The sequence below is a fragment of the Mustelus asterias genome, unplaced genomic scaffold (genome assembly GCF_964213995.1).
Source record: "Mustelus asterias unplaced genomic scaffold, sMusAst1.hap1.1 HAP1_SCAFFOLD_565, whole genome shotgun sequence".
Lineage (NCBI taxonomy): Eukaryota > Metazoa > Chordata > Chondrichthyes > Carcharhiniformes > Triakidae > Mustelus > Mustelus asterias.
Genome location: NW_027590515.1, coordinates 125,244 through 197,332, shown reverse-complemented (window position 1 = coordinate 197,332; position 72,089 = coordinate 125,244). Strand labels below are relative to the sequence as shown.

General features: G+C 47.1%; 1 protein-coding gene across 1 annotated transcript; it reads right to left on the bottom strand.

The window, feature by feature from the left end:
• Positions 1-35,905: 35,905 nt before the first annotated feature.
• On the bottom strand, positions 35,906-44,499 carry LOC144487063 (ovomucoid-like). Its single transcript, XM_078205114.1, has 4 exons — positions 44,422-44,499; positions 42,172-42,206; positions 39,281-39,393; positions 35,906-36,002 (listed from the first exon to the last, which is right to left on the bottom strand). Exons 1-4 carry the CDS (start codon positions 44,474-44,476, stop codon positions 35,957-35,959), a joined length of 249 nt encoding a protein of 82 aa, XP_078061240.1. The 5' UTR covers positions 44,477-44,499; the 3' UTR covers positions 35,906-35,956.
• Between the last annotated feature and the right edge of the window lie 27,590 nt (positions 44,500-72,089).

Below are 72,089 nucleotides of genomic sequence, written 5' to 3'. Positions count from 1 at the left end.
GCGCCCCGAGATACACCCTTGCTCCAGCTTTTCGCTCCTGGGCCGCTTTCTCCGTTTTTGGCGGCTCGGGAGCGATCTGACACGGACACCTTTTTCCAATTTTTTTCTAACTGCGCGTGCGCAGTTCAGAGCTCCAATCGTTCTGGCAGCGCTAAGCCCCACCCACAGCGCGAATCGGACTAGAGATGGCTGAGAGCGTATGGGGGCGCCTGAATGAGGATTTCTACGTCGGATCTGTACTACGCCCAGATTCAGCACTTAGAATGAAAACGGTAAAATCGGGCCCAAGGTAAATTCAAAGAACAAGGAAAATTACAGCACAGGAACAGGCCCTTCGGCCCTCCAAGCCTGCACCGACCATGCTCCCTGTCTGAACTAAAACCCCCTACCCTTCCGGGGACCGTATCCCTCTATTCCGATCCTATTCATGTATTTGTCAAGACGCCTCTTCAAAGTCACTATCGTATCCGCTTCCACTACCTTCCCCGGCAGCAAGTTCCAGGCATCCACTACTCTCTGTATAAAAAATCTGCCTCGTACATCTCCTTTAAACCTTGCCCCTCGCACCTTAAACCTGTGCCCCCTAGTAATTGACTCTTCCACCCTGGGAAAAAGCTTCTGACTATCCACTCTGTCCATGCCCCTCATAATCTTGTATTCCTTTTTTGATTTGCGATTGAGTGTAACAAAGATTGAAATAATCTTAATTAAGACTTGAGGCAGCTTCATAAAGCAATCAAACTATTGCTTGCAAACCCTCTTGTGGATTCCTGGCTGGAGCGTTATACCTGGCTGATTAAGACATTTCTCAGATTTATTGGGAAGGAAGGTTCTCTAAGTGGCATGTTCAAATGGACACTAAGTGTTGTCTGTGAAATAAGGGACATCTGGAAATGGTTATACCCGATCATTAAATCAGCCTTCCTTGTAGTCCCTCGACCTGAAGTTCAGAAATGTATGCCAATTAGTATTTAATCCTGAACATTCCAGGGGGTATTTAAAAGTCAACCACATTGCTGTGGGTCTGGAGTCACATGTAGGCCAGACCGGGTAAGGAAAGCAGATTTCCTTTGGGTCTTTATAACAGTTGTTTCATCTCGTTTCCTTAGGCTTTTTAACTTCCAGATTTTTATTGAATTCATGTTTAACCAGTTGCCTTGGTGGGATTCGAACTGAGGTCTCGAGAGTACTCACTGGGTCCCTGGATTACTAATCCAACAACAATACCGCTAGTTAGACTGACATTACTTGTCGTGAAAATGCTCAAATCCATTATTCATTCAGCGGGTGGTGGGAATGTGGAATGCGCTGCCTGGGAAGGTAGTGGAGGCTGGAAACCTTACAACCTTTAAAAAATATTTGGATGAGCACTCAAAATATCAAAACATTCAGGGATATGGGACAAGTGCAGGAAAATGGGATGAGCGGGACTTTAGTGGTAGTTATTGTGGGTGCAGGCTCGATTTCTATGCTGAATGACTCCATGACTAAAGAAGTGATACAGCGACACAGTGGTTAGCACTGCTGCCTCATAGCACCAGGGACCCAGGTTCAATTCCAGCCTTGGGTCACTGTCTGTGTGGAGTTTGCACATTCTCCCCGTGTCTGCGTGGGTTTCCTCCGGGTGCTCTGGTTTCCTCCCACAGTCACAAAGATGTATGAGTTAGGTTGATTGGCCATGCTAAATTGATCTTAGTGTCGGGGGGTTAGCAGGGTAAATGTATGGGGTTACAGAAATAGAGCTTGGGTGGGATTGTGGTCGGTGCAGACTCGATGGGCCAAATGGCCTCCTTCTGTACTGTAGGGATTCTATGATTCTAGGATTACATTTAAAATATTACATGAATAGACAAAGTCAACGTGGTTTTATGAAATGGAATTAGTGTTGGACAGATCTATAAGTTTATTGAGGCTATAACAAGCAGAGTAGATAAAGGGGAACCATTGGATGTAGTAGGATATCTGGGGTTTCGAAAGGCAGTCAGTAGGATTCTGTACGCATTGAGGATAACACATCCTGTGATAGATCAAACTGTGGATTGGCTATAAGTTACAAAGTAGAGTATGAATAAATGGTTTATTTTCAGATCTAAGGTGGAGATGCCAGCGTTGGACTGGGGTGGGCACAGTAAGTAGTCTCACAACACCAGGTTAAAGTCCAATAGGTTTATCTGGAATCACAAGCTTTCGGAGCGCCGCTCCTTCATCACCTGATGAAGGAGTAGCGCTCTGAAAGCTCATGCTACCAAATAAACCTGTTGGACTTTAACCTGGTGTTGAGAGACTTCTTACTATCCTCAGACCATCAGGCTAATTTAAAAAAAAATTATTTAAGGGATGTGGGCATCGCTGTCTAGACCAGCATTTATTGCCCATCCTTAATTGCCCTTGAAAGGTGGTGATGAGCTGCCATCTTGAACCCGCTGCAGTCCAAGAGTGTAGGTACACCCACAGTGCTGTTAGGGAGAGAGTTCCAGGATTTTGACCCAGTGACAATGAAGGAACAGCGATATATTTTCAAGTCAGGATGGTGAATGACTTGGAGAGGAATTTTCAGGTGGTGGTGTTCTCAGGTATCTGCTGCCCTTGTCCTTCTAGATGCTAATTGTCATAGGTTTGGAAGGTGCTGCCTAAGGAGCCTTGGTGAGTTCCCGCAGTGCGTCTTGTAGATGGTTCGTCGGTGGTGGAGGGAGTGAAAGTTTGTGGACGGGGTGCCAATCAAGCGCGGCTGCTTTGTCCTGGATGGTGTCGAGCTTCTTGAGTGTTGTTGGAGCTGCCCCCATCATACTCCTGACTTGTGGCGAGGCAGCAGCGCCCACACCCCATGAATGAATAACAATAACTTACATTAGAGGCCGTGCAGCAGAGGTTCACTCGATTGATTCCTGAGATGAGTGGGTTGTTTGATGAGAGATTCTGAGAGGGCTTGATAGTGTAGATGCCGATGTTTTCCCTGCTGGAAAGTTTAGAACTAATGTGCAAAGTCACAGGGCAGTACGATGGCACAGAACCAAGGACGTGGGTTCAATTCTGGCCTTGGATGACTATCTGTGTGGAGTCTGCACGTTCTCTCCGTGTCTGCGTGGGTTTCCTCCAGTTGCTCCGGTTTCCTCCCACAGTCCAAAGATGTGCTGGTTAGATGGATTGGCCATGCTAAATTGACCCTTAGTGTCCAAAGATGTGCAGGTTAGGTGGATTGGCCATGCTAAATTGACCCTTAGTGTCCAAAGATGTGCAGGTTAGGGTGGATTGGCCATGCTAAATTGACCCTTAGTGTCCAAAGATGTGCAGGTTAGGTGGATTAGCCATGGTAAATTGCCCCTTAGTGTCCAAAGATGTAGGTTAGATGAGATAGCCATGGTAAATATCCGGGGCTATGGGGATAGGCCAGGGTGTTGGGCCTGGGTAAGATACTCTGTCAGAGAGTTGGTGCAGACCCGATGGGCTGAATGGCCTCCTTCTGCACCTTTGGTGGGATTCTGTGATTATAACAAAGGATAAGGGGTTAAAGTTTATTTATTAGTGTCACAAGTAAGGTTTACATTAACACTGCAGTGAAATTACTGTGAAATTCCCCTAGTCGCCACACTCCGGCGCTTGTTTGGGTACACCGAGGGAGAATTTAGCACGGCCAATCCACCTAACCAGCACGTCTTTCAGACTGTGTGAGGAAACCGGAGCACCCGGAGGAAACCCACACAGACACGGGGGAGAATGTGCAGACTCCGCACAGACAGTGACCCAAGCCGGGAATCGAACCCGGGTCCCAGGCGCTGTGAGGCGGCAGTGCGAACCCACTGTGCCACCGTGCTGCCTCTGGGTTGGCCATCTAGGACTGAGATGAGGAGAGATTCCTTCACTCAGAGTTGTGAATCTTTCAAATTCTCTACGCAGAGAGGTGTGGATGCTCAGTTATTCAATATATTCAAGCTTGAGATCAGAATAGGATCATACAGCACAGAAGAGGCCCTTCGGCCCATCACCGATAGAATCATTGAAATCAAGAAGGTGAAAATCAGCCATGATTTCATTACATGGTGGGATAGGTTAAAGGGGCCAAACTACCAATCCCACTTCAAATAGAACATCAACACATTATCATGGTGAAATTTAATTTTATTTAGCACTCAGCAGTTGACATGTTTTTAAAAAATATATTTCAGTACTTTTTAAATTTTTTTGATTTTATTTCATTTGGTCCACTTTCAGTTTCACACTCTCCTTCATGCAAAATTTTAACCTTAAAACCAGTTCCCCTGAAATAGAACGGAAATGTTAATCAATTGACGGTCGGTTTGCAGTTCCATTTAGACACAGTTAGCTCCCTGCTTTCTTCCAAGTATCTTTCACAATGTGTACCTACTGTTAAACATTCTCAGCACAGTAGCACTGGCACTGCAGCTACAAGGTGAGCTAAATGTTCAAATAATAGATGCAGAGGCACTTATAGATTTTCCCACCATTCCCCAGACAGCTAAACTTGCAATTTCACTGTTCAGCAACACAATCAATCCAAGTCTAACACTTGGCCGGAAGAAAAATGTCAGAGCACAAAGAAAAGGGGACAAGTCCTCTCTCTGTCCAACCCCAAAAACTGGCCTCCCATAGTCAAGCTTGCGTTAGCTGCAGCAGGGTGAGTCTCAGATTGTAAAAACTGCACTTTCTGCCGGAGATGCTCCCATTCTCTCTCTTTGGCTTGATGTGAGAAGGAGTAACTACATGTCCAGCTTCTTGTTATAGCTCGCAGGTATGCTAGGCAGTAGAATACCTCACTGTGGTGAACTTTGCGGTAAATGGTTCCATCTTTCCGACCTTCGGAGGATCACTCAAACTTAAAGGAATACAGAATTTTTCCTTTGTTACAGGATGTACGATGTGAAAACAGACCATTCAGGTCAACTAGTCCATGCTGGCGTTTATGCTCCAATAGAGCCTTCCCTCGCCCCCTCCATCTCACCCCAGTGGCCTAACCCTTCAATCTTTTCTCCATGATGTGTTCACTAAATTTCTCCTGGAAGGCATTTCTGCTGTTTGCATGACAGTGAATTCCATGTTCTCACCACTCTCTGGGTAAAGAAGCTTTCCTGAATTCCCTGTGGGATTTATGAATGACTACCTTGAATTTGTGGTCCCCAGTTCTGTTTTCCCTGTGGGTGGAAACATTACACCTGCCTTATCAAACCTTTTCGTAATGTCCTTAATACAAGGAATCTGTCGCCCTGACCTAGTCTAGCCCAACTGGTAACCCTATTATAGAAAGGATATTATTAAACTAGAAAGAGTGCAGAAAAGATTTACCAGGACTTGATGGATTGAGTTATAAGGAGAGGCTGGATAGACTGGGAGTTTTTTCTCTGAAGCGTAGGAGGCTGAGGGGTGATCGTATAGAGGTCTATAAAATAATGAGGGCCTTAGATGAGCTAGATAGTCAATATCTTTTCCCAATGATAGGGGAGTCTAAAACTAGAGGGCACAGGTTTAAGGTGAGAGGGGAGAGATACAAAAGTGTCCAGAGGGGCAATTTTTTCACACAGAGGGTGGTGAGTGTCTGGAACAAGCTGCCAGAGGTAGTAGTAGAGGCGGCTACAATTTTGTCTTTTAAAAAGCGTTTAGACAGTTACATGGGTCAGATGGGTATAGAGGGATATGGGCCAAACGCGGGTAATTTTTAATTGGTAATGGGGTTGAAAGCTTATGGGGAGAAGGCAGGAAAATGGGGATGAGGAGCGTATCAGCCATGATCGAATGGCGGAGCGGACTCGATGGGCTGAATGGCCTAATTCTGCTCCTATATCTTATAAACTTATGAACATCAGCTGTATATCGACATGAAATATAAAACTCCCAATGATTCCTTTGTCTGCCTTAACCATGGATTGTGACTGGATTTACTGACTTAGTTTTGTTTTGTTTTGTTCATAATGTGGACATTTGCTCAAATGTTTCACTGTCCAAGATGACAATATTCTAAGGGTACTTACCAGATATAAAGGCACAGATTGCAGAGATTTCTGTAAGTCACACCGTTTGTGCCACACAGTGGCTGCAAGTACAAGGGACAAACTGGGTGATACGGGAAATCTTGACACTTAGGCTGTGAGAGACAAGAACGTTAGATTAGAATTCAGAGCAGTAAATCAGTCGTCTTTTGCGTTAAAGCGAGAAGCAAGCTCACCAAACTAATGGACTATGATACTGATGTACAGAAAGCTAGGTGGCGGTAACTCAACGCAAGCAAACAAATTAAATATTGGAACACCTCAATGCCAGCAGAGCCCTCAGCTGTAGTGACCATCTCTGAAATAGATAAGCATACGGATCATTCATTGAAATCATAGACAATCTGTAGACACTGTTTATGAGGATAAGGCCTTTTGAAAGTAATGGAAATTGTAGTTTTTCTATGTTTCTATGCTGCCATCAGTGGTGGTGGAGGCAAACTCAATAGGGTCTTTTAAGAGACTCCTGGCTGAGTACATGGGACTTAATAGGATGGAGGGTTATAGGTAGGCCTAGAAGGTAGGGATGTGTTCGGCGCAACTTGTGGGGCCGAAGGGCCTGTTTTGTGCTGTAGTTTTTCTATGTTTTTCTATGTTTCTTTCTATGTTTCTCATCAAAGATATATCACATGTTTTAATATGTCCCACCATCAAAAGGCTCTAACTGTCTCAAATAATAAACTCTAAGAAAAAAGTAAAGTTTATTTATTAGTCACAAGTAGGCTTACATTAACACTGCAATGAAGTTACTGTGAAAATCCCCTAGTCGCCACACTCCGCCACCTGTTCGGGAACACTGAGGGAGAATTTAGTATGGCCAATACACCTAACCGGCACGTCTTTCGGACTGTGGGTGGAAACTGGAGCACCCAGAGGAAACCCACGCAGACACGGGGAGAACATGTAAACGCCACACAGGCAGTGACCCAAGCCGGGAATCAAACCCGGGACCCTGGCGCTGTGAGGTAGCAGTTGCTAACCCACTGTGCCACCGAGCTGAATGCAGGGTGTAGGTGCATTGACATTGCCTTCACCAAGTGCCTTGGGATAAATTCAGAGCCAGGTCTGAGAGATGGAAAGGTAATGTTCTTTTGTTACCTTTCATAACATAAGAACATTAGCAAAATGTTAACATCTCCTCAATGGTAATTCTGATATAAGTTCCCTCAGTTGCTTATTCTGTACATATGAAGTGATAATATATAACATACAGGTGTAAGTATCACTCACCACTGATAATAAAAACCACAGTCGTGATGAAGAGGAATGATCCGTCCATCTTCATTGTGCAGTTCCTGGAAGTGATTTAAACGGCTCCATGCAGCTGATATTTATGCAGTGGCACATCTTGACATGCTCGTGACATCACCCAACATACCCCAGTCACCTGCATCAATAAATGACTAAATGTTCCTTCGAGTCCTTTTCAAGAATGGTTTGCAGTGCATTTACACTTAAGCAGGTGGCTGAATGAAATTGCAGTCACAGCCACGTAAGAACATTACCTTTCCACCTTTTCCACTGATCCCAAAAGATTGTCCAACCCCAAAAACTGGCCTCCCATTACTCTCTCTTTGGCTTGACAGTGACCCAAGCCAGGAATTGAACCCGGGACCCTGGCACTGTGAGGTAGCAGTGCTAACCCACTGTGCCACCCTGCTGAATGCAGGGTGTAGCTGCATTGACATTGCCTTCACCAAGTGCCTTGGGATAAATTCAGAGCCAGGCCCTCCAAGCCTGCACTGTCCATGCTGCCCGACTTAACTAAAACCCCCTACCCTTCCGGGGACTATATCCCTCTATTCCCATCCTATTCATGTACTTGTCAAGATGCCCCTTAAAGGTCACTACCCATATCCGCTTCCACTACCTCCACCGGCAACGAGTTCCAGGCACTCACTACTCTCTGTGTAAAAAAATCTGCCTCGTACATCTCCTTTAAACCTTGCCCCTCGCACCTTAAACCCATGCCCCCTAGTAATTGACTCCTCCACCCTGGGAAAAAGCTTCTGACTATCCACTCTGTCCATGCCTCTCATAATCTTGTAGACTTCTATCAGGTCTCCCCTCAACCTCCGTTGCTCCAGTGAGAACAAACCAAGTTTCTCCAACCTCTCCTCATAGCTAATGCCCTCCATACCAGGCAACATCCTGGTAAATCTTTTCTGTACCCTCTCCAAAGCCTCCACATCCTTCTGGTAGTGTGGCGACCAGAATTGAACACTATATTCCAAGTGCGGCCTCACTAAGGTTCTATAAAGCGTCAACATGACTTGCCAATTTTTAAACTCAATACCCCGGCCGATGAAGGCAAGCATGCCGTATGCCTTCTTGACTACATTCTCCACCTGCATTGCCACTTTCAGTGACCTGTGTACCTGTACACCCAGATCCCTTTGCCTATCAATACTCCTAAGGGTTCTGCCATTTACTGTATATTTCCTATCTGTATTAGACCTTCCAAAATTCATTACCTCACATTTGTCCGGATTAAACTGCATCTGCCATCTCTCCGCCCAAGTCTCCAACTGATCTATATCCTGCTGTATCCTCTGATGCCCCTCATTGCTATCCGCAAATCCACCAACCTTTGTGTTGTCCGCAAACTTACTAATCAATCCAGTTACATTTTCCTCCAAATCATTTATATATATTACAAACAGCAAAGGTCCCAGCGCTGATCCTTGAGGAACGCCACTTGTCACAGCCCTCCATTCAGAAATGCACCCTTCCACTGCTACCCTCTGTCTTCTTTGACCGAGCCAGTTTTGTATCCACCTTGCCAGCTCACCTCTGATCCCATGCGACTTCACCTTCTGCACCAGTCTGCCATGAGGGACTTTGTCAAAAGCCTTACTGAAGTCCATGTAGACAACATCCACTGCCCTAACCTCATCAATCATCTTCGTCACTTCCTCGAAAAACTCGATCAAGTTCGTGAGACACGACCTCCCCTTCACAAAACCATGTTGCCTCTCACTAATACGTCCACTTATTTCCAAGTGGGAATAAATCCTGTCTCGAAGAATCCTCTCCAATAATTTCCCTACCACTGATGTAAGGCTCACCGGCCTGTAATTACCTGGATTATTCTTGCTACCCTTCTTAAACAAAAAAGGGACGATCCTTTAAAACAGAGATGAGGAGGAATTTCTTCAGCCAGAGAGTGGGAAATCTGTGGAACTCTTTGCCACAGAAGGCTGTGGAGGCCAGGTCATTGAGTGTCTTTAAGACAGAGATGGATAGGTTCTTGATTAATAAGGGGATCAGGGGTTATGGGGAAAAGGCAGGAGAATGGGGATGAGAAAAATATCAGCCATGATTGAATGGCGGAGCAGACTCGATGGGCCGAGTGGCCTCATTCTGCTCCTATGTCTTATGGTCTGAAATCTCTGAAAGGCTCTTCAAAGAAAGAATTTGCTCTTGCACGATGCCTTTCACATTCTTGGGACATCCTAAATGTCTTACAACCAATAAACTGCATTTCCAGTGGTAGTCACTGCTTTTACAGAGGCAAATGCTGCAATTTCTTACATCAGTGAGATTGTGATGAACTGGCCAGGTTCGTTCCACTGAGCTGTAGTCTTCTCTCAGATCCCTCCTCAGCATCTTCCTTCGCGATGGCTTGTCCCGGGTTGTCAAGGACGATACCATGAGTCTTCCACTTTTATATTGTTTCTACTTGTCTGCCCAAGATCCTTCCAACGTTGAGATCATTTGTCGAAGGGTCGTGAAACCAGGACACATCTGCTCCATTGTTCCCTCTCTGTGGTAACCTTTGTAAACACAAAGGTGAAATTACCCCTACTGTAGGGGCCTGCTCATTCAACTGCCCGCTTTCACTTCTTGTTTCCTTCTTGCTGTAGACTGAACTGCAAACTCAGCTATTTATATTTCCGATGTTTGCGAGCTTGACTATTTTCCCATCATAGAATCAGACAGTGCAGACGATACTTGTCGGCCTGTCGAGTCTACACCTCCCACCTAATCCCACTTGCCAGCACTTGGCCCATAGCCCTGAATGTTATGACATGCCAAGTGCTCATCCAGGTACTTTTTAAAGGATGTGAGGCATCCCGCCTCCACCACCCTCCCAGGCAGCGCATTCCAGACCCTCACCACCCTCTGGGTAAAAACGTTTTTCCTCAAATCCCCCCCTAAACCTCCTGCCCCTCGCCTTGAACCCATGTCCCCTCGTGACTGACCCTTCAACTAAGGGGATCAGCTGCCCCCTATCCACCCTGTCCGTGCCCCTCATAATCTTGAACACCTCGATCGGGTCGCCCCCTCAGTCTTCTCTGCTCCAGAGAAAACAACCCAAGCCTATCCAACCTCTCTTCATAACTTAAATGTTCCATCCCAGGCAGCATCCTGGTGAATCTCCTCTGCACCCCCTCCAGTATAGGTTAGGGGGATAAACAGGGTAAATACATGGGCTTACGGGGATGGGGGCTGGGTGGGGTTGTTGTCGGTGCAGACTCGATGGGCCGAATAGCCTTCTGCACTGTAGGGATTCTATGATTCTACATTATGATAGTTACTACACTTCAAAAGTTGTTAATTATCTGTGAAGCGTATTGGGATATCTAAAAGATATAAAATGTAAGATATGGAGGCTATTTATTTATTTTCTTGCTGTTTATCTGACCTTTTCTTTCGTCAGACCTTTTCATGTCCTGATGTAAATAGGGAGAATGTACAATATGAACGTTGCATGGACAATGAGGAACACGCCGGCAAAATCCAGCTGCCCTGAGATCAGGGTGCCCCGATCATAACAGGAATAAACTTTCTCCCCCAGCCCATCACAGAGGTCTCAGGGTCTCCCCTCCCCACCCCCAATCACAGTGAGGGTAACCCCCAGGATGTTGACAGTGGGGGATTCAGTGATGGTAACCCCCAGGATGTTGATAGTGGGGGATTCAGTGATGGTAACCCCCAGGATGTGGATAGAGGGGGATTCAGTGATGGTAACCCCCAGGATGTGGATAGTGGGGGATTCAGTGATGGTAACCCCCAGGATGTGGATAGTGGGGGATTCAGTGATGGTAACCCCCAGGATGTGGATAGTGGGGGATTCAGTGATGGTGACCCCCAGGATGTGGATAGAGGGGGATTCGGCAATGGTAATGCCATTGAAGGTCATGGGGACATGGTTCAATTCTCTCTTGTTGGAGACTGTCATTGCCCGGCACGTGTGTGACATGCATGATACTGCCAGTGCCTTTCATTCCAGTTTTAAAAAGGTGACTGCCTCATTGACAGTGAGCAAAGAGCAATCCTCGGGTTAACAACAAAGCAAGAATGGGGCAATTGAAGGTACCGTGGGGTGGTGTCTGAGGATGGAGAATGCAAGTGATTGCCATCATTTGAGATGTCACTGGGTTTGCGAACCTGGCAGCATTGGATTAACAGGGTTTTGCTTGGTTCTGAGGTGGAACTTTCAGAGGAAGCTGTGCACAGGTGCTCCAGAATTGATGGGCAGCACGGTGGCACAGTGGGTTAGCACTGCTGCCTCACAGTGCCAGGGACCCGGGGCAGCACGGTGGCACAGTGGTTAGCACTGCTGCCTCACAGCGCCAGGGACCCGGGGCCGCACAGTGGCACAGTGGTTAACACTGCTGCCTCATAGCACCAGGGACCTGGGGCAGCACAGTGGCACAGTGGTTAGCACTGCTGCCTCACAGTGCCAGGGACCCGGGGCGGCACGGTGGCACAGTGGTTAGCACTGCTGTCTCACAGTGCCAGGGACCCGGGGCAGCACGGTGGCACAGTGGTTAACACTGCTGCCTCATAGCACCAGGGACCTGGGGCAGCACAGTGGCACAGTGGTTAGCACTGCTGCCTCATAGCGCCAGGGACCCAGGTTCAATTCCGGCCTTGGGTCACTGTCTGTGTGGAGTTTGCACATTCTTCCCGTGTCTGCGTGGGTTTCCTCCGGGTGCTCTGGTTTCCTCCCACACTCCAAAGACGTTGGTGGTAGCCATGATGTGGAGCTGCCTGCGTTGGACTGGGGTGGGCACAGTAAGTAGTCTCACAACACCAGGTTAAAGCCCAATAGGTTTATTTGGTAGCATGAGCTTTCGGAGTGCTGCTCCGTCATCAGGTGAGTCATCTGACAAATGGCACTCCCTCGGTAATGCACATTTGTCTCAATCAAGTAAGGTGATATCACCTGATGAAGGGGCAGTGCTCCGAAAGCTGGTGCTACCAAATAAACCTGTTGGACTCTAACCTGGTGTTGTGAGACTACTTACTGTGCCTATCCCAAAGATGTGCGGGTTAGGTGAATTGGCCATGCTAAATTGCCTCTTGGTGTCAGGGGGATTAGCAGGGTAAATACGTGGGGTTCTGGGGATAGGGCCTGGGTGGGATTGTGGTCGGTGCAGGCTCGATGGGCCGAATGGCCTCCTTCTGCATTGTGGGGATTGTGTGATTCTTCTGTGATAATAGCACAGATCTATCGGGGAGAGCTTTATTGCTCCTGAAGGGAGGTGAGGATGTGGAACTTGCTGCCATATAGAATGGTTTCAGCAGACAAAATTGAGCCAATCAAAGGGAAGCTTGATGCAAGAGGATCAGAAGGACCAGGATCAGGACCAGAAGGACCTTGGGGCCCGGGTCCATAGGACTCTTAAATCGGCCTCGCAGGTGGAGGAGGTGGTTAAGAAGGCGTATGGTGAGCTGGCCTTCATCAATCGAGGGATTGAGTTTAGGAGTCGGGGGATAATGATGCAGCTTTATAAGACCCTTGTCAGACCCCACTTGGAGTACTGTGCCCAGTTCTGGTCGCCTCGTTACAGAAAGGATGTGGAAGCCATAGAAAGGGTGCAGAGGAGATTTACAAGGATGTTGCCTGGATTGGGTGGCATGCCTTATGAGGATAGGCTGAGGGAGCTCGGTCTTTTCTCCTTGGAGAAACATAGGATGAGAGGTGACCTGATAGAGATGTACAAGGTGTTGAGAGGTATAGATCGGGTGGATTCTCAGAGGTTTTTTCCCCAGGGCTGAAATGGCTGCTACGAGAGGACACGGGTTTAAGGTGCTGGGGGGTAGGTACAGGGGAAATGTTAGGGGGAAGTTTTTCACTCAGAGGGTGGTGAGAGAGTGGAATCGGCTGCCGTCAGTGGTGGTGGAGGCAAACTCGATAGGGCCTTTTAAGAGACTCCTGGATGAGTACATGGAGCGTAATAGGATGGAGGGTTATAGATAAGCCTATATATAAGCCGAGGTAGGTAGGGACATGACCGGCGCAACTTGTGGGCCGAAGGGCCTGTTTGTGCTGTATTTTTTCTATGTTCTATGTTGTATAAATATGAGGGGAATAGCGGAGCGTGGGGAGCAGAGAGGAAAGATGTCAGGAGGGTAGGTCGAGGTTTGTGTGGGTTATAAATACCTGCACAGATCAGGGTCAAACGGCCCGATTTCTATGCTGTAGATTCCGTTTAACAGAATCAACAGTTGATAGAAAATGATAAGACACAGTTTCCAGAAGCAGCTTAGTTTATTGATGCTTTATTTGCGAGGCTTTGGGAAAAGAATTCCAATTTGTCTTGTTTGTTTTCAGCATGCTCGATCTAGCAGCCTTGTGGTGTCTGTCTGATTGAGCCTGTAAAAGGATGGGAAATATTAAAATATCTCTGTTTGATGTGCAGGTTCATTCAAGCCCTGCAGAACCTTGTTCCCTTGCTCCCTCCCATGCTGTCAGATACATCTTGTGTTCTCTGCTGTAAAGGCATATCGACATGTTACTGGGCAAGAAAATCCTCTTGTACCCACTGATTTCCCTCCACATCTCTTGACTAACATGAACCATGGTGTGGAGATGCTTCTCACCACATCAGCACGGTGGCACAGTGGGTTAGCACTGCTGTCTCACAGCGCCAGGGACTCGGGTTTGATTCCTGGCTTGGGTCACTGTCTGTGTGGAGTCTGCACATTCTCCCCGTGTCTGCGTGGGTTTCCTCCGGGTGCTCTGGTGTCCTCCCACAGTCCAAAAATGTGCTGGTTAGGTGAATTGGCCATGCTAAATTCTCCCTCAGTGTACCTGAACAGGTGCCGGAGAGTGGCGACTAGGGGATTTTCAGAATGTAGTGTTACAGTCATAGCTAGGGTGTTGCTATGTTTCCAAGCAGCTAGAGGAGTTTAAATTTAATAGATTAATATACCAGGGATAAAATGCTGGCATCAATAATGGCGACCATTAAACTACCAGACTCCAAACAAAAACAGAAAATGCTGGAGAAAACCAACAGGTCTGACAGCGTCTTCAGAGAGAGAATAGAGCCAGCGTTTCGAGTCAGGATGACCAAAGGGTTGACTCATCCTGACTCGGAACGCTGGCTCTATTCTCTCTCCACAGATGCTGTCAGACCTGCTGGTTTTCTCCAGCATTTTCTGTTTTTGTTTCAGACTCTCAGCAACTTTTACAGATGCACCATAGAAAGCATTCTTTCGGGTTGTATCACAGCTTGGTATGGCTCCTGCTCTGCCCAAAACCACAAGGAACTACAAAAGGTCGTGAATGTAGCCCAATCTATCATGCAAACCAGCCTCCCATCCATTGACTCTGTCTACACTTCCCGCTGCCTCGGGAAAAGCAGCCAGCATAATTAAGGACCCCACGCATCCAGACATTCTCTCTTCCACCTTCTTCCGTCGGGAAAAAGATACAAAAGTCTGAGGTCGCGTACCAACCGACTCAAGAACAGCTTCTTCCCTGCTGCTGTCAGACTTTTGAATGGACCTACCTCGCATTAAGTTGATCTTTCTCTACACCCTAGCTATGACTGTAACACTACATTCTGCACCCTCTCCTTTCCTTCTCTATGAACAGTATGCTTTGTATAGCGTGCAAGAAACAATACTTTTCACTGTATGTTAATACATGTGACAATAATAAATCAAATCAAATCAAATGGTGCACAAGGACACCCAGGTCCAGCTGCACACTCCCTTCTCCCAATTTACAGCCACAAATCCTTTTGGTTTGGATTTGAACTTGTGTTGCCAGAGCCTTTAGATCACTAGCCCACTGACATGACCACTATGTTACCGTCCCCTTGAAAAGAACTCACAAGTGTAGTGACGGTGTGAAAGTATTAGCTTTTCTGCACTCATGGCAAACCATCACTAACAGTGTTTACTAATCAGTTAAGACTAACCAGCAATACTGAGGTAAGACGAGGCAGTTTAACATGGGATGTAAATTTAGGATTAGTATCAATGTGAAAGGTTAGCTGTTTGTCCAAAAATTGAGATGAGGTAAATAATTTTTATTTCCAACTTTTCTGAATTACCTGTGCTTACGATGTGGAGGGCTGACTATTTCCTAAAGTCACGGGCATTCGGCCTCTGATATTCGGGTAAGCGTTCTCCAAGGCGGCCTTCGCGACACACAACAGCGCAGAGTCGCGGAGCAGAAACTGATAGCCAGGTTCCGCACACACAAGGACGGCCTCAACCGGGATATTGGGTTTATGTCACACTATTTCACATAAATATTTCTGCTTTTTTCCTCCTGAGTCTTTATCATGCGATCCTAGAATCAGAATTTATGTCACACTATTTGTAACTCCCACAGTTGCGTGGACCTGCAGAGTTTCACTGGCTGTCTTGTCTGGAGACAATACACATCTTTTTAGCCTGTCTTGATGCTCTCTCCACTCCCATTGTTTTGTTTCTTAAAGACTGGATTAGTTGTAAGTATTCGCATTCCAACCATTATTCATGTAAATTGAGTCTGTGTCTTATAAGTTCTGTTTGTGAACAGAATTCCCACTCACCTGAAGAAGGGGCTCAGAGCCTCGAAAGCTTGTGTGGCTTTTGCTACCAAATAAACCTGTTGGACTTTAACCTGGTGTTGTTAAACTTCTTACTGTATTTCCTAAAGTAACAGGTCTCACAACACCAGGTTAAAATCCAACAAGTTTATTTGGTAGCACAAGCTTTCGGAATCGCGCTCCTTCTTCAGGTGAGTGAGGAGTTGTGTTCACAAACATGGCATATATAGACACAAACTCAATTTACAAGATAATGGTTGGAATGCGAGTCTTTACAGATAATCAAGTCTTAACTGTACAGACAATGTGAGTGGAGAGAGGGTTAAGCACAGGTTAAAGAGATGTGTATTGTCTCCAGCCAGGACAGTTAGTGAGATTTTGCAAGCCCAGGTACACGGTACAAACTCTTGCGACTCGGCCAACGTTGTCTACCTGATACGCTGCAGGAAAGGATGTCCCGAGGCATGGTACATTGGGGAGACCATGCAGACGCTACGACAATGGATGAATGGACACCGCTCGACAATCACCAGGCAGGAGTGTTCCCTTCCTGTCAGGAAACACTTCAGCGGTCGCGGGCATTCAGCCTCTGATCTTCGGTTAAGCGTTCTCCAAGGCGGCCTTCACGACACACGACAACGCAGAGTCGCTGAGCAGAGACTGATAGCCAAGTTCCGCACACATGAGGACGGCCTCAACCGGGATCTTGGCTTCATATCACACTATCTGTAACCCCCACGACTTGCCTGGGCTTGCAAAATCTCACTAACTATCCTGGCTGGAGACAATACACATCTCTTTAACCTGTGCTTAACCCTCTCTCCACTCACATTGTCTGTACCTTTAAGACTTGATTATCTGTAAAGACTCGCATTCCAACCATTGCTTTGTAAATTGAGTTGGTGTCTATATGTGCCCTGTTTGTGAACACAATTCCCACTCACCTGATGGAAGGGACAGCGCTCCGAAAGCTCATGCTACCAAATAAACCTGTTGGACTTTAACCTGGTGTTGTGAGGCTTCTTACTGTGCTTACCCCAGTCCAACGCCGGCATCGCCACATCATATTTCCTAAAACCCACGCAAGCGATCATCAGAAAACTTGTCTTAATTTTCCTTCCGTTCCGAAGGAAGTAACTTATAATTTTATGGGAAACCATCTGTAACCACATTCAGATATTGACTCTTGATTGATTACTGTAGATATTGAGTTGTGGCTGATTGCGTGGCAGTGTGACAGGGAGAGAGGAGGGATTCACAGCTGAATGTTTGCCCGATATGAAAGGAATTGTAATGACACTAACCAGCCGAGAAGACACAGTAGACAGCGGTATCCGTACGATGGACCACGTGAAGTACACAGATAAGGAACCGACAAGGGACACACTGGAAATTGCCAGATGTCATCACAGCGGGAGTCCAGTATCTGAGATTAACAAACTAATGTAAGCAACCAAAAAACCCCCCCCTCAGATTAGAGAATAAGATCAAGGTGGGATAATAAACAGCCTTTGGATGGGGAGGGTAGAAAGTATAGTTGGTGTGGAGATGGGGTAGGAGGGGGAATGGGGTAGGAGGGGGAATGGGGTAGGAGGGGGAATGGGAAGGAGGGGGAATGGGAAGGAGGGGGAATGGGGGGGGAGGGGGAATGGGGAGGAGGGGGAATGGGGGAGGAGGGGGAATGGGGGAGGAGGGGGAATGGGAAGGAGGGGGATGGGAAGGAGGGGGAATGGGAAGGAGGGGGAATGGGGGAGGAGGGGGAATGGGGAGGGGGGGAATGGGGAGGAGGGGGAATGGGGCAGGAGGGGGAATGGGGAGTAGGGGGAATGGGAGGAGGGGGAATAGGGACGAGGGGGAATGGGGTAGGAGGGGGAATGGGGAGGAGGGGGAATGGGGTAGGAGGGGGAATGGGGAGGAGGGGGAATGGGGTAGGAGGGGGAATGGGGAGGAGGGGGAATGGGGTAGGAGGGGGAATGGGGGGGGAGGGGGAATGGGGGGTTGATTTTGAACCTTCCTGAAGAAAAGGAGCAGATGAAAGTAAAGAACCTCACCACACTGTCGGACACTGAAGCAATCCAGAGCAGAGCTGAAATAGGCAAGACACACAACATTATCACAGAGTATAAACGGCACAAATAACTAGTTCATCGAGGTGGAATCCTTTCAAAGTGAGAGATATTCCTACTGAAATCATGTCGGATCTTTCAATAAATCACCAAGAAATCACATTGTCAGAAAGTTCTGAACTGGACGATTAATGAATGCATTCTCTCAGATGGGATAAACTATCAGTAATGGTTGTGAATCAATAGCGCCCTTTAACATCCATCATTCCATTCTCAACAATAAAATCCTCATTATCATTGTCCACTTGGGAAATGGAAGTGGTTCTTCCAGTGTTTCGGAAATGGAAGGCTGGCTTTCTTCCCTAAGATCGGACAATTCCTCATCATATCACTGCTCATCCAACTCTTCCCTTTGCTGTAATTAGCAATTTCCGCTCAACTAACAATTCCTTAGCTGACACTGATCACACAGGCCGTTTTTAAAACGCAGATCAATCCCTTCATCAAAATTATAACTCAATTCGATTTCACGTGTGAAAGAACTCCCTCGCAAGCACCTCAGCGTTCCACAAGTATTAAACAGTAATATAAAAACACAACCATGAACGTCACCCACCAGTGAGGATATGGGCCACGAGGATGATGATGAGAGAGAGTCCGTGTGTCTTCATTGTGAAGGTGCTGAATATGAATTAAGCTGCACAGCGATGGCTTTAGATATGTAACCTGTTCCTGTTTACAGTATTACCACTGACATCCTGAAAGTCCCTGGATCGGACTAAATAAGTGACTAGATAATGATTTTCAAAACTTGTTTCAATAGATGATTGTGAGAAATATGCAACAGAAGTGTGTTAAAACATTGCCTCTAACCTGGGCCTCACACGGCCTGGACCAAAGGGATGAATATTAGCTTCAAGCTGTCCTTTATCAAGCGAGCTACAGGCATTGTTATTCACGTTGCAAGACAAGCAATATATTTTTTAAAATTCCACCTCAGAGTGCCAAATTGGCAACGTGCGAAAATCTCAATCAGGGAGATGAGAATGATAGCTGTAAGTTAGCCTTTTTGGGCCTGGCTGGAACTTCTGACACAGTTGGCCACACCATCCTTCTCCAGTAGTCCTCCTCCATCATCTGGTCAGACCCTATTTGGAGTATTGTGAACAGTTTTGGGCCCCATATCTAAGGAAGGATGTGCTGGCCTTGGAAAGGGTCCAGAGGAGGTTCACAAGAATGATCCCTGGAATGAAGAGCTTGTCGTATGAGGAACGGTTGAGGACTCTGGGTCTGTACTCATTGGAGTTTAGAAGGATGAGGGGTGATCTTAGAGTCATGGAGTCGTAGAGGTTTACAGCATGGGAACAGGCCCTTCAGCCCAACTTGTCCATGCCACCCTTTTTGTTAAACCCTGAAGCTAGTCCCAATTTATTGAAACTTACAGGATACTGAAAGGCCTGGATAGAGTGGACATGGAGAGGATGTTTCCACCAGTAGGAAAAACTAGAACCAGAGGGCACAACCTCAGGCTAAAGGGACGATCCTTTAAAACAGAAATGAGGAGGAATTTCTTCAGCCAGAGAGTGGTGAACCTGTGGAACTCTTTGCCACAGAAGGCTGTGGAGGCCGGGTCATTGAGTGTCTTTAAGACGGAGATAGATAGGTTCTTGATTAATAAGGGGATCAGGGGTTATGGGGAAAAGGCAGGAGAATGGGGGTGAGAATAATGTCAGCCATGATTGAATGGCGGAGCAGACTCGATGGCCGAGCGTCCTAATTCTGCTCCTATGTCTTATGGTCTTATGGTCTTATGATCCACTTGTCTAGTGACATTTTCACCTGTCCTGTTGTAGCCAGGGAATCACCAGACAGGGCTTCACTTTTTCAACTTCAGCAGCAATATCCCCAGCATCCGTCACTAGGTTGATTCCGGAGTTGAGACGGTTGGCTTATGAGGAGAGACTGAGTAGACTGGGGCTATACTCATTGGAATTCAGAAGAATGAGGGGAGATCTTATATAAACATATAAGATTATGAAGGGAATAGATAAGATAGAAGCAGGGAGGTTGTTTCCACAGGCGGGTGAAACTGGAACTAGGGGGCATGGCCTCAAAATAAGGGGAAGCAGATTTAGGACTGAGTTGAGGAGGAACTTCTTCACCCAAAGGGTTGTGAATCTGTGGAATTCCCTGCCCAGTGAAGCAGTTGAGGCTACCTCATTGAATGTTTTTAAGGCAAGGATAGATAAATTTTTGAACAGTAAAGGAATGTTTACTTGAAATGACTAGGGTTGGGAAGCATTTTCCGATCAGGGCCAGTGTGATCTCCTGGACTCGTTTCGATCGCCTCAGGGGGTCGGAGAGGAATTTCCCAGATTTTTTTTCCCCATATTGGCCTGGGGTTTTCACTCTGGGTTTTCGCCTCTCCCTGGAGATCACATGGTCTGGAATGGGGGGGTGGGGGTGAGTTAATAGGTTGTGATGAACAAAGCATCGTAGCTGTGAGGGACAGCTCGGTGGATAGGATATTGGTATGTAGATAGGCTGGAAAATTGGGCGGGGATCCTGGATTCAGGATTCAATCCTGGACCGGGGAGCGGCGCGGGCTTGGAGGGCCGAAGGGCCTGTTCCTGTGCTGTATTGTTCTTTGTTCTTTGTTCTTTGTTGAATGAAGGGTCATGGTGAGCGGGCGAGTAAGTGGAGCTGAGTCCCCGAAAAGATCAGCCATGATCTTATTGAATGGCGGAGCAGGCTCGAGGGGCCAGATGGCCCACTCCTGCTCCTAGTTCTTATGTTCTTGTGCTATCACAGATCTATCTTTGGCATGCTCCTGTTTCAGAAAAATAGCGGAAATGGGAATCGGCCATTCAGCCCATTGCACACTTCCTGTCATTCAGTAAATCATGACATTCTGACCTTGGCTACATCTTCTCATTCTACCCATAACTCTTCATTCCTCCAGGAGCTAAGCTTTCAATGATCTCTGACTTGAATAGAATCAGTAACAACAGGTGATATTTATATTTTATCTTTACTGTAATGAAACGTCCCTAGGTCTTTCACAGAGCTTCATAAAACTGACTGAGCCACAGAAGGAGATATTAGGTCAGGTGACCAAAAGCTTGATCTTGAAGGAGAAAAGTGCAAGAAGTAGGGAAGCGGAGAGATGTAGGGACAGTATTCCAGAACAATGGCACAGTGGTTAGCACTGCTGCCTCACAGCATCAGAGACCTGAGTTCAATCCCAGCCTCGAGTCACCGTCTGTGTGGAGTCTGCACATTCTCCCCGTGTCTGTGTGGGTTTTCTCCGGGTGCTCTGGTTTCCTCCCACACTCCAAAGGTGTGCGGGTTAGGTGGATTGGCCATGGATCTTTCTCTACACCCTAGCAATGACTGTAACACTACATTCTGCACTCTCTCCTTTCCTTCTCTATGAACGGTATGCTTTGTCTGTATAGCACGCAAGAAACAGTACTTTTCACTGTATGTTAATATATGTGACAATAATAAATCAAATCAAATCAAAGCCTTAGTGTCAGGAACTAGCAGGGTAAGTACGTCGTGTTACGGGGATAGGACCTGGGTGGGATTGTGGTCGGTGCAGGCTCAATGGGTCGAATGGCCTCCTTCTGCATTGTAGGGATTCTATGATTCTATGAACTAAGGGCCTAGGTAACTGAAAGCATGGCTACCAACTAAGAACAAAGAAAATTACAGCACAGGAACTGGCCCTTCGGCCCTCCAAGCCTGTACCAATCACACCCCCCTAACTAAACTGAAAAATACCTTCTGCCCTTATTCGGTCTGTATCCCTCTACCCCTCCCTATTCATGGACCCATCCAAATGCCTCTTAAATGTTGCTAATGTGCCTGCTTCCACCACCTCCTCTAATGGCAGCACTTTCCAGGCACCCACCACTCTCTGCGTGAAAAACCTCCCCCCACACATCTCCCTTAAACTTTCCCCCTCTCACCTTAAACCTGTGCCCCCTTGTCATTGACACTTCCATCCTGGGAAAAAGCCTCTGACTATCCATCCTGTCTGTGCCTCTCATCATTTTGTAGACCAGGTCTCCCCTCAACCTCCGTCTTTCCAGTGAAAACAATCCTAGTTTATCCAACCTCTCCTCATAGCCAACACCCTCGAGACCAGGCAACATCCTGGTGAACCTTCTTTGCGCTCTCTCCAAAGCTTCCACGTCCTTCTGGTAGTTTGGTGACCAGAACTGTACACAATATTCCAAATGCAGCCTAGCCAAGGTTTTATATAGCTGCAACATGATTTCCCAACTCCTGTACTCAATGCCCTGGCTGATGAAGGCGAGCATGCCATATGCCTTCTTAATCACCTTGGCCATCTGTGTTGCCACTTTTAGGGAACTGTGGACCAGATCCCTCTGTATGTTAATATTCCTAAGGGTTCTGTCATTTACAGTATAATTCACACCTAAATTTGATCCTCCAAAAATGCATCACCTCTGGATTAAACTCCATCTGCCATTTCTGTGCCCAAGTCTCCAATCTATCTCTATCCTGTTGTATCCTCTGACAATCCCCGGCACTATCAGCAACTCCACCAATCTTCGTATCATCCACAAACTTACCACTCAGACCACCCACATTTTCCTCCAAATTATTTATATATACGACAAACAACAGAGGTCCCAGCACTGATCCCTGCGGAACACCACTAGCTACAGATCTCCATTCTGAAAAACACCCTTCCATCGCTCCTCTCTGTCTTCTATGACCAAGCCAGTTCTGTATCCATCCAGCCAGCCCACCCCGAATCCCATGTGATTTTAGTTTTTGCACCAGCCTGCCCTGTGGGATCTTGTCAAGCGCCTTATTAAAGTCCATATAAACTACATCCACAGCCCTTCCCTCATCAATTATCTTTGTCACCTCTTCAAAAGACTATTGGAACAATTAAAACAGAGGCCAAAATGAGAGGAATACAGATAAATTGGAGGATTTAGGGGCTGGAGAAGATTATGGAGATGGGCAGACTGAGACCACTGAGTGATTTGAAAATATATCTGAGAAGTTTTAAACCACGACATTGCTTCAGTGACTGTTCGTCACTGAGCACATGGCTGATAGGGGGATGGGATTTGCATTGAGTGAAGACATTAGCAGCAGAGTTTTGGCTAAACTTAAGCTTATTGAGGGGGGGGGCTGTTGGTGGTGTTATCATAGAATCCCTACAGTGCAGAAGGAGGCCACTCAGCCCACTGAGTCAGCACCGACAACAATCCCACCCAGGCCCAATCCCCGCAACTCCACAGTAGCACAGCGGTTAGCACTGCTGCCTCACAGCACCAGGGACCCGGGTTCAATTCCCGGCTTGGGTCGCTGTCTTTGCAGAGTCTGCACGTTCTCCCCGTGTCTGCGTGGGTTTCTTCCGGGTGCTCCGGTTTCCTCCCACAGTCTGAAAAACGTGCTGGTTAGGGTACATTGGCCCAAACAGACGCCGGAGTGTGGGCGACTAGGGGAATTTCACAGTAACTTCATTGCAGTGTTAATGTAAGCCTTACATGTGACTAATAAATAAACAAACTTTACTTCATATTTAGCCCGCTAATCCCTCTAACCTAGACATCCCAGGACACTAAGGGGCAATTTAGCATGGCCAATCCACCTAACCTGCACATCTTTGGACTGTGGGAGGAAACCGGAGCACCCGGAGGAAACCCACGCAGACACGGGGAGAATGTGCAGTCTCCGCACAGACAGTGACCCAAGCCGGGAATTAAACCCGGGTCCCTGGCGCTGTGAGGCAGCAGTGCTAACCACCTTGCCACCGTGCTGCCCCGGTCTGGCCTACATGTGACTGCAGAGCCACAGCAATGTGGTTGACTCTTAAACTGCCGCCTCAAAGGACAATAAGCGCTGGCCCGGCCAGCAACGCTCACATCCCATGGAAATGTAACTAAGAGAGTTAGCTGCCAAGTTCAAAGCCAGGCAGGACAGCTCCACCAAACAAAGGGCGGGATGTTCCGGCCTCACTCATCCTCAAACCGTAAAATCCCGCCTGAGGTCAAACGGACCTTCCCATTGCCCGCCCCGTTCCCGCTCCGATTCCTGTGACAGGCAGGACGGTAGAACAAAGAATAAAGAAAATTACAGCACAGGAACAGGCCCTTCGGCCCTCCAAGCCTGCACCGACCATGCTGCCCCGACTGAACTAAAACCCCCTACCCTTCCAGGGCATTTTAAGACACCCCTTAAAGCTCACTACCGTATCCACTTCGACTCCCTCCCCCAGCAGCGAGTTCCAGGCACCCACCACCCTCTGTGTAAAAAACTTGCCTCGTACATCTCCTTTAAACCTTGTCCTTCGCACCTTAAACCTGTGCTCCCGAGTAATTGACTCTTCCACCCTGGGAAAAAGCTTCCAACTATCCACTCTTTCCATGCCTCTCATAATCTTGTAGACTTCTCTCTCTCTCTCGCTCTGTCCCCTCTCTCTCTCCCTCGCTCTGTCGCCTCTCTCTCTCTCGCTCTCTCTGTCCCCTCGCTCTCACTTGCTCTGTCCCCTCACTCTCTCTCCCTCTGTCCCCTCGCACTCTCTCGCTCTGTCCCCTCGTGCTCTCTCTCGCTCTGTCCGCTCGCTCTCTCTCGCTCGATCCCCTCGCGCTCCTTCTCGCTCTGTCCGTTCGCTGTCTCTCGCTCTGTCCCCTCGCTCTCTCTCGCTCTGTCCCCTCGCTCTCTCTCGCTCGATCCCCTCACTCTCTCTCGCTCTGTCCCCTCGTTCTCTCTCTCTCTCTGTCCCCTCGCTCTCTCTCGCTCTGTCCCTTTGCTCTCTCTCGCTCTGTCCCCTCGCTCTCTCTCCCTCGGTCCCCTCTCTCTCTCTCTCGCTCTGTCCCCTCTCTCTCTCTCTCGCTCTGTCCCCTCTCTCTCTCTCTCACTCTGTCCGCTCGCTCTCTCTCGCTCGATCCCCTCACTCTCTCTCGCTCTGTCCCCTCGTTCTCTCTCTCTCTCTCTCTGTCCCCTCGCTCTCTCTCGCTCTGTCCCTTTGCTCTCTCTCGCTCTGTCCCCTCGCTCTCTCTCCCTCGGTCCCCTCTCTCTCTCTCTCGCTCTGTTCCCTCTCTCTCTCTCTCTCGCGCTCTATCAGGTCGCCCCCTCAACCTCCGTCGCTCCAGTGAGAACAAACCAATTTTCTCCAACCTCTCCTCATAGCTAATGCCCTCCATACCAGGCAACATCCTGGTAAATCTTTTCTGTACCCTCTCTAAAGCCTCCACATCCTTCTGGTAGTGTGGCGACCAGAATTGGCTATATTCCAAGTGTGGCCTAACTAAGGTTCTATAAAGCTGCAACATGACTTGCCAATTTTTAAACTCAATGCCCTGGCCGATGAAGGCAAGCATGCCGTAAGCCTTCTTGACTACCTTCTCCACCTGCGTGAATGTCTGATTATAATCTTTGATTCAGTGCCATTTTACACCAGTCAACATTTTCTGTAATGGTTTTCCTGGCACTGTTTGAAATATCTGTGTCAACCTGCACGAGCTGCTCTGTCCTTCCATTCTGGTTACTGAAGTGATGAAGTAGGTCATTGTATTAAAGTGAGCCCTGGGTCAATAACATAGTCATACTGTAAATCATACTGCTTTTTCCCAGAGTCAATTACTCAGGGACAAAGGGTTAAGGTGCGAGGGGCAAGGTTTAAAGGGGATGTATGAGGCAAGTTTTTTACACAGAGAGTGGTGGGTGCCTGGAACTCGCTGCCGGGGGAGGTAGTGGAAGCGGATACGATAGTGAGTTTTAAGGGGCGTCTTGACAAATACATGAATAGGATGGGAATAGAGGGATACGGTCCCCAGAAGGGTAGGGGGTTTTAGTTCAGTCGGGCAGCATGGTCGGTGCAGGCTTGGAGGGCCGAAGGGCCTGTTCCTGTGCTGTAATTTTCTTTGTTCTAAATTAACAAACCCCTCTGTGTAACGGTCAAAAGGCTAACTAACGCTACAATATAGATTGTGTATCTATATACATCAAACAGATCAATAGCAGTGTAATTTAGCAGATTTCAGGACCATCTGATGAACCCTTTCTTTACAATTGTGTCAGTTTCAATTTATTTCCAATTTAACAATGACATCGGGATTTGAAAAAGAAACATTTTCTTCACCTAAGTTTCATTTCGTTTCCGTTCAGTAGTTTCCATGATACCAGATGTTGCTGATTGAACCTGAAGGAGAATGAACCACAGAATCCCTACAGTGCAGAAGGAGGCCATTCGACCCTTCGAGTCTGCACCGGCAGCAATCTACAACTAGGGGGCATGGCCTCAAAATAAGGGGGAGCAGATTTAGGACTGAGTTGAGGAGGAACTTCTTCACCCAAAGGGTTGTGAATCTGTGGAATTCCCTGCCCAGTGAAGCAGTTGAGGCTACCTCATTGAATGTTTTTGAGGTAAGGATAGATAGATTTTTGAACAGTAAAGGAATTAAGGGTTATGGTGAGCGGGCGGGTAAGTGGAGCTGAGTCTACAAAAAGATCAGCCATGATCTTATTGAATGGCGGAGCAGGCTCCAGGGGCCAGATGGTCTACTCCTGCTCCGAGCTCTAATGTTCTTATGTTTTGGTCTTAATCCCACCCCTGTCCTGTAACCCCGTGTATTTACCCTGCTAATCTCCCTGACACCAAGGGGCAATTATAGCATGGCCAATCCACCTAACCCGCACATCTTTGGACTGTGGGAGGAAACTGGAGCACCCGGAGGAAACCCACGCAGACACGGGGAGAATGTGCAGACTCCACACAGACAGTCACCCCAGGCTGGAATTGAATCCAGGGGTGGGACTTTATAGCCTCATTCGACCTGAGTCCAGAAAATCCAGTCCGAGGTCAACGGACCTTCCCGTTGTCCGCCTGACACCCGCTCCGATTTTGTGACGGGCGGGGCGGAAGAATTCCGGCACAGATCCCTGGCGCTGTGAGGCAGCAATGCTAACCACTGTGTGGCCATGCCTTATTAATCTATCATTGTCCTGTGACTCGACTTCTCAGTGTAGGTGAGAGAGCTCCCTTCAAATTTGCCAATCATCTGTTGGTGAAAGAGTTGAGTGGGATATAAGATAAGGCCTTTGTTCTCTGGGTTTATTCAGCAGTTCCTCACCTGATGAAGGAGCGGCGCTCCGAAAGGTGTGCTACCAGATAAACCTGTTGGACTTTAACCTGGTGTTGTGAGACTTCTTACTGTGCTTACCCCAGTCCAACACAGACATCTCCATATAATTTACAATAGTTATATCCCTAAATAGCATATTTAAATAGAGGCATTAACAGATTTAAACAGCTTCTGATGGAGGGGTTTGGAAGTGTTTTCCATTTCCGACAGATGCTGTCTGACCCACTTAATCTTTAACATGATCTTATGTTTTTATTTCAGATTTTCAGCAACTGCAGTGTTTTGCCTTTGCTGAACAGATAAAAAAATAACTGTAGTTGCTGCGGTGATTAATACCTGTAGTTCCCGTGGTGATTAAGACCTGTAGTTCCCGTGGTGATTAATACCTGTAGTTCCCGTGGTGATTAATACCTGTACTTCCTGTGGTGATTAATACCTGTACTTCCTGTGGTGATTAATACCTGTAGTTCCCGTGGTGATTAATACCTGTAGTTCCTGTGGTGATTAATACCTGTACTTCCTGTGGTGATTAATACCTATAGTTCCCATGGTGATTAATGCCTGTAGTTCCTGCAGTGATTAATACCTGTAGTTCCTGTGGTGATTAATACCTGTAGTTCCTGTGGTGATTAATACCTGTAGTTCCCGTGGTGATTAATACCTGTAGTTCCCGTGGTGATTAATACCTGTAGTTCCCATGGTGATTAATACCTGTAGTTCCCGTGGTGATTAATATCTGTAGTTCCTGTGGTGATTAATACCTGTAGTTCCTGTGGTGATTAATACCTGTAGTTCCTGTGGTGATTAATACCTGTAGTTCCTGTGGTGATTAATACCTGTAGTTCCCGTGGTGATTAATACCTGTAGTTCCTGTGGTGATTAATACCTGTAGTTCCTGTGGTGATTAATACCTGTAGTTCCTGTGGTGATTAATACCTGTAGTTCCTGTGGTGATTAATACCTGTAGTTCCTGTGGTAATTAATACCTGTAGTTCCTGTGGTGATTAATACCTGTAGTTCCTGTGGTGATTAATACCTGTAGAACTGGCTTGCCTGCAGAAGGCAGAGAGTGGCTGTGGAGGGGTCTTTCTCTGCATGGAGGTCAGTGACCAGTGGAGTGCCCCAGGGATCTGTTCTGGGACCCTTGCTGTTTGTCATTTTCATAAATGACCTGGATGAGGAAGTGGAGGGATGGGTTGGTAAGTTTGCTGACGACACCAAGGTAGGTGGTGTTGTGGATAGTTTGGAGGGATGTCAGAAGTTGCAGCGAGACATAGATAGAATGCAAGACTGGGCGGAGAAGTGGCAGATGGACTTCAACCCAGATAAGTGTGTAGTGATCCATTTTGGCAGATCCAATGGGATGAAGCAGCAGTATAATATGAAGGGTACCATTCTTAGCAGTGTAGAGGATCAGAAGGACCTTGGGGTCCGGGTCCATAGGACTCTTAAATCAGCCTCGCAGGTGGAGGATGCAGTCAAGAAGGCGTACGGCGTACTAGCCTTCATTAATCGAGGGATTGAGTTTAGGAGTCGGGAGATAATGCTGCAGCTTTATAGGACCCTGGTTAGACCCCACTTGGAGTACTGCGCGCAGTTCTGGTCACCTCATTACAGGAAAGATGTTGAAGCCATTGAAAGGGTGCAGAGGAGATTTACAAGGATGTTGCCTGGATTGGGGGGCATGCCTTATGAGGATAGGTTGAGGGAGCTTGGTCTCTTCTCCCTGGAGAGACGAAGGATGAGAGGTGACCTGATAGAGGTTTACAAGATGTTGAGAGGTCTGGATAGGGTAGACTCTCAGAGGCTATTTCCAAGGGCTGAAATGGTTGCTACGAGAGGACACAGGTTTAAGGTGCTGGGGGGTAGGTACAGAGGAGATGTCAGGGGTAAGTTTTTCACTCAGAGGGTGGTGGGTGAGTGGAATCGGCTGACGTCGGTGGTGGTGGAGGCAAACTCGTTGGGGTCTTTTAAGAGACTTCTGGATGAGTACATGGGATTTAATGGGATTGAGGGCTATAGATAGGCCGAGAGGTAGGGATATGATCGGCGCAACTTGTGGGCCGAAGGGCCTGTTTGTGCTGTGGCTTTCTATGTTTCTATGTTCTAGTTCCTGTGGTGATTAATACCTGTACTTCCTGTGGTGATTAATACCTGTAGTTCCTGTGGTGATTAATACCTGTAGTTCCTGTGGTGATGAATACCTGTAGTTCCTGTGGTCATTAATACCTGTAGTTCCCGTGGTGATGAATACCTGTAGTTCCTGTGGTGATTAATACCTGTAGTTCCTGTGGTGATTAATACCTGTAGTTCCTATGGTGATTAATACGTGTGGTTCCTGTGGTGATTAATACCTGTAGTTCCTGCGGTGATTAATACCTGTAGTTCCTGTGGTGATTAATACCTGTAGTTCCTGCAGTGATTAATACCTGTAGTTCCTGCAGTGATTCATACCTGTAGTTCCTGCGGTGATTAATACGTGTGGTTCCTGTGGTGATTAATACCTGTAGTTCCTGTGGTGATTAATACCTGTAGTTCCTGCGGTGATTAATACCTGTAGTTCCTGCAGTGATTAATACCTGTAGTTCCTGTGGTGATTAATACCTGTACTTCCTGCGGTGATTAATACCTGTAGTTCCTGTGGTGATTAATACCTGTAGTTCCTGCAGTGATTAATACCTGTAGTTCCTGCAGTGATTAATACCTGTAGTTCCTGCGGTGATTAATACGTGTGGTTCCTGTGGTGATTAATACCTGTAGTTCCTGCAGTGATTAATACCTGTAGTTCCTGCAGTGATTAATACCTGTAGTTCCTGCAGTGATTAATACCTGTAGTTCCTGCGGTGATTAATACGTGTGGTTCCTGTGGTGATTAATACCTGTAGTTCCTGTGGTGATTAATACCTGTAGTTCCCGTGGTGATTAATACCTGTACTTCCTGTGGTGATTAATAAGTGCGCTCTCATGCCAGTGGAAGGTAGAATGGTAGCAGTCACAGTTGGAAACTGATGGTGTCAGTGACAATGGGAAGCTGAGAGATAGTGGCAGAGGTAAGGACCATCCAGGGGCCTGGATCAGGGTGGGAGCCAGCAGAAACAGCTCAGAGCCTGCTCAGAGTGGAGTGATTGATCCCAGCAAGGGAGCAGAGCAGATGTGAGATCCGGCAGGAGGCGAGAATCATTATAAGCACCAAGAGTTATCCCAGAAGGGTGATGCTGGAGGGCACTGTACGTTGTGTAAGCTATGGAGAAATGCATCTTGGCCCAGGGCAAGTGGGTTTCTGGCCAGGATATACACGGCAGCAACTTCCAGCGGAGAAACCAGCCGTCCATTGAAGAACAGTCAGCAGTTACGGGCGTATGGGTTTGGGAAAATGTCACCTTCACACAGTCACAGGAGTCCAGTTGTGTGGAGCACATAGTCCTGATGATCCAGGAAGTCACATTTCAGCAAAGTTCCAGAAGCTGGAAGGAAGAATTGAGTGAAAGAAGGAGAAAGTAGGGTGGGGACGATGGGCAGCGAACTTTCCAAAGGTAACGGTAAACTTGCAACTTGTGATTTTTCCCAAAGGTAGGGGAGTCTAAAACTAGAGGGCATAGGTTTAAGGTGAGAGGGGAGAGATACAAAAGGGGCCATAGGGGCAATTTTTTCACACAGAGGGTGGTGAGTGTCTGGAACAAGCTGCCAGAGGTAGTAGTAGAGGCGGGTCCAATTTTGTCTTTTAAAAAGCATTTAGACGGTTACATGGGTACGATGGGTATAGAGGGATATGGGCCAAACGCGGGCAATTGGGATTAGTTTAGGGGTTTAAAAAAAAGGCGGCATGGACAAGTTGGGCCGAAGGGCCTGTTTCCATGCTGTAAACCTCTATGACTCTCTGAGTGCATGCACGGTCAGAGGCAGGGGAGCAGGGACAGTGGAGACTCGGGGAAGAAGGGGCAATGGATGACCAAAGTTGAAGCTGTAGAGAAAAGGAATGATGTGGAGATGCCGGCATTGGACTGGGGTAAACACAGTAAGAGTTTTAACGACACCAATAAACCTGTTGGACTTTAACCTGGTGTTGTTCAAACTCTTACTGAGAAAAGAAATTGCCAGGCCAGGAAACATCCCCGTTCAAAACTCCTCAGAGTCAGCCTCTTGGACGTTGGTGAAAAGGACTTTTTTTTTTGAATACAAGCCTCAACAATCATTATTGGCCCTGCTGTAGCAGGACAAACTGTCCTCTGTGCCGCTGAAGAATTACTACATGTACTCTGGGCCCGGAATAATATCTAACCGACTGGCAACAAGCTGACTTAAACCAACTCCTCCTTCAGTACGCCCGTAGCACATCAAGTATTTTAGAATAGCTTCTAAAGGGACTGGTGTACGAGGGGAGGTTGACTAGGTTAGGATTGTTTTCGCTGGAGTTTTCAGACGAATGAGGTGGGGATCACATAGAGACTTATAAAATTCTAACAGGACTAGACAGGGTAGATGCAGGGAGGATGTTCCCGATGGTGGGGGGAGTCCAGAACCAGGGGTCACAGTCTGAGGATTTAGGGTAGACCATTTAGGACGGAGGTGAGGAGATATTTCTTCACCCGGTGAGCCGCTGGAATTCATTCCCACAGGAAGTAGTTGATGCCAAAACATTGAATGTATTCAAGAGGCGGCTGGATACAGCACTTGGGGCGAATGGGATCAAAGGTTATGGGGAGAAAGCAGGATGAGGCTATTGAGTTGGATGATCAGCCATGATGGTGATGAATGGCGGAGCAGGCTCGAAGGGCCGAATGGCCTCCTCCTGCTCCTATCTTCTATGTTTCTATGTTTCTCTACCATGGCCATCTTGGAGGAGAGTAAACTTTTAACCCTAACTGGTCTTCCTCATTTGTCTGACCTCAAGATGGTTGGATGCTTGCTTTGCCTGAACAGAGAATAGTACGGGGAGGTGATGGCCTAGTGGTGTTATCACTAGACTATTAATCCAGAAACTCAGTGAATGTTCTGGGGGACCCGGGTTCGAATCCCCACCACGGCAGCTGGTGCAATTCAAATTTAATAAAAAATAACTGGAATTAAGAATCTACTGATGACCCATTGTCGATTGTCGGGAAAACCCATCTGGGTCACTAATGTCCTTTAGGGAAGGAAATCTGCCGTCCTTACCCAGTCTGGCCCACATGTGACTCCAGAGCCACAGCAATGTGGTTGCCTCTCAACTGCCCTCCAAGGGGCAACTAGGGATGGGCAATAAAAATGCTGGCCCAGCCAGCGATGTCCATGGCCCACGGGAATGAATTTTAAAAAAGTCAGTTGTTTGACAGGTATGTCACAGTGATAATGCAGGTATGTAGCATAGTGCCTCTCGCATGTACAACAACAGGCACCAATTTACATTTATATAGTGCCTGTAATGTAATCATGCATCTCAAGGTGCTTCACTGGAATATTATAAAACAGATTTTGATGGGTATAGATAGGGTGAATGCAAGCAGGTTTTTTCCACTGAGGCTAGGGGAGAAAAAAACCAGAGGGCATGGGTTAAGCGTGAAAGGAGAAAAGTTTAAAGGGAATATTAGGGGAGGCTTCTTCACGCAGAGAGTGGTGGGAGTGTGATGCGCTATCAATAAGGCGAAAGACTACCTGTGTGCCAATACAAGTGTAGGCTTTTATTCACAACAGAATCAGGAGCAGATCCCAACAAATAACCAACCTGGACTGAACAAGGGGGAGGAGACAGCCACCTTTATACTAGGTACCGAGGGGAGGAACCGAACCGGGAGGGGATGTGTCCAGGTATGACAAACACACAACGGTGGTCCATATAGGACAAAGGCACAACTGAGGTCCACCACAGAGTGTGGAATGAGCTACCGGATAAAGTGGTAAACTTTGAACATTTAAGTACACTTTTAACATTTAAGAAAAACTTGGACGGGTTCATGGATGAGAGGGGTGTGGAGGGATATGGTCCAAGTGCAGGTCAGTGGGACTAGGCAAAAAATGGTTCGGCACAGCCAAGAAGGGCCAAAAGGCCTGTTTCTGAGCTGTAATTTTCTATGGTTCTATGGTTCGATAAGCCACAAAAGACGATAGATTGGTAAAGGGAAGGAATTCCTTAAAGGAGGGAAGTGAGAGACTGAGAGGTGGGAATTGCAGAGTTCTGTGCTGCAGTTATATGTTAATGTGGTCAGCTCACTTGTACAGCAAGATAAAAGGATGTGAAGGTTGCTAATCAGTGTGTCACTTAACCATTTAGTGGAGCTTTATTCGATAGATGTTGCTTGCTTACAGTCCAGGATGGAAGAGGGAAAATCCTGTGAATATCTCTGATGACATCTCTACACGTCACATGAATAATCAAACATTGGTTTGCAAGATGCAACAGCCCTCCCCCTTTACTTCAATAGTACGACAATGATCTTTAAACATTAACACTTACCCACTGTGTGTTACCTCAGCAAGTATTATTATATACATATGTACAGTTAATACTAGAGTCTTTTTGGTGGTCGTCGATTTCATTTTGGTAAGATATGACTTTCTGGAGTCTTATCTTCAATATCCTCGCTAGACTGTTCCTCACTAATATCTGTACTTCAGTGAAATTGCTTCCTTCTCAGCTTTCATTGATACGGGTTGTTCGACTGGAATAGAATCTGAACTCAGTTCTGAAGTGATCTTTGGTTCAGGAATTTCACAACTTCGATTTGATTTTGATTTGATTTATTATTGTCACATGTATTAGTATGCAGTGAAAAGTATTGTTTCATGCGCGCTATACAAAGCATGCCGTTCATAGAGAAGGAAAGGAGACAGTGCAGAATGTAGTGTTACAGTCACAGCTAGGGTGTAGAGAAAGATCAACTTAATGCGAGGTAGGTCCATTCAAAAGTCTGACAGCAGCAGGGAAGAAGCTGTTCTTGAGTCGGTTGGTACGCGACCTCAGAATTTTGTATCTTTTTCCCCGACGGAAGAAGGTGGAAGAGAGAATGTCGGGGGTGTGTGGGGGTCCTTGATTATGCTGGCTGCTTTTCCCCCAGGCAGCGGGAAGTGTAGACAGAGTCAATGAGTGTCTTTGGGGGTCTGAAGTCAGCCTCTCTGATACTGTCTCCGTTAATTCACTCTTTAAAGAGAGGATTTGGCCTGTACGTCTCCTCCATATTCTCTTATCATCAGATTGTACGGTTTGGGAAATCAGGCCTGTGTTGGCTAGAATGGTTGCAGGGACCCGTTTCTCACTCGTAGAGTAGTTTCCCGTTAAATCCCTTCCTCCTTGATTAAACCTCCTCAGTTTCGGTGTTTGTTCACGGTTATTAGTCTGGCACTTATGGTAATGTCCGGCAGAATGAGTAAATCGAATTTAATTCCCAGTTTCCTTCTCAAGAACAACATTGTTGGTGAATTTTGTGTTGTTGTGTGAGCAGATTAAGTCACGTCAGTAATTGCACTTCATAAAACAATTCATCATTGGCTGTCATTTCTATTGGGACTTCCTGAATGGTGAATGGTGCTATATAAATGTATTCTCTTTTTTAACAGGATATTCTATGATTTTTTTAATGGTTTGGGAGTGAATTCATGACTGTCCATCCATCCATGGGAGCTGTAATACAGTAGCCCGGTCTGTTAAAGTACAATATTTTGTCAATGCATTCATATTTTATCTGTTCCTTTTTGATTGCCCGAGATACACAACATCATGGTGTGTGGCACGGTGGCTCAGTGGGTTAGCACTGCTGCCTCACAGCGCCAGGGATTCCCCGCTTGGGTCACTGTCTGTGTGGAGTGTGCACGTTCTCCCCGTATCTGCGTGGGTTTCCTCCGGGTGCTCCGGTTTCCTCACACAGTCTGAAAGACGTGCGGGTTAGGTGGATTGGCCGTGCTAAATTGCCCCTTAGTGTCAGAGCTATTAGCTAGGGCAAATGCATGGGGTTATGGGGATAGGGCCTGGGTGGGATTGTGGTCGGTGCAGACTCGATGGGCCGAATGGCCTCCTTCTGCACTGTAGGGATTCTATGATTCTATGAAAGTCCGAGATACACAACATCAAGGGAGTAGGCACCAGGAGAGAGGAAGGTATGTGTCACCAGGTAGTACAAGGGCAGAGTGCATGTGGGTCTTTGCTAGTACTGGGGCTGCCTGGGCTTTGGTCACTCAGCTTCTTCGAATCCCAGAATTTACACTGCTTCAGCGGAGGTCAGCACCCTCTGCCAGGAAAGCTTTCATAGAATCACAGAATCCCTACAGTACAGGAGGAGGCCATTCGGCTCATCGAGTCTGGAGTAAGTTTATGAGGTATTAATCCAGGAGTGAGTTTATGAGATATTAATCCTGGAGTGAGTTTATGAGGTATTAATCCTGGAGTGAGTTTATGGTATTAAACCTGGAGTGAGTTTATGAGATATTAATTCTGGATTGAGTTTATGGTATTAAACCTGGAGTGAGTTGATGAGATATTAATTCTGGAGTGAGTTTATGAGGTATTAATCCTGGAGTGAGTTTATGAGGTATTAATCCTGGAGTACGTTTATGAGATACTAATCCTGGAGTGAGTTTATGAGATATTAATCCTGGAGTGAGTTTATGAGATATTAATCCTGGAGTGAGTTTATGGGTCATTAATTCTGGAGTAAGTTTACGAGTGATTCATTCTGGAATAGGTTTACAAGGTATTAATTCTGGGGAAAGTTATGAGTTTTAATGCTGGAGTGATTTTACAAGGTATTAATTGTGGATAAAATTTATGAGGTACTATTTCTGTTGAGACTTTATGAGGCATTATCCGGCCGCAGATCCACGAATGTGTCTGTTCATTAGCAAGTGGAGCTGTATATATAAAGAAAATGTCAAGAGAATGCATCCAAATTGTGAGTTTATTCAAAATTCTATAATTTCTATATCTTAAAGCTGGCTGCTTCAGTCAAAAGCTCCTTAATTTCATTTCCTGAACGACAGGCCAGAACGTTACCAAGCTTGTGGAGTTAACATTCCCCAAAATGTTTGATTAAGATCTTATTGCCTTTCAACCTGAGAAGAAAACAGAAATGATGATTACTGTGTGAGCTGACTTGTCCTCACTCTGCCTGAAAAAGAGAGAAAAGCAGACTGAGAGAGACAAATTTTGAACGAAGAGTAAAGAGGGCGCTGCTCCCTGGGGGAGTAGGAAGCCAGGCAGCATTTAATAGAGTCATAGAGGTTTACAGCAGGGAAACAGGCCCTTCGGCCCAACTTGTCCATGCTGCCCTTTTTTTTGTAAACCCCTAAGCTAATTCCAATTGCCCACGTTTGGCCCATATCCCTCTATACCCATTGTACCCATGTAACTGTCTAAACGCTTTTTAAAAGACAAAATTGTACCCGCCTCTACTACTGCCTCTGGCAGCTTGTTCCAGACACTCACCACCCTCTGTGTGAAAAAATTACCCCTCTGGACCCTTTTGTATCTCTCCCCTCTCACCTTAAACCTGTGCCCTCTAGTTTTGGACTCCTCTCCCTTTGGGAAAAGATATTAACTATCTAGCTGATCTATGCCCCTCATTATTTTATAGACCTCTATAAGATCACCCCTCAGCCTCCTACGCTCCAGAGAAAAAAGTCCCAGTCCAATCAGCATTTCCTTATAACTCAATCCATCAAGTCCCGGTAGTATCCTCGTAAATCCCTTCTGCACTCTTTCTAGTTCAATAATATCCTTTCTATAATAGGGTAACCAGAACAGTATTCCAAGTGTGGCCTTACTAATGTCTTGGTAAGGATCCTCTTCAACTAGACTGCCAGCTGTTAACTGATAAAGTGGCAGTCACAGTCATATGTACGTCACAGAACAGAAAACAGTACAGCACAGGAACAGGCCCTTCGGTCCACCAAGCCTGCCTCGATACATGATGCCTTTCTCAAGGCCTTTTTCCTCTACATGGTCCGTATCCCTCTATTCCCGGCCTATTCATTTACCTGTCAAGATTTGTCTTAAACGTTGCTATTGTCTCCGCTTCTACCACCTCCTCTGGGAGCGCATTCCAGGCACTTACCACCCTCTGTGTAAAAAACTTGCCTCTGATTTGATTTATTGTTGTCAGATGTATTAGCGTACAGTGAAAATTATTGTTTCTTGCGCGCTATGCAGACAAAGCATACTGTTCATAGAGAAGGAAAGGAGAGAGTGCAGAATGTAGTGTTACAGTCATAGCTCGGGTGTAGAGAAAGATCAACTTAATGCGAGGTAGGTCCATTCAAAAGTCTGATGGCAGCAGGCAAGAAGCTGTTGTTAAGTCGGGTGGTAAGTGTCCTCAGGCTTTTGTATCTTTTTCCCGATGGAAGAAGGTGGAAAAGAGGTGCGTGGGGTCCTTGATTATGCTGGCTGCTTTTCCGAGGCAGTGGGAAGTGTAGACAGAGTCAATGGATGGGAGGCTGGTTTGGGTGATGGACTGGGCATTGTTCACCACTCTTTGTAGCTTCTTGCGGTCTTGGGCAGAGCAGGAGCCATACCAAGCTGTGATACAACCAGAAAGAATGCTTTCTATGGTGCATCTGTAAGAGTTGCTGAGAGTTGTAGCGGACATGCCAAATTTCCTTAGCCTCCTGAGAAAGTAGAGGCGTTGGTGGGGCTTTCTTAACTATAGTGTCGGCATGGGGGGGACCAGGAAAAGGTTGTTGGTGATTTGGACACCTAGAAACGTGAAGCTCTCGACTCTTTCTATTTCATCCCCGTTGATGTAGACAGGGGCATGTTCTCCACTACGCTTCCTGAAGGCGATGGTTACCTCCGTTTTGTTGACATTGAGGGAGAGATTATTGTCATCGTACCAGTTCACCAGATTCTCTATCTCATTCCTGTACTCTGTCTCTTCAGAGTTCTGACCCACTACGGTGATGTCATCAGCAAACTTGAAAATCGAGTTGGAGGGGAATTTGGCCGCACAGTGATAGATGTATAAGGAGTATAGTAGGGGGCTGATAACACAGCCTTGTGGGGCCTCTCACATCTCCTTTGAACTTTCCCCGTTTCACTTTAAACCTCCGTCCCCTAGTAATTGACATTTCTACCCCGGGAAAAAGACTCCAACGATCCATTCTGACCATGCCTATCATCATCTTGTAGACTTCTATCAGGTCGCCCCTCAACCTCCATCGTTCCAGTGAGAACAAACCACGTTTCTCCAACCTCTCCTCAGAGCTAATGCCCTCCACACCAGGCAACATCCTGGTAAATCTTTTCTGTCCCCTCTCCAAAGCCTCCACATCCTTCTGGTAGTGTGGCGACCAGAATTGAACACTATGGGCCTGATTTTACCATTTTGATTCTAAGTGCTGAATCTGGGCGCAATTCAGATCTGACTTGGAAACCTGTTCTCAGGCGCCCCATACACACTCAGCCTGAACAAAAAATCACGGGTCTGAATCGTGCTGTAGGCGGGGCTTATTGTGCCCGAAATGATCGGAGCTCTGAACTGCGCATGTGCAGTTAGAAAATTTGAAAAACGCACCGCTGTCACACCTTAAACTTGTGTCCTCTCGTAGCAGACATTTCCACCCTGGGAAAAAGCCTCTGAGAGTCCACCCGATCTATGCCTCTCAACATCTTGTATACCTCTATTAGGTCTCCTCTCATCCTTCGTCTCTCCAAGGAGAAAAGACCGAGTTCCCTCAGCCTATCCTCATAAGGCATGCCACTCAATCCAGGCAACATCCTTGTAAATCTCCTCTGCACCCTTTCAATCTTTTCCACATCCTTCCTATAGTGAGGCGACCAGAACTGAGCACAGTACTCCAAGTGGGGTCTGACGAGGGTCTTATATGGCCCTCAGCACTTGATTTCGACAGGAACACCAGCCTGCCAGCGAGGGGCCGAGGGGAAATTTTCCACAGTCATAACCACACCAGGAACAAGCTGGCAAGTCATTCCCCAACATTTCTGAGGGACCACTGCTCATTTCCACAAAAGCTAAACAGTGGCGGCATGGACACGTTGGGCCAAAGGGCCTGTTTCCATGCTGTAAACCTCGATGACTCCATGACCAATACAAAGCAGTGCAGCCGACATATAGACCTTCATAGAAATTTGATTTGATTTATTATTCTCACATGTATTAGTATACAATGAAAAGTATTGTTTCTTGCACGCTATACAGACAAAGCATACCGTTCATAGAGAAGGAAAGGAGAGAGTGCAGAATGTAGTGTTACAGTCAGAGCTAGGGTGTAGAGAAAGATCAACTTAATGCAAGATAGGTCCATTCAAAAGTCTGACAACAGCAGGGAAGAAGCTGTTCTTGAGTCGGTTGATATGTGACAGTGAAGACACTTACCTCATATCACCACACAGGACACACCGGTTCGGAAACGTATTGCCATTTGTGTCACAAACTGGAATATATTCCTTGGTGCAGACAGGAGCATCAGGATAATCTTCACAGTGTGGCTGTAAATATTAAAATCGACACGTTAGTAATGAAAGCAGTGGGTGTACAATTCAATTCATAGTGCCGTTTCCAGCACATTGGATTGATGCTATCCTGATGGTCCACAGCCCAATTGACTGGATGTGTCCTGAGGATTCTGAATTTGGATAATGTGGCTCCTGGCAATGCCTGTGTTCATTGCTGGAGAAACTGTCATGGGCAACAGCACACTGAGCCATGCAGCGGGTATTTAAAGCACCCTGATTACCAGTAAGTTCCATTTTTGGAGCTTTTCTATTGGAAAGTGTCTGAATGTGTTTTTGAAGATGTTTCAGAGTGTTTGATCTTTTGCCACATCCTCACAGAGAGGGCGGGGGGATTGGCAGGAGGTGGCCTCGCGATAGAAAGGCTGCAACATGCAAAGAGGCAGCAACAGCAGTGTCTCTGGAACTAACTGCAGCTCAACAAGGAGATGGAGCAGAAGCAGAGGACAAACTCCGAACCAAAGCAAATTACTGCGGCTGCTGGAATCTGAAACCAAAAGAGAAAACGCCGGAAAATCTCAGCAGGTCTGGCAGCATCTGTCAGGAGAGGAAAGAGCTGACGTTTCGAGTCCAGACGACCCTTTGTCAAAGCCACCCACAGCTTGTCAAAGTTTTGACAAAGAGTCGTCTGGACTTGAAACGTCAGCTCTTTTCTCTCCTTACAGATGCTGCCGGACCTGCTGAGATTTTCCAGCATTTTCTCTTTTGGTTACAAGTTCCGTACCCTGGCCTCTGCCAAGTTGAAGCTTAACAATCACAATATCGCTCCTCATTGCTACTCAATCCTACCTCTGATTTCATATCTAGCTGTTGGCTTGCTTCTAGTCAGCTGCACTCACAGGTGGAGTCCTCTTTACTGGCCCTGTGATCCGTTTGAGAGTTACGACCTCCTCCAAGTGACCAAGCATGCATAAACCATTGGCCCCCTATTAAATCTGCCCACTCGGTTGGGTCAATGCATGAGTGCCCCTCTCAACCATGCACCCTTTTATGGGCCCACCAAACTGAACGACATGCCTATGACATGCTCCTTACTGTATCGCCAGCTCTTTCCACCTGGACTCCCCCTGCCCTGTGTGTCCCCATAATAATTCCAAACTAGTCCTTAACCTGGCAACAAGCTCAATTAAACAAGTTAAATTGGTCGGTAATCAGAATCGGGCGTTTTGCCGAGTCCCACATTCCGCCCGCAGCAGTAAAAGGCGTTAATTTTCACAGCTTCTCTACTCACCCCCAAATGGAAATGAAATCCTGTCTCTTGACTATTCTTCCAAAGGCATTTACCACCCAGGCAGGTTTGTGGGATCTTCTTTAGCTCGACTGCCAGCTCTGACTGTGTTTGCACACGCAACAGTATAAAATGGCAGTCGTGGTCATGTGTACATCACAGGATCCCGATTTGTATTTTAAATGGGCCATGGCACCTGACTTAGACCAGTGAGAGGTCCAGGGGAAGATTTCCACAGCCACAGGAACAAGGTGGCAAGTCTTTCCCCAACATTTCTGACACACTAACGCTCATTTCCATTGAGTAGGAGGCCTCAAAAGCTAAACAATTCGAAGCTTTGCATCTTCCACATGGATCTCCATGGAAAGAGTGCCATATTCTGCAGTTGGATAAATTGGCAACTTATTTCATTATAACACTCAAATGTGCCACTGCCTAACAATTACGTCCTGCCACATCCCCATATCTTCTGGTCGCCACACTACCAGAAGGACGTGGAGGCTTTAGAGAGAGTGCAGAGGAGGTTTACCAGGATGTTGCCTGGTATGGAAGGGCTCAGTTATGAGGAGAGATTGGGTAAACTGGGGTTGTTCTCATTGGAAAGACAGAGGATGAGGGGAGACTTAATAGAGGTGTATAAAATTATGAAAGGTATAGATAGGGTGAACGGTGGGAAGCTTTCCCCCAGGTCGGTGGTGACGTTCACGAGGGGTCATAGGTTCAAGGTGAGGCGGGGGAGGTTTAACACAGATATCAGAAGGACGTATTTTACACAGAGGGTGGTGGGGGCCTGGAATGCGCTGCCAGGCAAGGTGGTGGAGGCGGACACACTGGGAACGTTTAAGACTTATCTAGATAGCCACATGAACGGAGTGGGAATGGAGGGATACAAAAGAATGGTCTAGTTTGGACCAGGGAGCGGCGCGGGCTTGGAGGGCCGAAGGGCCTGTTTCTGTGCTGTATTGTCCTTTGTTCTTTGTTCTCCTGGAACCTCTTCAGATATGGTGTTGTTCTGCATTAGAGCCAGGTTTCTCAATGAAATATCAATCACTGAGTGTTTGTCGGAAACCTGAGCATTGAAGGGCCACAATAAAGCCCAATCCTGTCCTTGTATAACACACACCGTCCTGGTGTGAATCGCTAGATAATGTCATGCCCAGTAAATGTTATAAACTTTCAGTCAATACTTTTACACAGTGGACACAAAGAGGCTATTAAAATGGCTGCTGCTGTAAATTATGTGACATTTAGCCTTTTGAGTGTGTGTGCGTATGTATTCCACAGAAAGCGTACGTATCGTGGGCAGAAAGAAAACACGTACAATCTGTCCGTGACAATAGCGATCAAAAACCGGAATCCCTTGCGGACTGAGATTCCCCAAATCACCCCAAAGTCTGGGAACTGGACCTGGGACCTACTGGTCTATAAATGCCAATACTAGACTCTATGTTTCTCAGACTGACTGTAATATTAGAACAACAAGGAGAATTTAACAACCAGAAACAATATTAACGTTCGGCCTTCACCTCATTTTTGGAGGGATGTTGAATCTTGGCCAGTTCTGAAATGGGAAAACAGAGATATGATTAAAAGAACTGCAATCCATACTCATCACTTGTAGCTAACCCATTGTTGAGCAGGAGTAAATGTTTATGTATTCAAGTAAATAAAAAATAATAAATAAGAAACATTCCTCCACCCTGCACCACCACCCCGCCCTCCCCGCCCCCCCCCCCCCCCAAACACATTCCCTATGTCCCATCCTGTCCATCTCATGCCCCCTGTGTTGAGCGAGGTCTCCCCATCACCCCCACATCAATGTAGTCTCCCTCTGCCACCCCCATGGCCCTATACTGCCCAGGCCAACCCATGATCCCTCTACCTATCTCCGCTGCCTCAGAACCCCTATGCTGCCCACCCACCGCCCTTTGTCCTTACCCCCTCCATGCCAACTCACTTAGTGTCCTTGGACAATTCCTTGACACTTCCTGGATAGGTTTGACAGCAGGACCATAAGACCATAAGACATAGGAGCAGAATGAGGCCACTCGGCCCATCGAGTCTGCTCCGCCATTCAATCATGGCTGATTTTTCTTTTCTCATCCCCATTCTCCTGCCTTTTTTCCATAACCCCGGATCCCCTTATTGATCAATAACCTATCTATCTCTGTCTTAAAGACACTCAATGATCCGGCCTCTACAGCCTTCTCCGGCAAAGAGTTCCACAGATTCACCACCCTCTGGCTGAAGGAATTCCTCCTCATCTCTGTTTTAAAGGATCGTCCTTTTAGCCTGAGGTTGTGCCCCTCTGGTTCCCGTTTTTCCTACTACTGGAAACATCCTCTCCACGTCCACTCTATCCAGGCCTCGCAGTATCCTGTAAGTTTCAATAAGATCCCACCTCATCCTTCTATACTAAATGAAGCCACTAAACTCAGACCTCTGACCTGTTCTGAGCGGAACACTCCGGATTCCACACTCCTGTTCTTCCAAAATCCCACTTCCGTGCAGCCAGCTGCTGATTTGATTGGCCAGCAACCTCAGTGAATCACACGTACAAAAACCCCCCACCTGACTCCAGTCCACCCCCGACAAAGATGGGAAATGGCAGCTTCCGGGTCAGGACCGAGACATTTCGGCCATTTCTGGGTCATGGTGACAATCCTAACCGAACCATCCGAACAACTGAGAGAATGGCTGGAATTTTACCGGCACGCCCGCCCCGATTCCGGGGACGAGCGAGGCTCGGAGAACGGCTTTCTCCGTTGGCCTTGGGTGGGATCGTACGAACCTCAGGCGGACATGCCGGTAAAATTCCACCCAATGTGATAAGGTACTCTGAGGATGAAATCTCCATGGGTATCGTCCCATTTCCCCACGCTCGTCATAAGAACTCGGAGCAGGAGTGGGCCATCTGGCCCCTCGAGCCTGCTCCGCCATTCAATAAGATCATGGCTGATCTTTATGTGGACTCAGCTCCACTTACCCGCCCGCTCACCATAACCCTTAATTCCTTTACTGTTCAAAAATCTATCTATCCTTGCCTTAAAAACCTTCAATGAGGTAGCCTCAACTGCTTCACTGGGCAGGGAATTCCACACATTCACAACCCTTTGTGTGAAGAAGTTCCTCCTCAACTCAGTCCTAAATCTGTTCCCCCTTACTTTGAGGCTATGCCCCCTAGTTCTAGTTTCACCCGCCAGTGGAAACAACTTTCCTGCTTCTATCTTATCTATTCCCTTCATAATTTTATGTTTCTATAAGATCTCCCCTCATTCTTCTGAATTCCAATCAGTATCGCCCCAGTCTACTCAGCCATAGAATCCCTACAGTGCAGAAGGAGGCCGTTCAGCCCACCGAGCCTATACCGACTACAATCCCACCCAGGCCCTATCCCGGTAACCCTGCATTTACCCGAGCTAGTCCCCCTGACATTAAGTGGCAACTTAGCACGGCCAATCAACCAAACCAGCACGTCTTTCAGAGTGTGGGAGGAAACCGGAGCACCCGGAGGAAACCCACGCAGACACGGGGAGAACGTGCAGACTCCACACAGACAGTGACCCGAGCTGGGATTCGAACCCGGGTCCCTGGAGCTGTGAGGCAGCAGTGCTAACCACTGTGCCGCCCCATAATTGGGAGACACATGGTTGGGCATAATCCCTGAACTCTATTCTGTAGTGTTCATGGTTAATAAACTGGGCTTCTAAAGGGTGTCGTGTTCAGAGGGTAGATGTTGCCAACTAAAAATACCAACAACAAAGGACATTGCTCACCGACAGAAGCAAGAGCGACAGTCACCATGACGAGAAGCACTCTGCCCATCTTCATTGTGTAGCTGCATATAGCTGCATGGGTCAGACGGTTGAATTTGAATTTGAATTGACGGTTTGAATTTGTTTGAATAGCTGCGTCCGCCCTGTATTCCTGCTTGTAATGTCAGCAGTCATGTTCTGAAAATCATTCGCAATAACATAACAAAGAATTATTTTTGGATGAACCATTTGCTGATAGAGCTATACATAGAGTCATAGAGTCATGAAGGTTTACAGCATGGAAACAGGCCCTTCGGCCCAACTTGTCCATGCTGCCCATTTAAAAAAAAAACCCCTAAGCTAATCCCAATTGCCCGCGTTTGGCCCATATCCCTCTATACCCATCGTACCCATGTAACTATCTGGCAGCTTGTTCCAGACACCTTCTACCCTCTGTGTGAAAAAATTGCCCCTCTGAACACTTTTGTATCTCTCCCCTCTCACCTTAAACCTATGCCCTCTAGTTTTAGACTCCCCTACCTTTGGGAAAAGATATTGACTATCTAGCTGATCTGTGCCCCTCATTATTTTATAGACCTCTAAAAGACCACCCCTCAGCCTTCTACGCTCCAGAAAAAAAGTCCCAGTCTATCCAGCCTTTCCTTATAACTCAATCCATCAAGTCCCGGTAGCATCCTAGTAAATCTTTTCTGCACTCTTTCTAGTTTAATAATATCCTTTCTATAATAGGTTGACCAGAATTGCACACAGTATTCCAAGTGTGGCCTTACCAATGTCTTGTACAACTTCAACAAGACATTCCAACTCCTGTACTCAATGTTCTGACCGATGAAACCAAGCATGCCGAATGCCTTCTTCACCACTCTGTTCACCTGTGACTCCACTTTCAAGGAGCTATGAACATGTACCCCGAGATCTCTTTGTTCTGTAACTCTCCCCAACGCCCTACCATTAACTGAGTAAGTCCTGCCCTGGTTCAATCTACCAAAATGCATCACCTCGCATTTGTCTAAATTAAACTCCATCTGCCATTCGTCAGCCCACTGGCCCAATTGATCAAGATCCCGGAGCAATTGGAGATAACTTTCTTCACTGTCCACTATGCCACCAATCTTAGTGTATACGTTCACTGAGAAACCTATTTCACACTCTCTTTACAAGCAGAGTGAGATCAACAGTTATAAACTCACACCACGAGTAACGCAAGTTAGTAGCAACCTAATCTGTGACAACACCCCCCACCCAATGACTTTGAGCGACTTGGTCCAGGAGATCCCTATCATCTCATAGACTCGGTCCAGGAGATCCCCATCATCTTATAGACTCGGTCCAGGAGATCACCATCACTCGGTCCAGGAGATCCCCATCATCTCCTAGACTCGGTCCAGGAGATCCCCATCATCTTATAGACTCGGTCCAGGAGATCCCCATCATCTCATAGACTCGGTCCAGGAGATCCCCATCACTCGGTCCAGGAGATCACCATCATCTCCCAGTTCCACACCTAGTCACACAAGGTCCCTGTTCGGAAGTTATTTCCATGTCTCTATTATTGCTGAATGAAAGTCCTGCCTGACACCTTCACAACACAAACTGCAGCGATCCGGGCAGGTGGTCCACCATCAATCTCTAAAAGGCAGGGGGATGGATGGTCAGTAAATGGCTGTGTCCCAGGAATGGATTTTAAACACACACCAGCATTGGCACCGAGTGTTCCCCGCTGGTTTTATTTCCATGCAGTGGAACGGAAGGGCCCAAACCACCATTCCAGCTGAGCCAGGTCCACTGAGACTGTTAAAAATTATCAATGCTTAACATTCTGAAAGTAACACAAGAGTAACTACCTCAGACCAATATGATGAAGACTTAACTGGTGCAGTTACTCTGGGATCACATCTCGGCTGAAAAGGGCAAAAGAACCTCCAAACATTCTGTTGTTACAGTAACAACAAGAAAAGTTGAGAGACGCTGGGAGATTGAGTCTTGCATCACAGAGACTGTGCAATGGTGATGTAACAGAGCAGGGTGAGGTGGTGGGGTCACCACCAAGATCTTGTATTAGATATAGGAGCAGAATTAGGCCATTCGGCCCATCGAGTCTGCTCTGCCATTCAATCTGGCTGATATGGCTGATATGCTCCTCACCCTATAAATCCATACTGATCCTGGAGCATCTTAGCGTTTGTTAGTGGCCATCTGATCCTGAACCAAAGCCAAGAAAGAGGGCTTTCAGGAAGAATGAGGTTAGAGAGGGGGGGGGGGGGGAATGATTCAGCCAATCAGAAAATGGGACTGTGCAATCAAGGAAGAGATTAGCGAGAGGGTGAGAGATGGTGAGTGTGTGGTGGAAGCAAGATCAGGATGACCAGCACTGATGCTCCCGGGATCTCCAGGAACTAAAGCGAATCTGGACACTGCAGCCAACAGAGAGAAATAATCACGGGACGTTAAACCAAGCAGTCAGGTCTTTTCCTCTCCTTTGATTACTACTCTTGATTCATTCTGAGAATATTGGCGATGAAGAAGTTGTTTGGGGTTTCGAGGTGAAATGTTATGACGCACCCTCCAGGGAAATGTCCAAGCAGTTGGTAACCCCGGGGAGAATTGATCCGCCCGCTGATTGTTGCGAAAATACATTTTCAATTTGAGTGTAATTGCAATGACCAGAGCAATTCTGTCCTCCCAATATCTAACAACCTGCATAGTCACTTCAGAACTGTGAAGATGCAGGGGAACGTGGAGGATGATGGCTTTAATATCAGTGTTTGAAATTCCACCACATATAAATATCCAGAAACTCCACAAAGAATTCTGCTGAGAGTAATTAATGAGAAACTTTCCAATGACAGAAGGCTCAGTAACCAGAGGACACAGATTCATTATTTTTTATTCATTCCTGGGACATGGGCATCGCTGGCTGGGCCAACATTTATTGCCCATCCCTTGTTGCCCTTGAACTGAACAGCTTGCTAGGCCTTGTCAGGGGCAGCACGGTGACACAGTGGTTAGCACAGCTGCCTCACAGCGCCAGGGACCCGGAGTGGCACGGTGGCACAGTGGTTAGCACAGCTGCCTCACAGCGCCAGGGACCCGGAGTGGCACGGTGACACAGTGGTTAGCACAGCTGCCTCACAGCGCCAGGGACCCGGAGTGGCATGGTGGCACAGTGGTTAGCACTGCTGCCTCACAGCGCCAGGGACCCGGGGCGGCACGGTGACACAGTGGTTAGCGCTGCTGCTTCACAGTGCCAGGGACCCGGGGCGGCACGGTGACACAGTGGTTAGCACTGCTGCCTCACAGCGCCAGGGACCCGGGGCGGCACGGTGACACAGTGGTTAGCACTGCTGCCTCGATTCCCGGCTTGGGTCACTGTCTGTGTGGAGTTTGCACATTCTCCCCGTGTCTGCGTGGGTTTCCTCCGGGTGCTCCGGTTTCCTCCCACAGTCTGAAAGACGTGCTGGTTAGGGTGCATTGACCTGAACAGGCACCGGAGTGTGACGACTAGGGGAATTTCACAGTAACTTCACTGCAGTGTTACTTCATTGCAAGCCTTGTGACTAATTAATTGTAAACTTCACATTGTCAACCACATTGCTGTGGCTGTAGTGTCACATATAGGCCAGACTGGGTATGGACAGCAGACTTCCTTCCCTAAAGGACATTCGTGAACCAGATGGGTTTTTCCGATAATCGACAATGTTTTCATGGTCATCGATAGATTCTTAATTCCAGATATTTTTTATTGAATTCAAATTCCACCACCTGCCGTGGCGGGGATTCGAACCCGGGTCCCCAGAACATTAGCTGAGTTTCTAGAGTTATAGTCTCATGATAATACCACCAGGCCATCGCCTCTCCTTCTTAAGGTCAGTGGCAACCTGAGGAATTTTTAAAATATATATATTCAGAGACTTTTGATCTGGAATACTGGACGGGTAATCCAGAGACCCAGAGTAATGCTCTGGGGACCCGGGTTCGAATGGCAGATGGTTTCATTTGAATTCAGTAAGAATCTGGAATTAAGAATCTACTGATGACCATGAAACAATTGTCGATTGTCATTAAAAAACCCATCTGGGTCACTAATGTCCTTTAGGGAAGGAAATCTGCTGTCCTTACCCGGTCTGGCCTACATGTGACTCCAGAGCCACAACAATGTGGTTGACTCTCAACTGCCCTTCAAGGGCAACTAGGGATGGGCAATGAATGCTGGCCCAGCCCAGTGACACCCACATCCCATGATCGAATAAAATAAGCACTATCAAAAGGGAATCGGATAAGCACCTGAAGGAAGAGAATTGCAGGGTAATGTGAAAAAGGTGGGGGAGTGGGACAGATTGGGCATCTTTTCAAAGAGAAAGCACAGACAAAATGGGCTGAACAGCCTCCTTCTGCGCTGTGATTCTGTGATTAGGAAACAATTGCGCAGAATAATTTATTCGGGTATGGGAACAGTTTGCTAACCAATTGTAATCAATAATTGTTTTTTTGTAATGTAGGTGTTTTAGAGGTGACTTTATTTTTCTGTCTGTCAGTAACTACAACACTTCCTTAAAGCCATGCAGAAAAGAATTTGATTTGATTTGATTTATTATTGTCACATGTATTAACATACAGTGAAAAGTATTGTTTCTTGCGCGCTGTACGGACAAAACATACCGTTCATAGAGAAGGAAAGGAGAGGGTGCAGAATGTAGTGTTACAGTCATAGCTAGGGGTGTAGAGAAAGATCAACTTAATGCAAGATAAGCCCATTCAAAAGTTTGATGGCAGCAGGGAAGAAGCTGTTCTTGAGTCAGTTGGTATGTGACCTCAGAGTTTTGTATGTTTTTCCCAAAGCAAAAGCCGGAAGAGAGAATGTCCGGAGTGCGTGATTATGCTGGCTGCTTTGCCGAGGCAGCGGGAAGTGTAGACAGAGTCAATGGATGGGAGGCTGGTTTGCGTGATGGATTGGGCTAGTTTCTTGCGGTCTTGTGCAGAGCAGGAGCCCATACCAAGCTGTGATACAACCAGAAAGAATGCTTCCTATGGTGCATCTGTAAAAGTTGGAGAGAGTCGTAGCTGACATGCCGAATTTCCTTAGTCTTCTGAGAAAGTAGAGGCGTTGGTGGGCTTTCTTAACTATAGTGTCAGCATGGGGGGGACCAGGACAGGTTGTTGGTGATCTGGACACCTAAAACCCTGAAGCTCTCGACCCTTTCTACTTCGTCCCCGTTGATGTAGACAGGGACATGTTCTCCTTTACACTTCCTGAAGTCGATGACAATCTCCTTCGTTTTGTTGACATTAAGGGAGAGATTATTGTTGCCGCGCCAGTTCACCAGATTCTCTATCTCATTCCTGTACTCTGTCTTGTCATTGTTTGAGATCTGACCCACTACGGTGGTGTCGTCAGTGAAGACGGGAATGGATTAATGAACTCTAATACTCAAAGTGTCAAAGTGAACTCTGTGATATTTAGAGATTGTGTGAGAAACGTTGTAGAATTCATATTTACGTTAGAGTGTTTTCATGCTCGGAATAGATTACTGAACTTGATGAAGTGGGTCAAAATATAGTGGGTGATCATCTGTGATGAGAGAGTGTCTGAACTGATGAAAGACTGTTCTTCTCTCAGAGGGTGGTGAATCTCTGGAATTCTCTGCCCACTGAAGTGGTGGAGGCTACCTCCCTGAATATGTTTAAATCACGGATAGATGGATTCCTGATCAGTAAGGGAATTAGGGGTTATAGGGATCAGGCGGGTAAGTGGAACTGATCCACTTCAGATCAGCCATGATCTTATTGAATGGCGGGGCAGGCTCGAGGGGCTAGATGGCCTACTCCTGCTCCTAGTTCTTATGTTCTTACGTACTTAAAGACGTCTGAACTGAGCACATACGGACAAGGAGGAATTGACTCTGGCACCCTGCCTTAAACTGACTGTTAAGAGGAGAAATCTCCCACGCTGATGTTGGGAACTTGAAATGGGTGTCAGGGTTGCCTGAGGTGTGATGTTCAGACGTGAGTGATAGATAGAGACTGTCTGAGTGATCGCCGGAGTTGAAGGACAAGCCTTTATGTGAAAGCCGGCTTAATAAAGATATTGTGTAAGTGGTGGTACGGAGGGATCTGATCACCCCTGACAGGTATCACCGAACTGGGATAAGAGAAACCTAGGAGGGGGAGAGCGAGAAAGGAGATTAGAAGACTCCAGGGTGGTGAGTATAACCTTATCAATATTATGGTGGGACAAGGACAGTGGGGTCCGGGGGCCCTGATACATGAATATTTGGTTAAGAGAGACAAACTCATGAAACAGATGAACAAAGGGGGGTGGGATTTAGACCACCCACTAGACCTACAACGAAAATGGTTGGAAAAAGAAAAGAAAGACAGAACTAAGAAAATTGCAGTTCTCTTAGTTCACCAATTGGCCACTCAATCAAAAGGTACTTGTTACAATTGCAAGAAACCAGGCCACTTCGCCCGAGATTGTAGGGCTCCGAAGGGGGGGGGGGGTAGTGAAGTCTGCGAAATGGCAGATAATGAAGTAATGAGGGAATCTGCAGATTCTCTCATTGAAGTGTACATGTCAGAGAAACAAACATTAATAAAGAGGATGCAAAAGGATGGCTGGGATATGTCCCAGACCTTAGAGCAGCAGAGAAAGTGGATAGATAAAGCAAAAAGAAACAAAACAAAGAAGATAGGAGTATTGTTAATACATCAGTTAGCTGGACTAATTGAGCAAGATAAAGAAAAGATTAGAGAGTTAGAATCCAGAATAAGAGAATTGGAGAAACGAAACCAAGTCTTAGAAGAAAAACAATGGGGAGGGGAAACTGTTCCTCTACCTCCTAATGAGTCCACACAATAGGGACCAACCGCTCCTCCAGAGGAGTGGGAAGCGCTGGAATACAACTTAGCGCCAGTAACCCGGAGGGGAACTGGTGTGCGGCCAAAAGCAAATTATAAACCCTTCACCCAGTGGAAAACAGAGATTCAGAGGGGAGATTCAGAGAGTATTAGGGAATGCTCCCACTTATTGGAGCAGAATTACCACAACAAAACAATTAAGAGGGGGAAGAATGCACACAGAAGAGGGATCAGTGTATGTGCTAATGAGGGCAACCCTAAGACTTGGGTAAGGTTGAAGTGGGAATGTGAGAGGAATGTGAGAAAGAGAAAAGAGATAGAGCAGAACAGGAAAGACTGCAAAGGAAAGATGAGATTGAGATCAAAGGATTAGTTCAGCAAGCCGAACAAAGGAAAGATAAAGAGGTATCTGGCTTGCCAATGTTGTTCCAAAATACCGATACGGGTGAACAGGAGGAGTGGTGGAGTCGACCTAGTGCAGATAATTACCAGAAATCTAAGGTAGCCGTCATTGCCCCGATGAATATGACAGACACCAGCGCCAGCACTGCTGCAAAGACAGAAGGGACTCAAATCAGGCTCACTTGGTTAGTTTGAAGTGTGATAAGACTAAAGAGGGGGGTAAAGGGTTAAACCAGCAGGTTGTAAGTTTCTCTCTCTTGACAAAGGAAAAGAGGGAGAGATTGGTGAAGTGTGCGATCGAGAGCCTCATGTGGTGGAATAGGGTATAACAGATCAAAGTGACTTGTTTGCTCTGAGTGTGAGTTTTAATAAGTTACTTTTCCGATCTTGTATCTGCCTGTGTTGATTGCAAAGGCAGAGCTGTAGAAATAATTAATTATGCACATTTTGAGCTTAAAGAACGTGTAAAAGTCTCAATTTAGTAGGGATATTTAAAAGTGATAACAATAAATGGATTATTTGGATCAGGATTTGGTTAAATTTTAAAATGTATTCTTGATAGAACTGAAACTGAAAAGATAAATGGAAAGAATTATTCCTGCGTATTTGAAGTGATGATTAATCACTTGTTTATGTTCATCTGAGTGAACTTACTCCTCCGCCTCTCTGCTGAAACAAGCAGAGAATTAACCCAAAGACTTGCAGTAATTTTAAGACATAAAGTCAAAAATTTAACAGAGAAGGGAGTTAGATAAGGTAGAATGGAAGAGCGTGTGTAATTATGGGAATTATTATACTGCCATAATGCATTCTAATTAAACTGTGTTACATGGATACGCAAAGGAGTGAATCAACCATGAAACGGAAGCGTATTAAATGCCAGTTGGGCTAAAAGAGAGTGTATATAATACCGCCTATGATACCAAACTGACAAATCAATATAGTGAGAGATGAGGGAAATAATTCAGTGGAATTATTATAGTGGAATAAATGAGATAAGAAAATGCTGGGGAAGTGTTTGTTACAAACTGTTAGAGATTAAAGTGATAAGATTTCTTGAATTTACTTCTGTTTTGAGTTCAATTACAGTTTGGAAGACAGCAGAATAAAACCGACGGTTAATCAACGTTCTGCATTCTCAAGCGTTTTATTTTCACCCCAGTTTAAGATGTTGGAAGCTTCCATGCGTATCTGTGTGTGTAACAACGTGATTGCGTGAATGCTTGTTGTTGTTCGCCCCTCAATGGTTTAATGTTGAGAAAGGAGTTAAACCTTGGAAGGACCTTGCGCTCTTTCCGTGTCTTGAAGTTGAAATTATAAGAGTATAGTCGAGAAGTTAAAAAATAAGTAATTTTGTGAGAACATAGAAAAGCAGGAACAAAAGAATGAGGTGAATATACTGAGTATGAGTCAGTCTAAAGTCTATCAAAGTAGTGAAATGAATCGTCATTCTGATTACTCCAAGTTACAGCAGAGGTTGATCAGTTAAAACCTCAGTCGTTAATACGGATACAGATGTTATCATTGAGTATTTTTAATCTGAACACCATGAATTAGAAACATAGAAACATAGAAAAACTACAGCACAAACAGGCCCTTCGGCCCACAAGTTGTGCCGAACACATCCCTACCTTCTAGACCTACCTATAACCCTCCATCCTATTAAGTCCCATGTACTCATCCAGGAGTCTCTTAAAAGACCCTATTGAGTTCGCCTCCACCACCACTGACGGCAGCCGATTCCACTCGCCCACCACCCTCTGTGTGAAAAACTTACCCCTAACATCTCCCCTGTACCTATCCCCCAGCACCTTAAACCTGTGTCCTCTCGTAGCAGACATTTCCACCCTGGGAAAAAGCCTCCGAGAGTCCACCCGATCTCTGCCTCTCAACATCTTATACACCTCTATTAGGTCTCCTCTCATCCTTCGTCTCTCCAAGGAGAAAAGACCGAGCTCCCTCAGCCTATCCTCATAAGGCATGCCACTCAATCCAGGCAACATCCTTGTAAATCTCCTTGTTGGAACTTGTGTTGCCAGTTGGTTCTAAAATAACATTTGGACCAAATGAAATCAATGTTATCCAAACATAAAAATTATAAATGCTGCCGTTGGGATTGCATATTGTTCAAGGTTTTAGCACCTAGCCAGCTAGGAATCAAACTAAAACATTTCTAATCAAGTAACTATTGTTATTGTTATATGTATTGTGCTTGTTATTGTTCCATAATTTGTAATAGCTTGCACAATTAACATTAACATGACAGGAAGTGAAACCAGATTACTTAAGAGAGAGAGAGAGAGAGTTGGAGACTGACTTTGCAGCCAGACTCAGAAATCTTGCAGCATTTCGGTTATCTGTGTTTTTAAAGAGCTGTGTCTGGCAGAACAAACAATTGACATCTGTGACCACGAAACACTGTTGTTCATCTTATGAGACAATCTCTCTATGGAAGGATCATTTCTACTGAAACATTGCACTTTCAAATGTGGGCAGACAAATGATCAAATTAGATATAATGTAAGAATGCATCATATAAAGATCGGAGCGATATGGCATGTGATTTTAATGAGGAACGTGGTGTCTTTTGATGGGATTAATGAATGGATGTCCAACTGCAGCCGGTGCAGAGTGTTCATTTGATTTACACTAAGCTTTCTATGGAAGGGGGATTTGTGGTTAAATGTATAATGCACTGGCTTTTGTGGACAAAGGTACTGCCCGCCATACTAACGAGATTAAGGGTTACCACAAACCGAACGACCGGATTTACCCCTTCTGAGCTAATGACAGGGCGGGCGATGCAATTACCCGAAAGCATCATACCAGGTGGGACCGATGTCGGTCCACTGAAAGATAAAATCAGGAGATACGTTTTGGAACTGAGCACCCAACTAAAAGGGATGCGCAAAGTGGTAAAAGACAATCAGGAAATAACAACGCAGAGAGAGAGAGCTTGAAATGCTCCCTGACGTCCCAACAGCGGGACATCCTAGTGAAAACACTACCTGACAAATCAGGGTTTGTACTAAAATGGGATGGGCCGTATGAAGTTATAATTAGTGGAGATACCTGTGCCTGTATAGACATAAGAGGGAAAGGTATATGGCAATATTAAGCATTAAACTCAGTGGAAAGAATATGCTGAAACTAATTGGGAAATTATGTGATATACTCCCATTGCAGGTGTGTACAGACAATGACTGACCTCCAAGCAAGCTGAACGGGTTCGCGGGAAGTTGCACGTGGGCGGTATAGCCTTTGGACCATTGTATAACGGTCGCACGGGATATTAGTAAGTGATAAGATGCTTTTCATGCTGCTTCTCACAACACTGGCCCTGTTAGCCATGGCGGGAAAGTATAGATGGAATTATGAGAATTTAGGGATGAAGCACAGTGGTCATCTCTGTAACGATGACTCTGTCTATTGTATGAACACCTTTGTGTATATGTCTTATCTGTACGCATCACAATCGAATCTGAGCAAGTGCTGGGTCCATTCACACATTCCCATGCACGGAGGAAAGGGAGGAATTCCTTTATTCCCTATCCCTTTATCAGCTCCTGAAGTAATTGAATGGGTTTTAAATCAGAATGGAACCCAGAAAGGGACAAGGCAACTGACATTCGAAACCCCATTGGGTACCATCATGCAGGGTATGTTTAATATCAGCAACAGTGATGTTGTTTTTGGGCTAGGGGGCGGAGGATGCACTTTATCGTCCTTTAAGAAGAATTACCAGCCCAGCTACGACAGATCAGGATCCCCACCCTACTTTGTTGTGAAAAATCAACAAAGGGGATCTATCTGCCTGATAAGAAATGGAACCATACCTGTTGGCCGTAGCTACTGTATACAGCAGATTGATATCACTAATGACACTTGGGACATGATACAGGTCACAGTCCAGTGCCCCAGAGCCACCGTCCCGGTTAGCCTCTCCACCGCTTATGTAAGCGAGATGACTGCAGATAATGGTACCTATTTTGTCTGTGGAAGCAATGCCTTTCCGTGGCTTCCCCGGAATTGGGCAGGATCGTGTTATTTGGCGTATGTGGTGCCTTATATTCACCATTACACCGACTTACGGGACCACCCTGAGATACACCTGCTTAGGGCTAAGTGAGCCATTAGTGAGACAGAACGATTCTTCATGATAGCCTACCCACTTTATGGGACGCCAAAGGCAGCACAAGAACTTATACAGATGGTCTCGACCCCAGAGAGAATTGCAAATGAGACTAAGGATGGGTTCGAGGAGGTGAGCACGGCCGCCTCTGAAATATCAGCAGAGGTCGTAGCTATTCGGACTGTGGCATTACAGAACCGATTGGCACTCGACTATGTGCTGGCCTCCCAGGGAGGAACATGCGCCATAGTTGGCTCCGAATGCTGTACGTATATTCCCGATGCTTCGGAGAATATAACTCGCTTAGCAGATCATATTAAACACGTGGCAAAAACAATACAGGATGAGGGGAACCAATATCACAATTATAACCTTCCGGGATGGCTGGGGCAATGGTTCGGGTCGTGGGGGTCATACCTGATGCATGGATTGATTGTATTAATTGTAATTGTAATTACTTGCAGCGTTTGTATGGCATTGTTGAACGCCTGTTGCAAAACAGTAACAGCGCGAATTATGCCGGGTGCAAGTGTACAGGCGGAGGGGGCAGACCCCCCGACAAAGGAGCTAGGCCCATTCGCCGATAACATGTGGTTCTGAATTGGTCATGGGGCCATGTGTGGACCACCTGGCGCCCGACCAAAAGGGGGGAGTGAAGACGGGAATGGGTTAATGAACTTTAATACTCAAAGTGTCAAAATGAACTCTGTGATATTTAGAGATTGTGTGAGAAACGCTGTGGAACTCATGTTTACGTTAGGGTGTTTTCATGCTCATGTTTCCAAGAACAGATAAGAGTAGCAGCTGTGGTATACAACGGTATGTTGTTCCCGGCTAATCTGTTCAGGAATGTGGCTAACCCAGCCATTTTGTATTCTTTAATATGTACCGTTGTGTAACAGTAGAAGCCTACATGTAGGCCTTCTGTGATTGTATAATGATTCATTCATATATATTCATCATAACCTGTACCGATATACATTATACAAGTACCTACAAACATATATAAATTGTTGTATGCCAGTTAACTTGCTTGTGCGAGACTGTAACCTTGTACGTTAGTAAGATACCCCCACCTGTGTTCAGAGAACAACAGTCACGGCCTTGACACAACCGTGAAGAAACCGCCAAGGCAGCAAGGTTCACACGATGGAGGACAAGCCACAGCCTGGGAACCTGAGAGGCCCGGGAAACTGCGGACGTGACGGGGGGGGTTATAAATATATGTTTTTAACCTGTATTTGCTGAGAAGTCTGAGGCCGAGTTAGGCATCGGACGGTCTCCCACAACTGTGCAAATAAACCACTGTATTTTCACCGACGAATAGACTCAGAGGTATTTTTACCGACAACAGCCAGCAAACCTGAAAATCGAATTGGAGGGGAATTGGAGGGGAATTGGAGGGGACATTCTTCATAGGATCCCCACAGTACAGAAGGAGACCATTCAGCCCATCGCACCTGCACCAACAACAATCCCACCCAGGCCCTATCCCCATAACCCCACGTATTTACCCTGCTAATCCCCCGAAACTAAGAAACAATTTAGCATGGCCAATCCACCCAACCTACACATCTTTGGACACTAAGGGATAATTTAGCATGGCCAATCCACCCAACCTACACATCTTTGGACACTAAGGGACAATTTAGCATGGCCAATCCACCCTAACTTGCACGTCTTTGAACATAAGGGACAATTTAGCATGGCCAATCCCCCTAACCTGCACATCTTTGGACACTAAGGGACAATTTAGCATGGCCAGTCCACCCAACCTACACATCTTTGGACACGAAGGGACAATTTAGCATGGCCAATCCACCCAACCTACACATCTTTGGACACTAAGGGACAATTTAGCATGGCCAATCCACCCTAACCTGCACGTCTTTGAACATAAGGGACAATTTAGCATGGCCAATCCCCCTAACCTGCACATCTTTGGACACTAAGGGACAATTTAGCATGGCCAATCCACCCAACCTACACATCTTTGGACACTAAGGGACAATTTAGCATGGCCAATCCACCTAACCTGCACATCCTCGGACACTAAGGGACAATTTAGCATGGCCAATCCACCTAACCTGCACATCCTCGGACACTAAGGGACAATTTAGCATGGCCAATCTACTTAACCTGCACATCTTTGAACATAAGGGACAATTTAGCATGGCCAATCCCCCTAACCTGCACGTCTTTGAACATAAGGGACAATTTAGCATGGCCAATCCCCCTAACCTGCACATCTTTGGACACTAAGGGATAATTTAGCATGGCCAATCCACCTAACCTGCACATCTTTGGAGCGTGGGAGGAAACCGGAACACCGGGAGGAAACCCTCGCAGACACGGGGAGAATTCTTGGTGTGAAATCTCACAGTGTTGGCACAGTTTCCACTTTCTCAATGCCTCTCTAACCTGGCCATCAAACATTACTGGGCAGATTTTTCAATTGATTAAGCTTATAACATTGATGCAGGTTCTAACTGGGAAAAGAGCCAGTGGTTTGGCGAGGCAGACTCACTCTTTCAGCGCCTCACCGGGCTTTATGGCTGCTTTCGTCCTGCTGTCAAAAGCACCTGCCAGTCACAGTCAGGCGTGTCCAAATGAACTCCGAATGTAAGGTGCACCGTCTGGTTCAATGGGTGCCACCGTCCTGCTGAGTGCCAGTTCTGTGACACCTTTCCTCAGTAAACCTTGCCTTGATGCTTTTCAGGTGCTTCAATGTTACAGCTGTTCTTGAGTGAACAAACAAAGAGTTTGTTGTGCCCAGAGCACAGTGTACTTGCTGTATTTGACACTGGGCCAGCAGGACATTGCAGGGAACAGGACAGGTTTTGGCTGCGATGGGTACACGGAACGTTGCATAGAAAACAGAAAGACAGGAAGTAGAAATGGAGAAAAATGCCTCAGAGGGGATGAGACAAATTGGGGTTATCAAATCCAATGATAGGGTAGTCAGTAAGCTGGTTATGTAGACCACCCTTCACTGGCTTCAGAAGGAGAAGTATCGGATGAGTGGGTAACAGAACCTCCAATCCAACACAATGTACACCTCTGTCAATGTCTAATTTCACTCCCATTAGATTCTCGGGTCTTACGAAGAGGAGGAGGAACTAATCATTTCAGACCAGAGGAGCAGAATGAGGCCACTTGGCCCATCGAGTCTGCTCCGCCATTCAATCATGGCTGATATTTTTCTCATCCCCATTCTCCTGCCTTTTCCCCATAACCCCGGATCCCCTTATTAATCAAGAACCTATCTATCTCTGTCTTAAAGACACTCAATGACCCGGCCTCCACAGCCTTCTGCGGCAAAGAGTTCCACCAATTCACCACTCTCTGGCTGAAGAAATTCCTCCTCATCTCTGTTATAAAGGATCGTCCCTTTAGTCTGAGGTTGTGCCCCCTGCTTCTAGTTTTTCCCACTAGTGGAAACATCCTCTCCATGTCCACTCTATCCAGGCCTCGCAGTATTCTGCAAGTTTCAATTAGATCCCCCCCTCATCCTTCTAAACTCCAACGAGTACAGACCCAGAGTCCTCAACCGTTCCTCAGACCTGTGACTTTTCCTCAGAACGCAGACCTGAAAACCTCTCTCCACAGATCCTGCCTGCCCTGCTGAGTATTTCCACCGCTGACCCGCTTTTCATTCACATTTCCAGTCTCTGCTGTTGTTTTCCTTTGGGGATTATGGGATAATAATTCTGTTCACCCGAAAGAAAAAAAGCTGGGGGGAGGGGGAGCATGTATATTCCTTCTTCTTAGGCAGCCACTCAGAGTCCAGGATGACTCCAGACGAACAGTAACTACAACACTGCGGCACGGTGGCACAGTGGTTAGCACTGCTCCCTCACAGCGTCAGGAACCTGGGTTCGATTTCCCGGCTTGGGTCACTGTCTGTGCAGAGTTTGTACGTTCTCCCTGTGTCTGCGTGGGTTTCCTCCGGGTGCTCCGGTTTCCTCCCACTGTCTGAAAGACGTGCTGGTTAGGGCGCATTGACCCGAACAGGCGCCGGAGTGTGGCGACTAGGGGAATTTCACAGTAACTTCATTGCAGTGTTAATGTAAGCCTTACTTGTGACACTAATAAATAAACTTTTTTAACAGTGAGTTCCCAGGTGACTGAGGGAGTCCAATGCGTGGCCTACAGTCTCTGTCACAGGCGGGGCAGGCGGTGGTTGGCGGGGCAGTTGGGGTGCCCGGTTTGCCACGTGCTCCATTCACTCTTTCCAAGCTCGGTTTCAGCTTAGCTCTGTGCGATGAAACTCAGTCAGCTCCTTCCCGGATGTTTCTCTTCCACTTTGGACAGTTCTCGGCCAGTGGTTCCGAGGTGGTGGTTCGGGATGTTGCACTTTTTCAAGGAGGTTTTGATGGTGTCCTTGAAGTGTGTCCTCTGCCCTCCTGGGGCTTGCTTGCTCTGTCAGCGCACTGTCAACATGAGGCAGGTATAACAGTGGGGGGGGGGTGTGTGTACCATGCAGGGCTGCAGAGCAAGCGGCTGTGTATAACAGGCAAGTATTTTCATTCCTTGTATATTTGCCCCAGCTCTGAAGGCTGGTACACCTCGTCTGCAACCTCTGTTTCTACTGCCTGCACTAACTCGAGCGCTTTAACCACTTTCAGGTGCATTTGGATCATGGAAAAATCCCTACAGTGCAGAAGGAGGCCATTCCGCCCATCGAGCCTGCACCGACAACAATCCCACTCAGGCCCTATCCCCATAACCCCACGTATTTGCCCTGCTAATCCCTCTAACCCACGCATCCCGGGACACTAAGGGGCAATTTAGCACGGCCAATCAACCTAACCTGCACGTCTTTCGGAGACTATGTGAGGAAACCGGAGCACCCGGAGGAAACCCACGCAGACATGGGGAGAATGTGCAGACCCCACACAGACAGTGGCCCAAGCCAGGAATCGAACCCGGGTCCCTGGAGCTGTGAGGCAGCAGCGCTAACCCACTGTGTCGCCGTGCCGCCAGAAACTATACAGAGAAATACAGATACAGAGAAAAGCTTCTTCTGTTTCACCCCCAACTTTCTGCTTTCTCCTTCCTGCAGATTAGTCCCCAGTGTTAGTATCTGAACCAGGGTGGAAATATTACAAATGTGAGGTAATGCATTTTGGAAGGTCTAATACAGATAGGAAATATACAGTAAATGGCAGAACCCTTAAGAGTATTGATAGGCAAAGGGATCTGGGTGTACAGGTACACAGGTCACTGAAAGTGGCAACGCAGGTGGAGAAGTTAGCCAAGAAGGCATACGGCATGCTTGCCTTCATTGGCCGGGGCCCTGAGTTTAAAACTTGGCAAGTCATGTTGCAGCTTTGTAAAACCTTAGTAAGACCGCACTTGGAATATAGTGTTCAATTCCGGTCGCCACACTACCAGAAGGATGTGGAGGCTTTGGAGAGGGTACAGAACAGATTGACCAGGATGTTGCCTGGTATGGAGGGCATTAGCTATGAGGAGAGGTTGAAGAAACTTGGTTTGTTCTCACTGGAGCGACGGAGGTTGAGGGGCGATCTGATAGAAGTCTACAAGATTATGAGAGGCATGGACAGAGTGGATAGTCAGAAGCTTTTTCCCAGGGTGGAAGAGTCAATTACTCGGGGGCACAGGTTTAAGGTGCGAGGGGCAAGGTTTAAAGGAGATGTACGAGGCAGATATTTTACACAGAGGGTGGTGGGGCCTGGAACTCGCTGCTGGGGGAGGTATTGGAAGCGGATGCGGTAGTAAGTTTTAAGGGGCGTCTTGACAAGTACATGAATAGGGTGGGAATAGAGGGATATGGTCCCCGGAAGGGCAGGGGGTTTTAGTTGAGTCGGGCAGCATGGTCGGTGCAGGCTTGGAGGGCCGAAGGGCCTGTTCCTGTGCTGTAATTTTCTTTGTTCTTTTGTTATCTCCTGCACAGAGAGGCAATGCAGCTGCCTGAGATAAGGTCAAGTGCTTGAACATTCCTCAGTGATTGGGGATTCTGCCAAATACCTGCTCGGTCCATTCCCATTGCAACCTTCTGCGAACCATACATTTTAAAAAAACTTCCAAAAAGGTTTTCACTGAGTTAGTGTCAGATTGACGTGATTCCTGAGCTGTGACCAGTAGAGCAGGGTGTGTGGGTGTATAAATACCCTTATCAACAAACTGTCTAACTCAAGATGCAGAGATTTCAGAATGCTAAACAATGTGTGCGCAATTGCTACTGTCGTGGCCTTTGCTTTCATCGGTGAGTGATTTAGATCATGTCAATATTACCGTTTAATTCCAGTAGAATAACGGAAACTCTGTGAAGGGATTTTTAAATCTGACTAAATTTATATTACACCTTCGTATGATTAAAATTTTATGTAAAATTTTAAAATAATCTGAAAGTATCCGTGTTGAGATTTATTTCCCATGTGATAATCTGAATAGAATTCTCTTTATTTAATGTATTGTATAATTTTTCAGCTCCTTCGTGTGTATGTGTGTGTGTGTGAGGGTGATGGTGTGTGTGAGGGTGATGGTGTGTGTGTGTGTGAGGGTGATGGTGTGTGTGTGTCAGTCATAGAGTCATAGAGGTTTACAGCATGGAAACAGGCTCTTCGGCCCAACTTGTCCATGCCGCCCTTTTTTTTTAAACCCCTAAGCTAGTCCCAATTGCCCGCGTTTGGCCCATATCCCTCCATACCCATCTTAAAAGACAAAGTTGTACCCACCTTTACTACCTCTGGCAGCTTGTTCCAGACACTCACCACCCTCTGTGTGAAACAATTGCCCCTCTGGACACTTTTGTATCTCCCCCCTCTCACCTTAAACCTATGCCCTCTAGTTTTAGACTCCCCTACCTTTGGGAAAAGATATTGACTATCTAGCTGATCTGTGCCCCTCATTATTTTATAGACCTCTATAAGGTCACCCCTCAGCCTCCTACGCTCCAGAGAAAAAATGTCCCAGTCTATCCAGCCTCTCCTTATAACTCAATCCATCAAGTCCGGTTAGCATCCTAGTAAATCTTTTCTGCACTCTTTCTAGTTTAATAATATCCTTTGTATAGTAGGATGACCAGAATTGCACACAGTATTCCAAGTGTGGCCTTACCAATGTCTTGTACAACTTCAACAAGACGTCCCAACTCCTGTATTCAATGTTCTGACCAATGAAACCAAGCATGCCGAATGCCTTCTTCACCACTCTGTCCACCTGTGACTCCACTTTCAAGGAGCTATGAACATGTACCCCTAGATCTCTTTGTTCTGTAGCTCTCCCCAATGCCCTACCATTAACTGAGTAAGTCCTGCCCTGGTTCAATCGACCAAAATGCATCACCTCGCATTTATCTAAATTAAACTCCATCTGCCATTCGTCAGCCCTCTGGCCCAATTGATCAAGATCCCGTTGCAATCGGAGATAACTTTCTTCACTGTCCACTATGTCACTAATCTTAGTGCCATCTGCAAACTTACTAACCATGCCTCCTATATTCTCATCCAAATCATTAATATAAATGACAAATAACAGTGGGCCCAGCACTGACCCCTGAGGCACACCGCTGGTCACAGGCCTCCAGTTTGAAAAACAACCCTCTACAACCACCCTCTGGCTTCTGTCAAGAAGCCAATTTTGGATCCATTTAGATACCTCACCCTGGATCCCGTGAGATTTAACTTTATGCAACAACCTACCATGCGGTACCTTGTCAAAGGCCTTGCTAAAGTCCATGGAGACGACATCAACTGCACTGCCCTCATCTACCTTCTTGGTTACCCCTTCAAAAAACTCAATTAAATTTGTGAGACATGATTTTCCACTCACAAAGCCATGCTGACTGTCCCTAATCAGTCCTTGCGTCTCTAAATGCCTGTGGATCCTGTCTCTCAAAATACCTTCCAACAATTTACCCACCACAGATGTGAGGCTCACTGGCCTGTAGTTCCCAGGCTTTTCCCTGCAGCCCTTTTTAAACAAAGGCACAACATTTGCCACTCTCCAATCTTCAGGCACCTCACCCGTGACCATCGTATCAAGTCCAGATGACCCTTTGACAAAGCTTTGACAAAGGGTCATCCGGACTCGAAACGTCAGCTCTTTTCTCTCCGACAGATGTTGCCAGACCTGCTGAGATGTTCCAGCATTTTCCCTTTTGGTTTCAGATTCCAGCATCTGCAGTAATTTGCTTCTATTTAAGCTGTAGTGACCTCTGGCCTTGGAACAGATAGAGGGGTCAGGTTTAACTTGTGGAAATTGGCAGGACTGAGGTAGCACTGCAATGACAGAGGGTCAGTGCTGAGGGAGTGCCGCACTGTCAGAGGGTCAGTGCTGAGGGAGTGCCGCACTGTCAGAGGGTCAGTGCTGAGGGAGTGCCGCACTGTCAGAGGGTCAGTGCTGAGGGAGCGCCGCACTGTCAGAGGGTCAGTGCTGAGGGAGTGCCGCACTGTCAGAGGGTCAGTGCTGAGGGAGCGCCGCACTGTCAGAGGGTCAGTGCTGAGGGAGCGCCGCACTGTCAGAGGGTCAGTACTGAGGGAGCGCCGCACTGTCAGAGGGTCAGTGCTGAGGGAGTGCCGCACTGTCAGAGGGTCAGTGCTGAGGGAGCGCCACACTGTCAGAGGGTCAGTGCTGAGGGAGTGCCGCACTGTCAGAGGGTCAGTGCTGAGAGAGCGCCGCACTGTCAGAGAGTCAGTGCTGAGGGAGTGCCGCACTGTCAGAGGGTCAGTACTGAGGGAGTGCCGCACTGTCAGAGGGTCAGTACTGAGGGAGTGCCGCACTGTCAGATGGTCAGTACTGAGGGAGCGCCGCACTGTCAGAGGGTCAGTGCTGAGGGAGTGCCGCACTGTCAGAGGGTAAGTACTGAGGGAGTGCCGCACTGTCAGAGGGACAGTACTGAGGGAGTGCCGCACTGTCAGAGGGCCAGTACTGAGGGAGTGCCGCACTGTCAGAGGGTCAGTGCTGAGGAAGTGCCGCACTGTCAGAGGGTCAGTGCTGAGGGAGTGCTGCACTGTCAGAGGGTCAGTGCTGAGGGAGTGCCGCACTGTCAGAGGGTCAGTACTGAGGGAGTGCCGCACTGTCAGAGGGTCAGTGCTGAGGGAGTGCCGCACTGTCAGAGGGTCAGTGCTGAGGGAGTGCTGCACTGTCAGAGGGTCAGTGCTGAGGGAGTGCCGCACTGTCAGAGGGTCAGTGCTGAGGGAGTGCCGCACTGTCAGAGGGTCAGTGCTGAGGGAGTGCCGCACTGTCAGAGGGTCAGTGGTGAGGGAGTGCCGCACTGTCAGAGGGTCAGTGCTGAGGGAGTGCCGCACTGTCAGAGGGTCAGTGCTGAGGGAGTGCCGCACTGTCAGAGGGTCAGTGCTGAGGGAGTGCCGCACTGTCAGAGGGTCAGTGCTGAGGGAGTGCCGCACTGTCAGAGGGTCAGTGCTGAGGGAGTGCCGCACTGTCAGAGGGTCAGTGCTGAGGGAGTGCCGCAGTGTCAGGCTGCCATCTTTTGGAGGAGACATGAATTGGAAGCCCCTTGTCTGCCCTCTCATCTGGACATGAAAATCCTGGAGCCTCGATTGGATGAAGAGCAGGGAGGGTCTTCCCAGTGTCCTGCTGGTTCCAGGTGGAATGTCTCAGGGGTCAGTGCTGGGATCTCACTGATCTACAATCCATTTCAGTAACTCGGAGGAAGGGCCCAAATGTACAGTTCCTAAGTCTGCTGATGATGACACAAAGATAGAACAGCAAGTTATCGAGAGGACTAAAGACCCTGCGAAGGAATATAGCTAGTTTAGAGGAGTGGGCAAAGAATTGTCAGACTGAGTGAAATGTGGGAAAGTGTGAACTTGCTGACTTTAGCAGAAAGATTAAAATCACAGCAAGTGAGTGAAATGGAGAGAGATTGCGGCAGTCTGAGATACAGAGGGATCTGGGCGTCTGATACACAAATCACTGATTGAAATGGAGAGAGATTGCGGCAGTTTGAAGTACAGAGGGATCTGGGTGTCTGATACACAAATCACAGCAAGTGATTAGGAAGGTAAATGGAACATTGGCCTTTATTGCAATGGGGATTGAATATAAAATGTTGCTACAACTGGACTGTGCCTCACTGAGCCCACATCTGGAGTAATGTGGTCTCGTTCTTTAATAAAGGATGTAAATGCATTAGAGGCGGTTCAGAGAGGGTTCAGGCAACTGATTAAAATGATGCAGGGGTGGAGGGGGTATAGAGTCATAGAGGTACAGAAAAGATTTACCAGGATGTTGCCTGGTATGGAGGGCATTAGCTATGAGGAGAGGTTGGAGAAATTTGGTTTGTTCTCACTGGAACGACGGAGGTTGAGGGGTGACCTGATAGAGGTCTACAAGATTATGAGGGGCATGGACAGAGTGGATAGTCAGAAGCTTTTCCCCAGGGTGGAAGAGTCAATTACTAGGGGGCACAGGTTTAAGGTGCGAGGGGCAAGGTTTAAAGGAGATGTACGAGGCAGATTTTTTACACAGAGGGTGGTGGGTGCCTGGAACTCGCTGCCGGGGGAGGTAGTGGAAGCGGATACGGTAGTGACTTTTAAGGGGCGTCTTGACAAATACATGAATAGGGTGGGAATAGAGGGATACGGTCCCCGGAAGGGTAGGGGGTTTTAGTCCAGTCGGGCAGCATGGTCAGTGCAGGCTTGGAGGGCCGAAGGGCCTGTTCCTGTGCTGTAATTTTCTTTGTTCTTTGTTTACAGCATGGAAACAGGCCCTTCGGCCCAACTTGTCCATGCCAGCATTTTTTTTAAAAACCCCTAAGCTAATCCCAATTGCCCGCATTTGGCCCATATCCCTCTATACCCATCTTACCCATGGAACGGTCTAAATGCTTTTTAAAAGACAAAATTGTACCCGCCTCTACTACTACCTCTGGCAGCTTGTTCCAGACACTCACCACCCTCTGCGTGAAAATATTGCCCCTCTGGACACTTTTGTATCTCTCCCCTCTCACCTTAAACCTATGCCCTCTAGTTTTAGACTCCCCTACCTTTGGGAAAAGATATTGACTATCTAGCTGATCTGTGCCCCTCATTATTTTATCGACCTCTATAAGGTCACCCCTCAGCCTCCTACACTCCAGAGAAAAAAGTCCCAGTCTATCCAGCCTCTCCTTCTAACTCAAACCATCAAGTCCCAGGAGCATCCTAGTAAATCTTTTCTGCACTCTTTCTAGTTTAATAATATCCTTTCTATAATAGGGTGACCAGAACTGCACACAGTGACCAGAACTCATGAGGAAAGGCTGGGCACGTATCCACTGGAGTTTAGATGGATGGGAGGTGATCTTACTGAAACATATAGACCAGAAACCTTGGACCCGCCCTGGTCCTGCTGCAGTGACTGGAGTTTTGGCCGAGTGTTAAATTCTCCATTCTCGCTGGCAACAGGCGGTGGGGCGAACAAGATTGGAGAACCCTGACCATAAAAATCCTGAGAGGACTTGACAGGGTGAATGCTGAAACGATGTTTCCCCCTGCGGGAGAGACTGGAACTAGTTTTAAAATAAGATGGCCGCCCTCTATAGATGGTGCCCCGATCTCTGGGGATCTGGCCTTGCCGGCTCTAACCAGCCCCACCAGAGTAATGGTGCAAACCGCCACAGAGTGCCCACAGAGTGCCAGAAAATCCAGAGAGGAAACTCGGCTGCGCATCTGGAGAGACAGTAAGAAGTCTCACAACACCAGGTTAAAGTCCAACAGGTTTGTTTGGAATCACGAGCTTTCGGAGCGCCGCTCCTTCATCAGGTAAGTCACCTGTTGGACTTTAACCTGGTGTTGTGAGACTTCTTACTGTGCCCACCCCAGTCCAACGCCGGCATCTCCACATCTGGAGAGATACATGCCGATTTCCAGTCTGAGCCTGACACTCTGCCAGACTTTGGGAAAATTCTACCCGAGGTGGGGTCTCCCATTTAAGATGGAGATGAGGAGAATTTCTTTCTTTAGGAAGGTAGTGCGTCTTCCCCAGAGAGTGGCGCAGACAGGGGTCAGTGAATGTTTGTAAGGCAGAGGGAGACAGATTCTTGACTAACAAGGGAGTAAGTGAGAATGTGAAGCTGAGACCACATTGAGACCAGCCACCAGTTCCTGAATTGCAGGTTCGAGGGACCAGATGGTCTACTCCTGCTCCGAATTTATACTTCAGTAAACAGTTCAGAGGAAGATTACTTGACTGATTCCTGGGATGATCTGTCTGACTGGACAGGTCAAACTGTCTTTATTAGGTTGCAAACAGGTGTTTTATTCTGCTAAATATTTTTGGTGCCACCGTTGCGATTCTAATAAGACCATAAGACATAGAAACCCTACAGTGCAGAAGGAGGCCATTCGGCCCATCGAGTCTGCACCGACCACAATCCCACCCAGGCCCTACCCCCACATATTTTACCCACTAATCCCTCTAACCTACGCATCCCAGGACTCTACGGGGCAATTTTTTTAACCTGGCCAATCAACCTAACCCGCACATCTTTGGACTGTGGGAGGAAACCGGAGCACCCGGAGGAAACCCACGCAGACCCGGGGAGAATGTGCAAACTCCACACAGACAGTGACCCGAGCCGGGAGTCGAACCCGGGTCCCTGGAGCTGTGAAGCAGCAGTGCTAACCACTGTGCTACCGTGCCGCCCATAGGAGCAGAATGAGGCCACTCGGCCCATCGAGTCTGCTCCGCCATTCAATCATGGCTGATATTTTTCTCATCCCCCTTCTCCTGCCTTTTCCCCATAACCCCTGATCCCCTTATTAATCAAGAACCTATCTATCTCTGTCTTAAAGACACTCAATGACCCGGCCTCCACAGCCTTCTGTGGCAAAGAGTTCCACAGATTCACCACTCTCTGGCTGAAGAAATTCCTCCTCATCATAGAACATAGAATCATAGAACCCCTACAGTGCAGAAAGAGGCCATTCGGCCCATCGAGTCTGCACCGACAACAATCCCACCCAGGCCCTATCCCCATATCCCTACATATTTACCTGCTAATCCCTCTAACCCTCATATTTACCCGCTAATCCCTCTAATCTACGCATCCCGGGACACTAAGGGGCAATTTAGCTTGGCCAATCAACCTAACCCGCACATCTTTGGACTGTGGGAGGAAACCAGAGCACCCGGAGGAAACCCACGCAGACACGGGGAGAATGTGCAAACTCTGCACAGACAGTGACCCGAGCCGGGAATCGAACCCAGGTCCCTGGAGCTGTGAAGCAGCAGTGCTAACCACTGTGCTACCGTGCCACCCCGTGTTTTAAAGGATTGGGCGGCACGGTAGCACAGTGGTTAGCACTGCTGCTTCACAGCTCCAGGGACCTGGGTTCGAATCCTGGCTCAGGTCACTGTCTGTGTGGAGTTTGTACATTCTCCCCGTGTCTGCGTGGGTTTCCTCCGGGTGCTCCGGTTTCCTCCCACAGTCCAAAGATGTGCAGGCTAGGTTGATTGGCCATTCTAAATTGCCCCTTAGTGTCCCGGGATGCATAGGTTAGAGGGGTTAGTGGGTAAATATGTAGGGATATGTGGATAGGGCCTGGGTGGGATTGTGGTTGGTGCAGACTCGATGGGCCGAATGGCCTCTTTCTGCACTGTAGGATTCTATGATTGTCCCTTTTGCCTGAGGTTGTGCCCTCTGGTTCCAATTTTTCCTACTAGTGGAAACATCCTCTCCACGTCCACTCTATCCAGGCCTCGCAGTATCCTGTAAGTTTCAATAAGATCCCCCCCTCATCCTTCTAAATTCCAACAAGTACAGACCCAGAGTCCTCAACCGTTCCTCATACGACAAGCTCTTCATTCCAGGGATCATTCTTGTGAACCTCCTCTGGATCCTTTCCAAGGCCAGCACATCCTTCCTTGGATACGGGGCCCAAAACTGCTCACAATACTCCCAATGGGGTCTGACCAGAGCCTTATACAGCCTCAGGAGTACATCCCTGCTCTTGTATTCTAGCCCTCTCGACATGAACGCTAACATCCAAAGTGCATAACCTCACACTTTTCCACATTGTATTCCATCTGCCGCTTCTTTGCCCACTCTCCGAACCTGTCCAAGTCCTTCTGCAGCCCCCCTGCTTCCTCAATACTACCTGTCCCTCTACATATCTTTGTATCATCTGCAAACTTAGCAACAGTGCCTTCAGTTCCTCATGCATCCATACACTAACTTTGTATTTAATATGTGTTCAGATGCTTTGTTATATCCCCCACTCTAACCGAGGAGCTTGTGCTAAGGCATGCGGGCATCAACAATCCCCTGAAGGTACAACATCTGACTGGCAGACACCTCGTGAATAACTTCCGGCCTTGATTCAGGAATTAATTCCCCATTTATACCATTGTTCCCATGGGAAGATCGGTTCCGACTCACAACACTTTGACTTACAACATGGTTTTCAGGAACCAATTGTTAGGTGTGGATTCAGTCAGAAGTCCCACTACTTTTACAGATCCTCTGGCCAGTTCAGTTAGTAACTGAGTACAATCTGATCTGTACGTCTCTTATTGTTGTTAATACTCTGTGTTTCAGATGTGGGAACAGCTCAGTATGATGCCACTTCCGACGAGGAGGTAAGTTTCTGGCTCAATTTTACCAGGAGTTCTCGCTGACGGGATTAAGAATCCTTGTTACATAGAAACATAGAAGATAGGAGCAGGGGGAGGCCATTCGGCCCTTCGAGTCTGCTCCCCCATTCATCACCATCACGGCTGATCATCCAACTCAATAGCCCAATCCTGCTTTCTCCCCATAACCTTTGATCCCATTCGCCCCGCACAGTGATGCAGTGGGTTAGCCACTGCTGCCTCACAGCACCAGGGACCCGGGTTTGATTCCTGGCTTGGGTCACTGTCTGTATGTTCTCCCCGTGTCTGCGTGGGTTTCCTCCGGTTTCCTCCCACAGTGTAAAAGGCGTGCTGGTTAGGTGAATTGGCCATGTTAAATTCTCCCTCGGTGTTACCCGAACACACGCCGGAGTGTGGCGACTAGAGGATTATCACAGTAACTTCATTGCAGTGTTAATGTAAGCCGACTTGTGACACTAACAAATAAACTTTAAGTGCTATATCCAGCCGCCTCTTGAATACATTCAATGTTTTGGCCTCAACTACTTCCTGTGGGAATGAATTCCACCGGGTGAAGAAATGTCTCCTCACCTCCGTCCTAAATGGTCTACCCGGCATCCTCAGACTGTTTTAACTAATGTTGACCAATTTTCTCTCTCTAACTCTAATCCAAAGGCTTATCCTGTAAATCTGGTTGCGATCTTGTGTTTGTAGTGAATTTAATTGCCTGTCAATAATGAATGTGTTGATCGGATCTCTTGCAGCCAGACTGTGAAGATTTCCCTGATATCCCAGTTTGCCCCATGTTCACAAAGCGAGTCTGTGGCACAGATGGGATGACCTACATCAACCGCTGTAATTTATGCCTATATAACTGGTGAGTGATGTTTAAACCTCTGCACCGGCTGGCACACCACCTCAAGTGAAAACCCAGAACAAAGAACAAAGAACAATACAGCACAGGAACAGGCCCTTCGGCCCTCCAAGCCCGCGCCGCTCCCTGGTCCCAACTAGACCATTCTTTTGTATCCCTCCATTCCCACTCCGTTCATGTGGCTGTCGAGATAAGTCTTAAACGTTCCCAGTGTGTCCGCCTCCACCACCTTGCCCGGCAGCGCATTCCAGGCCCCCACCACCCTCTGTGTAAAATATGTCCTTCTGATATCTGTGTTAAACCTCCCCCCCTTCACCTTGAACCTATGACCCCTCGTGAACGTCACCACCGACCTGGGGAAAAGCTTCCCACCGTTCACCCTATCTATGCCTTTCATAATTTTATACACCTCTATTAAGTCTCCCCTCATCCTCCGTCTTTCCAGGGAGAACAACCCCAGTTTACCCAATCTCTCCTCATAACTAAGCCCCTCCATACCAGGCAACATCCTGGTAAACCTCCTCTGCACTCTCTCCAAAGCCTCCACGTCCACGTCCCAGACTGATGGTAAAAAGGAAATGGGGTTTTCAGAGGATGGAACCTTGCTGCCGGGTGGAACAACAGTTCATTAACTGCCCCTCTGTTTACGATGAAGCTTTGAGTGGCAATCCGTAACAGAAAATGACGTTACAACGTGGAGAGATTCGTGGTTCCAGTTGGTGTTGGCTGCAGGCTATAACAATTCTTGTAATAAAACCATGGGATGAAGACATTGCTTACGTGGTCCTGAACACCTGGGAGCAGAGATCACATGTTCATTCCCGGGATATTATGTACCCTGCTCCATATTCCATA

Excerpts from the sequence above, each read along its gene's own strand:
- LOC144487063 (XM_078205114.1), bottom strand. The coding sequence starts at position 44,476 with ATGAAGATGGGCAGAGTGCTTCTCGTCATGGTGACTGTCGCTCTTGCT. Across the intron at positions 42,207-44,421 it reads TGTCGCTCTTGCTTCTGTCG|AACTGGCCAAGATTCAACAT; the intron begins GTGAGCAATGTC and ends TTCCCATTTCAG. Across the intron at positions 36,003-39,280 it reads GTCCTGTGTGGTGATATGAG|GTTGAAAGGCAATAAGATCT; the intron begins GTAAGTGTCTTC and ends TTTTCTTCTCAG.